The sequence below is a fragment of the Microcebus murinus genome, chromosome 16, assembly GCF_040939455.1.
Source record: "Microcebus murinus isolate Inina chromosome 16, M.murinus_Inina_mat1.0, whole genome shotgun sequence".
Taxonomy (NCBI): domain Eukaryota; kingdom Metazoa; phylum Chordata; class Mammalia; order Primates; family Cheirogaleidae; genus Microcebus; species Microcebus murinus.
Window position 1 is genome coordinate 5308163 of NC_134119.1, and position 70177 is coordinate 5378339.

Consider the following 70177-nt stretch of genomic DNA (forward strand, 5'->3'; position numbering starts at 1 on the left):
AGAAGGACAGTGCTTTAGTTGTAGACTAAGGAACCGGCGCGCCGGTTGACACACCAGTGCCTTCTGAGTCTGTTGACTCCGGCTGCAGTCCTGACAGAGCCAAGTTTCTGGACCTCTGAGGCCGCAGACCAGGCCTGGAGCTCGAGCAACAGCTCCAAGGTAACCCCCAGGCCCTCTGTGACACTGGTTTCCCTGTGACATCGACCCATGACAAGAAGCAACAATTAACAAAGCAAAATGTCACGCAAACCGTTGCAGAAAAGCATGCGAAAGCCGCCTTGCAAATATTACCGTGTACACGTCTGACACTTTTGCAGATAGCAACTTTACAGATTAAAACCCCTATGAAAAACGCGCCGGTGACATCTTTAGGCATTATTATCTAGAATAGGCATCAATACCTATTACATCTTCAGCATCTGCACTGACAATTCAGACTCACAAGTGTTCCATCAAATGAAGATGAACATTTTGATATTGCTGAGAATGCAGACGTCCTTGACGCTCGCTCCTTCCATCAGTTCTGCTAGCTTAACTTCCACGGCTGGCCCCCTTTGAACCCCATTCTGGAGCAGACAGACCCTGCCCGGCACTATCTCCCCATTAGCAGAAGCAGCAGAAAGCTAATTGATTTTTAAGCTGCCGTCTCCCCGCATCCATCAGCGAGGCGTGCGAACAGCGCCCGCCGTCGCCAGAGCTCGTTTGGGCCCAGGCGAACACTCGGCAGTCTTTTGTCTCAGTTTATTTGACAACCGCTGGTAATTAGAAAATTACCTCTAAATCCATCTTTCAGAAACAACTCAAGTCCGGTCTAATTGCTGAAGGGAAGCTTAGTCTATAACTTTCCGACAGATTGCTGGAAAGAGGCCAGAGAACATTCTCAGGAAGGAAGCAGGCCTGGAGCGATAAGGCCGGCTGCGGGGCAGCGGGGGCGCCGGCACACGTTAACTGCGGGGCAGTGGGGGCGCTGGCACACGTTAACTACGGAGCGCGGAGCCGCCACGGCTGTGCCCGGGGGTTCTGGAACGCTCCACGCCAAATGCGGGCCCTTCTGGAGAACTGAGGGCCCACGGAGGGCGACGGGCCGAGGAGGCGGAGCGTGGGGCTGTGTGTGCGGTCTGTGGCTGTCAAGGTCAGCAGCGCCCTGGCTCCCGTGGGAACTCGAGACTTAAACGTGCATTTGCCTTTCGGTCCCCGCAGCAGGTGAGAGCCACGCAGGGTGCACGGCTCTGCGGGACAGGGGAGGGCGAGACCAGGCGATGCTCAGCCGGGCTTCTGCACAGCAAACAGCAAACACGTCAACAAGAGAGCCGATAAAGGAGATCGTGAAACATGGGATCGTGACAGAAATCGTGTGGCGGGAAGGGAAGGAGGCACAAAACCAAAGGACACGCTGGCAGGAGTGGGGACCAAGGGACATTGTAAGCTGGGGTCAAACGAAGCCATCCGAAAAGAAGGAGCCAGCATCTCGGCCTCCTTCTAGATCAAATTTTCAAAGTCGGCAAACCAAAGACTAATTCCCTCATGCTTCAGCCCGCGCTGTTTAAGACAACAGCGACAAAACAGGTCCAGGTGAGCATCTGCATCGACGACAACCCGCCAAGAAAAATGTTTCGACTGTAATAACATCCGTGTCCCTCAGGCCAAGAGGGGAGCGTCAGCTTGGTCATGTTGGCCACCTTCGTAGCTGTAAGAAAATACCTGCAGCCTCCAGACGCGGAGGCGGCCCACCTGCCCGCCTCTGCGCCGTGTTCCTGCTCGGCGAGTGGCGGGCACGCCCGGCAGCGCCCCCAGCACAGGCGCCTCGAGCACCCAGCTCTGCTTCAGCGGAAAGGGAGGCACGACAGACACTCAGCAAAGCCCACATGCCAATGACGAAGGCAAAGGCACTAAATTCCATCAGAGAGTTGCAGTAACTTCCCGATTCCAACACAATAGGTCCAACGTAGCCAGCTTTCCCTCCCCTGTTGGAAAAGGCACCATTTCTCTGGTTAGCACCACTGAGGTAACTGTCACGCCACTGGGGGCTCGGGTAGGGGATTTGGGGTGCCCCCTAACTGACCCTGATTTTGTGCACACATGCGGTGACAGTCCTGTGTGTGCTCAGACTCCCCGGCATGGACGGGGAGCTCAGAGCATCCTTCTCTGCCTGTGGCCCTTCCCCAAAGTGGAGGGCCCCTTTAATCCATGTGCAAGCACAGTCAGGAATCGGGGGACACCCCCAGAGAAGCCCTCATTTTCGAACATGGGAGCTGGTGGGTGAACACTCCTCACCCACAGACCTCCGGGCGGACATCTGGGGGCATTCCAGGAGCTCTTCTGGGTCCCCCAGGATTGGTGCTTCCACAGACTGCAGCAGCAGCCTCAGTAACTCACCCTTACACTGCCTTTTCCTGCTTCCTGTGTCGTTCTTCTGCTCCTTCACTTCTTTCTGGAATCCTCTCCAAATAAACCACCTGCACCCAAGCCCTGGACTCTCAGCCCAGCCTCCAGGGGAACCCAAATTAAGACAGCGCTATGAGTTATGGGCAGTGCTTGAGCCCCTCGATTGACTCACCCCCAGGAGAACATGGGACTGAAACCGACAGAGGGTGACCTGCTGGTTCCAGCCACGACTGCAGGCTCCCGGCGGGTGTGGGCACGGTCAGAGGGGTGGATGGAGTCCTCCAGGCTGAGACAACATAGGGGAGTCAAGAGTGCCTGGCACAGAAACCGGGACTGCTCTGTGTGCTCTGTCTTCCCAGTCTGGGGAAGGAGGGCCAAAGGAAGGGAGGGCTGGGCAACGAAGGGTTTTGCACACAGACACGAGGCCAGAATGGAGCACGGAATCTGAAGTCAGTTTGGGGTCCACATTCCACCCACACCACCACCTCCCAGCCCTGAGACCTCTGACAAGTGATTCACGCGGCCCCCCCATAACCAGGAGGTAAATGGAGGAAGTACATGCCAATATCGCTTTGGTACGTCTTATAGCACTATACAAATGCTAGTTAGAATCATTTCTAGAGCTCTCATTTGAAAAAAGTAATGACTTAATGAGTTAATAAAGGGCTTACAAGCAATGTTAGAATGACTTCCTCCTTCTGTGTTTTCTTATTCTGAGAGAGAGAGGGGGGGGGAGGGAGAGAGAGAGAGATAGAGAGAGAGAGTGAGAGAGAGAGAGAAAGAGAGAGAGAGAGTGAGAGAGAGAGAGAAAGAGAGAGAGAGAGTGAGAGAGAGAGAGAGAGAGTGAGAGAGAGAGAGGGAGGGAGGGAGGGAGAGAGAGAGAGAGAACCAGTGAAGAAGTATCCAGAACATAGGTCATCAGCTGGCTTGGGCCAAATCTGGTTCATGCATATATTGTTCAGTTGACAAGAGGATTTGAAATTTCTTCTACTTAGTTGCCACTGTGTGAAAATCAGGAGAACTTACGCACTCAGACCCGGCTTCTCTGGAAAACTAAGGTGAGCACAAACACGCAGCCCGTGCAGTGGCCGTTGGCTGGACCTGGGAGCAGCTACTGCCGGGCAGGACACCCAACCTTCTCCAGGTGCCAAACTCATTGACTTGCCTGGTCCCCACAGGCATGTCACTTTGCAGCCTTTGTCCTAGATTTAAAAATATATCATTTATTTATAACATAGGCACCTTCCAACACCAGATTTAAACGATCACTGCATGGTGCACTGAGTCGGATTCGGAGCTGCAGAAAAGGAGAAATCTGATGAAACGGGGCCCTGGTGCTCACCCCCTCCTGACACCTTGCTCCCCTCTCTGTACAGACACCGCTCGTGCTCCAGGACCCAACCTCGGAACAGCTCTTGCACCCTGTCCCGCCCCCTCGGCACAGGGGTCTACAGGTGCAGAAAGAGGCTGGGCCCTGCTGACTTTCGGTGTGAACTATTGGGATTAGAATCAAGGTGGTTTTTAGCAGCATCAGCATAGTTCCAGGTTATGGTACAGGAATCCAGAAGGCCCTTAGTACCTTGGTAAGACAGGCACGGGCCTCTCTCATGAGTCTGGCCGGAGCCCCAGTGTTCTTACCAAGACTTCTGCCAGCTCCCAAGCAGTTTAAATTCTTAGGGTCCTGCCGATGGAGGGTGGATGTGGCCATAAAGGGGCAGCTGGAGGGACCCTCGTGGTGACGGATCGTTCCGCATCCTGATTGTGGTGGTTTCGCGAGTTTACGTGTGATAAAACCACACACGCTCGCACACACCCGCGCGCGCGCACACACACACGCGCATACACCCACACGCACACACACACGAGCACACATCTGTGCACACAGAACTGATGGAAAACTACAGAAACACGGTGGGTTGCGCCAATGCGCGTTTCCTGGTTTTGATATTGTACTATGGACACATAAGATGTACTCGCCAGGGAAAACTGGGCAAAGGGTACAGGGAAACTCCCTAAATACCTTTTTTTTTTTGGCAATATCCTGTGAACCTATAATTATTTTGAAAACAACTAGTGTAAAAATAAACATAAAGAAAATCCCTTTGGTAGATACTGTGTCCAGGTTCCTCCTTCCGGTTAATTCCGAGTGCTGGTCATCGCCTCCCCACGTGCTCCCCGAAAGCACTCGCTCCGGCTCGGGGCCCAGCCTCATAGCACGCACCATGCCACGCGCACACACCCAGGAAACCACTCCCCGAGGCCTGGGTGCCATACAGCACGCTGGCTTGTCATTCAAAAGATACTCCCAAAATAGCACTCCAGCCATTTTGCAGCACCGGTGGCTCACCCTCTCTCCCACTCCCTCTCTGCCCTGTCCTTCCTCAACCCGCTTTGCAGCCGAATACGCAAACCACAAAAGGCAAAAGCAAAAAGGATGCATTTTCCCTTTCTACGCTTTCTTGCTCTGAGGTTTCCCTTCCACCCTCAGTAACTTGTCTAGGTGATTAGGGACAGTTCTGCTGTCCGGAGCAACGTCCAGCCGGCGGCACCAAACAACGTCCTCTCCCCAGAGGGGTGCAGCCTGAGCAGGGAGACCCGGTTTTCCTGCCCTCTCCAGCCTCCCTCCTTCCCATTCCGGCTCCCTGCTCAAGGCCGCCTGCTCTTTCCTCCCTCCCTCCCTTGCAGGGATACTCGCCAGCCCCCGTGCCAGCCCTGAGCACCCAGAGTCGAAGAGAAGACTGTCACTCACAACAAGAGCCTCTGAGCCCACAGACAGCAAAGGGATCTCTTCTCATGAGTCCTCTTGTAAACCCAAACCCCTCATTCCAAATGGAAACGGTCTCTTGCCCTGTCCAGAATCAGATTCTGAACTGTAATTCTGTAGAAAATACGGTTCAGAATATGTGTCAGTAAGAAGCCAAGTACTCCCAGCAGTAAAGGTGAACTGTGAACATACTTTCAGCATCGTTTGGGGATTCTATTTTATATTGTTTTATTATGGCATATAGCCTTTATAATTCCTACATATAAGGAAGTTAAAGAAGTGCTAAGATGCATATTATGGGAAACTAACACAGAAAACTAAGCTTAGAGACAACCCAAACCCACTACATATTTATTCTGAACACTCCGCTCACAGAACTATGGAAAATTGTTGCACAACTTATCGTTCCAGTTCATATATCAACCGAGATTATTTGTTAATTGCCTCGCGTGAGCCAGGCATCGATCTGCACCGGCAGAGAACAGGCGCAGCAGGAGCCCTGGCCCTGGGGGGCACAGTACTCACTCCCTTAGCAGATTGTTAGCATCCAATTTGGGGAGGAGAGGCCAGTGACTTTTAAATGCTGAAGAAACTTAAGCAGACAAAGGAAATTGGGGTTGCAAAGTGAAACAGGGAATCTGGGAAGGCCTCAGCGAGGGGACCAGTGAACAAAGGTTTGCAGAAAGTGAAAGAACCAGCGTTGACGCCTGAGTGGTGGCATGACGGGGCCTGGGTCGCTGTGGGGGCAGGGGCGGTAAGGAGAGGTGGCCAGTTCTGGAGGTGGATCCTTTCGCTGATAGAGCAAGATCCATGTGCTGGTAGATTCTGAGGCGGATCCATTTGCTGAGGATGGACGTGGCTGCAGAGAAAGCGGAGCCTCTAAGGTGCTTGGCTGGGGCATCTAAAAGGAGCCCCGCCAACCTCGATGGGAAGAGGTAAAGCAGGATTCAGGTGGAAGGAACCAAGAATCCCGCTTCAGACAAGTCACATTTGCCCACTAGACACTGTGACAGGGACAGGAGGGGCGGGTGGGTCCCAGAGCCTGGAGCCAGGGGAGCAGTCCCCACTGGGGAGGTACACGTGGGAGCCACTGCACACACGGTGCACCAAAAGCATGGAAATGGGTGAGACTCCCAAGGGAGGGGGTGCAGAGAGGAAAGCTCCAAGGACTGTGCCTGGGAACCCCCTCTTGTTGAGGAGGGTTCAAGGACTTAGGAGGAGAAGGCAGGAGCAGCGCTGGAGACCAGGTGCAGCCACGAGGAAGGAGGAGAACCAGCGGGGTGGGGTGTCCCGGGGGCCAGTGAGCTTCCTCCGGCTGCTGTATGGGACGGCCACCAACTGAGGGGCTTAAAGCCACACCCATTTATTCTCCCGCAGCTCTGGAGGTCAGAAGTCTAAAATGGGTCGGCAGAGCTGTGTCCCTCCAGGAGGCTCTGGGGGGACCCCTTTCTCTGCCTTTCCCAGCTTCTAGACGTCACCTGCACCCCTCAGCTGTGGGCCCCTCCTCCATCTTCAAAGCCAGGGACACGGGGCCCTCTAACCTCTGTCTCTCTGATTCCCTTCGCATCTCCTGACTCTGACCCTCCTGCCTGCCTCTTACGAGGCCCCTTGGGATGATATCAGGCCCACCTGAATAACTCCCGATAATCTTCCCATCTCGGGGTCCTTGCCGTTTGTGTGTGTGCTATTAATGTGTAGCATTCAAAGAAATTGTGCAAAGGAGAAAACTAGTCCTTCACGTTGGCCAGTCAGTACCCACCAGCCAAGTTAACTACCATCCACAGGTGGGAGGACGCCCTTCCAGATTTTCTCCCCCATAACGCTTGTTTTCAGACTCCATTTAATTAGACTAAATGCACTAAAGCTTTTATTTATCTCTCTACCAAATGCTTCCTCATAGAGAAGCAGGACACGGCAGAGGTTCCAAAGATAAGGTTCTGGGAGTGCTGAAACGCCTGGTACACTTTTACATAATCACCAAATTCCCGCTCTTGCACTCTGCCTCTTCCCCCTCTTAAACACAGCAAACAGTTTTAAGAATTCGCTCTTCCACCTCATTCACCCCCAAACTCGTCACCTCTGCGTCCAAGCCCATGAGCAACGCTGAACTACTTGTTAAATGGGAGCACATTCTCTCTGCGCTCATAGCAAAGGTCAAGGTGTAACGATCTGTATACAAACAATATTTGCCCAACCGGTTAACTGACATGTTCCGAAATGACACTCCTTTGCAACCCATTGGTTGAAATCAGGCAAAAGAGATCTGAACTGTTTATGTACTTTTATGGTACAAATTATCGGTATAATGCTCTGAGCCAAACTTACCACGTCAGAGTGGATAAATAATAGTTCACATGCCAGTTGCTGGTCAGGCCTAACAGTGATGATAAATAAACACAGAAACAGCCAACCATGCAGAATAGAAACCTTGGAGTCTACTCTCCAGTTCTGACATTCCATAATGTAGAAATACACTTTCCAGCTCTTTTTCCTTAGACTTGAGCTGACTATATTAATATTAACAGTAACACACGCAGTCGAGGCCGTACTAATAAATTTTAGTGCCAAGAGGTCCCTCCTGGCCTGTCAGGTGTTAAATTCTCTTTACTTTCAAGCAGGTCCTTAGTACAACTTGGGGAATGGCATGTGCAGTGTCAAAGCTGGGCGTTCTGGGTGCCAGATATCATTTCAAACAAGCCTTCTGAGCACCCCACTTCCAGAGATGTAGATACCAGAGTTAATTACAAATACCTACGGCACAAACGGACAACTGTTGAATGGAGAAGTTCTTGAAAGGTTTCTGAAAATGACGAGGTTAGCGACATCATTAAGTTGTTCAGGTAAATACCACTGCAGGACAACAAGAGAAAACTCACCAGGACATTTATTTGTGAAAGACTGTAGGGTCTGCAACTCAGATTCCCACTTCATGCACACCAGAGAGGCCATAAAAAAGAGTGGTCAGAAGCTGCCAGACTCCAGCGTTCAGCCATTCCTCAAGCAGCTGCCGCCGGCCCCGTCCCAGGCACTGCCCAGGCACCATCCAGGCACTGTGGACACGAAAGTCAGCAAACCCCACCAAGGTCTGCCTGTGCGGAGCTTTCTTATCATGCATAGTACACGGTACACATGTAGAGAACATATATATGAAAGCATTTAATATATGAGCACATATATTTGGCATATATTAAAATACATAAACATATATAATTTCCCACATGGCAATCCACAAGGACTATAATAAACAGCAAATTATATAGTATTTAAGACAAAAAAGCTCTGGATCACAGTTCTCACCACGTGAGCAAGCTTCTTAACCTTTCTATTTCCTTCTCTGTGGAAAGGGGACTGTATACCGTCCCCCCACAGGGCTTTCTGGAAGACGGAGAGATAACTCGGATCACGTGCTTAACACGCTCAGTCCATGTGCCCTTCCTGCGCAGATTTTAAGGCCGCTCCAGCCCTCACTCGGCATTTCATTACCGAGCTCTTTCTTCACTCGGGCACCTCAGATCCTCAGGCGCTCACCGAGTGCCTCGTAAAGTTTTACACTCTAGCTGGGGCCACCAACGGGCGATTATGCCATAAACCTCATGACACTTACTTTGGAAACAGTGAGCAGACCCAGAGTGGTTTTTAAAGATGACTACAGCACTTCCTGGTCTCCCTCTTCCCCTGCTGCCCATTTTTTCCCCAAAATATTGTTCTTATTCATAATGTTTTTATCGCTATGTGACTCTATTGCCTGGTTGTGTATAGCAAATCTCCCCCGTGCCCACTTGGTCAGGGGCCCCACGGAGGGTAATGTTCTCAGCACAAGCGGTTATGCAGAATGTGCTGGAACACTGCCTTCAGCAGCCAAGCCCCCGCGTGCTGAGAACCTGCATTAGTCAGCTTAGAGCTGCCACAACTAACTACTGCAGACTGAGTGGCCTTAGGAACAGACACTATTTCTCACAGTTCTGGAGGCTGGAAGTTCAAGGTGAAGGTGCTGGCAGGTTTGGTTCTCCTGCAGCCCCTGCCTAGGTCCGGGCCACCTTCTTATCGTGTCCCTACATGGCTACTCCTCAGTGTGTGCACTTCCCTGGTGTCTCCCTGCTTATAAGGACACCAGTCAGGTAGGATTAGGGTCCCATCCTCTGGGCATCATTTTAACTTAATCACCTTTTGGAGGCCCATATATAGCCACGTGGCTCAGGGCCCTCCTCTAACCTTCATCACCTCTTTAAAGGTCCTATCTCCATATACAGCGACATTCAGAGGAACTGGGGGTTGAAACTTCAACATATGAATTTGGGGGGGACACAAGAATATGAGTGCAGCCTGACGGTGCCATACACTTCACAGGGCCTTTCTTTCCTTTCAGCCCCTTGGCTGATGACAAGCCGACAACGTGCACCTGCCGCGGAACGCCGCCACCCGCCATGCGGCGCTAAACACCGTGCTATGGCCGGGACTGTGAGGAACCCATCAGGCGGGAAGCTGGGAAGGTAAAGACCACCTGTCCACTGAGTGGAAGGCCCCCGAGATTGTCGTACAAAGGGTGTAAGAGACATCACTGTTGCCAGGGATGCGAGCTCTATGGGAGGTGCTGGAAGAGCCCATGGCTGGCCCCTCCCCACACCCCGTGCCCGTAAGAGACAGAACAGCGTTCCCCAAGAACGGGGCCTGGGTCTGCACCACGCGATGCTATCAGCCCTCCCACCTCTGGGACTCAGCAGCGACATCTACAATGTCCAAAACAAAGCCCTGTGTGAAGCTCTGGATACAAGAAACGAGAGGCACCGTGTCCCCTTACATCCAGCACAGCCAATGGGGACCATGAGGAGACAGGGGGACAGGGCATGGCAGGAAGAAAGGCTGGAGAGGTGCGTGGGGCAGATAAAGGACACAGCTGCGGCAGTGTGAGGAGCTGGCACCAGGCCAGGAGGGCGTGGGCCCAGTTCCTTGTTCGTTTCATCCGAGACTATCTGCAAGCAGCCTGCCTCATCGTCCATCTTGATCCCCTAAGAAAAAGGAAAGTTTACCTGGTAGAAACTGCTCCACGCACTCGGGATACCAAAAGGATGGAATCTCTTATTTTTCTAAAGTCTCCTGAGCCGCACAGGCCTCTGAGCCAGCAGGTCTTGCCTGAGGTGCCACCTCCCAAATATTGTCCTAAAACACAGGGAGACTTGGGGAGGGAGCAAAGTTTAGAAAACTGCAGGCCTGTCTTCCAGCTTCTCCTCTCTACTCTTCAAAGGCCCCCTCCCCATCCACCTGTCTCTCATTCTCATTTGAAACCCCTACTTTCCCCCTCCAACTCTAACTTAGTTTCCCTGTCCCACGTCCCACTGGCCTTATACCTCCTTGAAAAATGCGTTTTTAATTGGTATTTGAAATTTCTAAACATGAATCCATAATAGAAACACTGAAAAAACTTTCTAGCTGCATGAGTGTTACAGCAATAATGCAAAATTGCCCGAGAAGGCACCAAATAGGTGCTGATTGTTCAAGCAGAAAAACTCATTTAAATGATTTAAAAGAAGTTATTATAACACACCATTTCCCCGGTGACCTTCAAATATTTATCTTCTCTGTATAGTACATATGCTATAATAGAAACCCCAGACACAATGTTAAAACTAGCAATCCAAGAATCTACCAACCCATTACTGCTGGTACATGAGTTTCTTTTAAAACTGAATTTAGTTCAATCCTTTGTCCTATTGAAAACGAAAAAGAAACATTAGAGTATGTACCATGTGCAAATAAGATACAAAGAAGGGCTGTGGAGAATAGGCAAACATATAGAAAGCACTTTTACAAATACAGAAAGTTCTCTGGCTGTGGATGGGAAGAAAATTCATCCCTGGTTGTTGGAAGATATGATTAAGTAAAGGAATGCCAAATGAAAGCCATTTCTTCATCAAGGTCACTTGTCATCTCTCCAACCATTTTGTAGGCCTATCTCAGCCTCTTTCCCAAGACTCTGCTGTCTCCTTTGATGTTCCCCCCCCCCCTCAGCACATTCACACAGCAAACAAACAAAGAAAAAATTGCACTAAAAATTTGAAAAAAAGGCCAGGCATGGTGGCTCACACCTATAATCCCAGCACTTTGAAAGGAGGACCAGGAGTTTGGGACCAGCATGGACAACATAGTTAAGACCCATATCTCTACAAAAATTTAAAAATCAGCCAATCATGATGGCACACGCCTGTAGTCCCAGCTTCTCAGGAGGCTGAGACCGGAGGATCACTGGAGCCCCGGAGTTGGAGGTTGCCGTGAGCTAGGAACACTCCGCTGCACTCCAGCCTGGGCAACAAAGGAAGACCTCATCTCCAAAAATATAAAAGCCAAAATAAAACAGAACGGTTTCCTGGAATGCTGTAAACCGTACCCTTAAAAAAAATCACTGAATTGCAAATTATTTTACTGATCTATTGGTTCCAAACTTGCATTTATTTTGTACCTCAAAGGTATGAACCCAGCTTCTTCTGTATACCATCAAAACGATTGATTTCCGTTAAAAAATAATTTGACGTGAAATACACAAAACATGAAATAAACCACTTTAAAGTGGACAGGCACGTGGCCAACACTGCGGCCCCTCCGTGTCCCCAGGTCCTCCCCACGCAGTCCTCGCGCCTGCCCCTCCCGCCCCTCCTGCCCCGGTGAGAGGCCGGGAGAGAACTGACAAAAGGGCGGGAGAGGCGTCCAGGCTGCACGTGGCGCCCGCCCGGCCCTCCCGGCTCAGTCGCCGTCCGCACCCCTTCCCTTCCAGCCTCGCCTTCCTCACCCCTTCCTTCCAGCCTCGCCTTCCTCACCCCTTCCTTCCAGCCTCGCCTTTCGCCCTCCTGGAGCTGCGCCTTCCCGCCACCCGCTCCTCCGTCCCGCGCCGCAGCTTCCCTGCCGCTCTCCGCCCCCACCGCGCCTATTTATGAATGGTCTCAGCGCCCGTGCGCCCACGCGCACCCCATCTCTGTGACCCCCTGAGGGCAGCACGCCCTCCGCACCCCTGCCTCGTCCTTGGCCCACCCCAAGCCTGAAGGGTCCCCCCTTTCTCCTCTCCCACTTCTCCTGCTCATTCATCTCCCCTCCTCTGCGTCCCCTTCGGGGATCCCCCTTCCCCCCCAGGTCCCTCAGCGCCCCCTTCAGGGTCCTCCCCTCCCCCCCAGGTCCCCCAGCGCCCCCTTCAGGGTCCTCCCCTCCCCCCCAGGTCCCCCAGCGCCCCCTTCAGGGTCCTCCCCTCCTCCCCTCCCCCAGCGCCCCCTTCAGGGTCCTCCCCTCCTCCCCTCCCCCAGCGCCCCCTTCAGGGTCCTCCCCTCTTCCCCTCCCCCAGCGCCCCCTTCAGGGTCCTCCCCTCTTCCCCTCCCCCAGCGCCCCCTTCAGGGTCCTCCCCTCTTCCCCTCCCCCAGCGCCCCCTTCAGGGTCCTCCCCTCCTCTCCTCTTCCCCTCCCTCAGCGCCCCCTTCAGGGTCCTCCCCTCCCCCCCAGGTCCCCCAGCGCCCCCTTCAGGGTCCTCCCCTCTCCCCCTCCCTCAGCGCCCCCTTCAGGGTCCTCCCCTCCTCCCCTCCTCCCCTCCCCCCAGGTCCTGCAGTGCCCCCTTCAGGGCTCCCCCTCCCCTCCCCCAGACCTCTCCCCTCCCCCCAGGTCCCCCAGCGCCCCCTGCAGGGTCCTCCTCCCCCCTCCCCTCCCCTCCCCTCCCCCCAGGTCCCCCAGCGCCCCCTGCAGGGTCCTCCTCCCTTCCCCCCCAGATCCCCCAGCGCCCGCTTCAGGGCTCCCCCTCCCCTCCCCCAGACCTCTCCCCTCCCCCCAGGTCCCCCAGCGCCCCCTGCAGGGTCCTCCTCCCCCCTCCCCTCCCCTCCCCTCCCCCCCCAGATCCCCCAGCGCCCGCTTCAGGGCTCCCCCTCCCCTCCCCCAGACCTCTCCCCTCCCCCCAGGTCCCGCAGCGCCCCCTGCAGGATCCTCCTCCCCTCTCCCCTCCCCTCCCCCCAGGTCCCCCAGCGCCCCCTGCAGGGCCCTCTTCCCCTCCTCTCTTCCTGTCCATCCCCTCACCCTCACCCTCAGCGCCCCTCCGCTCCCCCGTCACCCCCGCACACGTCTCCCCCACCCCCTGGCCCCGCCCCTTCACGCTGCCCCGGCCTTCTGCGCCGCCGGCACCTGCTTTTCGCGCCTGCGCACCGCCGCCCCGAACCCTCGCGCCCGGAGCCGGCTGGGCTGCAGCACGCGGCGCACGAGGTGGAGCCGCACGCGGTGGAGCCCACGCAGGACGGGGCGGGCGGGGTGCCCAGGCCTCGCCTCCCGCGGTGAGGGGCCCGCCGGGCAGACGTGCAGCCTCCCCACGAGCGCAGGCGCCCCACTAGCACGGCCGTTCCCAGCGTGGGCTGCAGGCAGGCAGGACAGGGGCGGGGGCCCGGGGCGGGCGCTCCCCAGGGGGGTCCGGGCGGGAGGGGACGCCGTCTAGTCTGGGACGGAGTGTGCTGGACCGGCCTGAGATCTACCTGGCCATGTCTGGGTGGGCCAAACGCCACTAGACTCAAAGCCTGCCTGGCTACAACGGTGCTAGATCTAGAATTTGCAATGGCGGGAAGCATGCTCAGCCCCAGCCTTGTGCGGGTAGAGTGTGCCCTGGCCCCAAACCTGCTCAGGCTCATCCTTATGAGGGTAGAGTGTGCCCTGGCCCCAAACCTGCTCAGCCCCAGCCTTGTGAGGACAGAGTGTGCCCTGGCCCCAAACCTGCTCAGGCTCATCCTTATGAGGGTAGAGTGTGCCCTGGCCCCAAACCTGCTCAGGCCCAGCCTTGTGCGGGTAGAGTGTGCCCTGGCCCCAAACCCGCTCAGCCCCAGCCTTGTGAGGACAGAGTGTGCCCTGGCCCCAAACCTGCTCAGGCTCATCCTTATGAGGGTAGAGTGTGCCCTGGCCCCAAACCTGCTCAGCCCCAGCCTTGTGCGGGTAGAGTGTGCCCTGGCCCCAAACCTGCTCAGGCTCATCCTTGTGCGGGTAGAGTGTGCCCTGGCCCCAAACCTGCTCAGGCTCATCCTTATGAGGACAGAGTGTGCCCTGGCCCCAAGCCTGCTCAGGCTCATCCTTATGAGGGTAGAGTGTGCCCTGGCCCCAAGCCTGCTCAGCCCCAGCCTTGTGCGAGTAGAGTGTGCACTGGCCCCAAACCTGCTCAGGCTCATCCTTGTGTGGGTAGAGTGTGCCCTGGCCCCAAACCCGCTCAGCCCTAGCCTTGTGCGGGTAGAGTGTGCCCTGGCCCCAAACCTGCTCAGCCCCAGCCTTGTGAGGACAGAGTGTGCCCTGGCCCCAAACCTGCTCAGGCTCATCCTTGTGAGGGTAGAGTGTGCCCTGGCCCCAAACCTGCTCAGGCCCAGCCTTGTGCGGGTAGAGTGTGCCCTGGCCCCAAACCTGCTCAGCCCTAGCCTTGTGCGGGTAGAGTGTGCCCTGGCCCCAAACCTGCTCAGCCCCAGCCTTGTGAGGACAGAGTGTGCCCTGGCCCCAAACCGACTCAGGCCCAAACTTTGCTGGGATAGAGTACATTGGCCCCAAATCTGTTAGTTCTAGAATCTTGGACAGAATCCCACTTTAGCCTAAATTCTGCTTAGGCTCAACTCCACCTAAAGCCCAGGCCAACATGGTCTTGACCCTACTGGACCCAAAGCCTTTAGAGGCCAGACCCTGTTAGAGCTTCATCAACCCCAAAGCCTGCTGGGCCCCAACCCCACTGTGCAGACGGAGACCGCTTGCTTCTTTCTCGAAACAGGCCGAGACATCATGGCGGCGGCCCAGCCCTCTGCCCCTTCTGAGCAGTTCACCAAAATCAAAGAGCTGGAGTCGGCGCTAGAGAAAGGCCTGGAGGAGGAGGAGGAAGATGGAGTGTGCAAAGTGAAGGATCCTCGGAGCCCTGGGGAGCTGGAGGCCAAGTGTACGTATGGGGCCCCCCAGGCCGGGGTCCCAGAAGAAGAACTGGAGCTGGTGCCGGCCCCCTCGGGGGAGGAGAGCGAGAAGCGCATCCTGACCCTGGAGACGGTGCGCTTCACTTCCGACGACCCGGAGGTGCAGGACACCGGCTGGCTGCGGGCGCAGCCCCCGGAAGGGGTGCAGGTGATGCTGCAGCAGGCCAGTCCTGGGCTGCCGTCGCTGCTGTGGCTCAGCGAGGGGCCCCCGCCCCGCGTGCAGCCGTGCGTGGCCGTCAGCGTGCAAGAGGAGCTGTACGCCCTGCGAGAGCTGGAGGTGATGCAGTTTCACGTTCTGGAGGAGAATGTGGCCGTGGCCAGTGATGACAGTGAGCTGGTGGTGAGCCTGGCTGAAAGCACTGGATTGATTAAGGTACAGCTGGTTTTAACAAACTGACCTCGTATATGAATTAAAAAAAAAATAACTGTTTTTTTAAGTTGGCCTTTGTGCAGTATTAAGTTTCAAATTAAACACAGTAAAAGTACTTCCCAGGAAAATTTTTAGAGATCTTATAATTTTTTTATTCAAGAATTGTAGGCCGGGCGTGGTGGCTCACGCCTGTAATCCTAGCACTCTGGGAGGCCGAGGCGGGTGGATTGCTCGAGGTCAGGAGTTCAAAACCAGCCTAAGTGAGACCACGTCTCTACTAAAAATAGAAAGAAATTAATTGACCAATTAAAAATATATATACAAAAAATCAGCCGGGCATGGTGGCGCATGCCTGTAGTCCCAGCTACTCGGGAGGCTGAGGCAGGAGGATCACTTGAGCCCAGGAGATTGAGGTTGCTGTGAGCTAGGCTGATGCCACGGCACTCACTCTAGCCTGGGAAACAAAATGAGACTCTGTCTCAAAAAAAAAAAAGAATTGTAAAAGTTACAATACTTGGAATGTTGTAAGATGCATGTGTTTTTTTTAAAAAGGGGGAATATGTCACCGCCACAGTCCTGATGCTAAATAATTACAGCTTAAAGCATTTCGGTTGCGATGCATAATCTTTAATTTTTGCTTTTCTTTATGTAAGGTATGGTTCATCAAGGAAAAAGCTTAATCAGATTGTAATAAATAGTATATTTGTTGGAATATTTGTCTCTGTTAGCTTGAGAAGAGTCCAGAGGAGAACCAGCGTTTGGCCGAAGAAGGACCCGCTGAGAGAGCAGAAGAGCAGCTCTTTCTCGTGGAAGCGAGGCCCGGAGATGAGGGAAGAGACGAAATTGTTCTGACAATCTCGAATTTAAACATGGAAGTGCAGGAAGATAAGTCTGCGTCTGCTCCAGCGGATGCAGAAAGCGCCAGCTCTACAAAGGACGAGAGCAAGGCAAAGGGTAGGCCAGTCCATCCTGGAGAAGAGACCGTGTACAGCTGGGCTGCGGCGTTTCTTTGTGGGCAGGCGACGGTCATTGAAGTTTTAAGGGGTTCACTTCTCGTCGCTTTCCAAATGTCAGGGTACAGGAGACGTTTGAAACTGACGTTCTATATGGCGAATCAACTCCAAAAGGGTTTTGCGTTTTGCACATAAACGTTTTAAACGCAGAATAAAAATGTTCCCAACGAAGCATTGTGCACGTAAATAGAAGCTGACCCCTGGGCAACGCTCGTGGGGTGTGGGGGGCGGGGGCCGGCAGGTAACTGCAGGACAGGGTGGCGAGGCCCGGCGGCGGAGGAGAGAGCAGGTGCTGCAGGGCCAGGGGAAGGAGTGATCCGCCTTCAGGAGGCGGTGGGTGCTGCCTGCTAAGGGAGGTGACATTTAGGTGAGGCCCGGAAGGACCAGGAAGCCCTTAAGAATGAGGGTCCTGACCAGTTTTCGTTCCCACCAGTGTGTGAAGGCTCCAGTGTCTCCACATCGTCACCAGCACTTAGTTTCCATTGTGTCATTTTGTAGCCGCAGCCATCCTAGTGGGTATGAAGAGGTAATATCATTGTGGTTTTCATTGACATTGAATGACTGATCGTGTTGAGTATCTTTTCATGTGATTATTGGCCATTTGTGTGTCGTCTTTGAAAAATGCCTACTCAGATCTTTTGCCCATTTTTAGTTGGCAGCTGTGTTAGTTTCCTAGGGCTGCCATAACAAAGCCCTGCAAGCTAGGTGGCCTAAAACAACAGAAGCATGTTCTTTCACAACTCTGTGAGCTACTGAAAGTGAGGTGTTGGCAAACCATGCTTTCTTGGAAGGCCCTAGAGGAGAACATATTCCATACCTTTCTTTTAGCTTCAGGTGTCGCCAAGTCATTGCATTCATTGGCTTGTGGGTGCATCGCTCTGCTCTCTGCCTCTGCCATCACACGGAATTCTACGCCTCTGTCTGTGTCTCTTTTCCTTATAAGGACGCCAGTCCTACTGGATTATGGCCCGCCGTCATCCAGTATGACCTCATCTTAACCTTATTACATCTGCAAAGACCCCTTTTTCAAATAAAGTCACGTTCACAATTACCTGGCATTAGGACTTCAACATATTTTGGCAGGGGTTACAACTCAGCTCATAAACCTTCTATTCCAAGTTTGTTGTTTCTGATTTATCAAGGAAAGGGTGTTGGATTTTGTGCTTTTTCTGCATCTGTTGAGATGATAATGTGTTGTTTTCTTTCCTTCATTCTGTTAATATGGTATGTTACATTGATTGATTCTTGTGTGTTAAACCACTCTTCTATTCCTGCCATAAAACCCATTTGGTCATGGTGCATAATCCTCTCAATATGCCGCTGGGTTTGGTTTGCCTGTATCTTGTTGAAGATTTCTGTGTTCGTAAGGAATATTGGTCTGTAGTTTTCTTTTGATATCTTTGGCTTTAGTATCAAAATACTGACCTTATGTAATGAATTGGGAAATTTTTATTACTGTTTGGGTTTCTTTTTTTTTTTTTTTTTTTTGTAAGAGTTGGAGAAGGATTGGTGTTAGTATTTAAGAATTTGGTTGAATTAATTAGTGAAGTGATCAGGTCCTGGAGTTTTCTTTGTTGGAAGTTTATTGATCAATGACTCACTCCCTACTGTTACAGGTCAGTTCTATTCAGATTTTCTATTTCTTCTTAAGTCAGTTTTGGTAGCTTTTGTGTTTCTAGGAATTTTGCATTTCATCTAGATTATCTAATTTATTGGCCTATAATTGTTCATAGTAGCATCACATAATCCTTTTTATTTCAGTAAGGTTAATAGAAATGTTCCCACTTTTCCTTCTTGATTTTAGTAATCTGACTATTCTCTTTTTTCACCTTTGGTCATAAGTCTAGATTAAGGTTTGTCAATGGTGATCTTTTCAAAGAACCAACTTTTGGTATTGTTGAGTTTCTCTGTTGTTTTTCTATTTGTTTTCTCTCCACTCTTATTATTTTCTTCTTTCTACTAGTTTTGAGTTTATATTTAATCTTCTTTTTCTAGTTCATCAAGGTGTAAAGTTAGGTTATTGATATGAAATATTTCTTTTTTTAATGCATGTGTTTCTTTTTTTTAAATGCAGATGTTTAAAGCTTAAAATTTCTCTCTGAGCACTGCATTACTGCATTAGCTGCATTCTATAAGTTTTGCTTCACTTTCATTCATCTCAGAGTACTTTATAATTTTCCTGAGATTTCTTCTCTGACCCATCAGGTCATGTAGGAGTGCATTATTTAACTTTAACATATTTGTGAATTTTCCAACTTTCCTTCAGTATTAATTTCTAATTTGATTCCATTATGGTCAAAGAACATACTTTATATGATTTCTGTCTTTTTAAATGTATTGAGACATGTTTGTTCCAAATGTGTGTGGCCATGCAGCTGGTCTGCCCTGGTGTGTCTTCCGCAAGTACCTGAGAAGAATCTACATTCTGCTGTTACAGGGTGGAGTGTTCTGCAGATGTCTGTTTTGTCTGCTTGGTTTATAGGGTTGTTTAAGTCTTTTGTTTCCTCACTGATCTCCTTTCTCCTTGTTCTGTCCATTGTTTAAAGTGGAGTGTTGAAGTCTCTATTATTGAACTGTCTGTTTCTACCTTCAGTTGTGTCAGTTTTTGTTCCAGGTGTTTTGGGGCTCTGTTACCAGGTGCATGTATGTTTATAACTGTTACATCTTTATGATGGATTGACCCTTTTATCATTATATAGTGTCATTTTTGTCTCTTATAACAAGTTTTGTCTTAAAGTCTATATTTTCTGATACTTGTGTAGCTTCCTCAGCTCTCTTTTGGTTAGTGTTTGTGTGGAATATTCTCTCCCTCCTTTTACTTTCAGCCTATTTGTGTCTTTGAGTCTAAAGTGAACCTCTTGTAGAAGGGAATGGTTGCATCATGTTTGTTATTCTTTATGCCAGTCTGTTTTTTAATTGGAAAGTTTGATCTCCTTACTGATAAAGAAAGGACTTCTGCATTTTTCTATTTGCTTTTTTAAGTGTCATATCTTTTTATTCCTTGGTTCTTGCATTGCCGCTTGCTTTTGTGTTTGAAGAGCTGTTGTCTAGTGTATAATTTCAATTCTTTTGTCACATATTTCACTGTCTATTTTTGAGTTATTTTCTTCGGTTGCCCTTGGGGATCACATTTAACATCTCAATTTATAACAGTCTAGTTCAGATTAATGCCAGCTTAATTTCAATAGCATATTAAAAAAAAAAAAAAAAAAAAAAACTTCGCTCCTGAATAGTTCCATTCCCCACCCCACTTTTTCTTGTTATTGTCACAGAGTGTATCTTTATACATTATGTGCCCATCAACATAGATTTATAATTATTGCTTTATGCTGTTGTCTTTTGAGTTAGATACAAAAAAATGAGTTATGAGTATAAAATAAAATACACAAACATTATCTATTATATTAATCATGTTGTCACTTTTATCAGTATTCTTTATTTCTTCATATGGAGCAGAGTCACTTTCATTTCAGCCTGCAGGAGCCTCTAGTGTTTTTGAAGGACAGGTCCTCCCAGTGACAGACTCACTCGGGTTTTATTTTTCTGGGGATGTCATAATTTCATCTTCGCTTTTGAAGGATGGTTTTGCTAGGTACAGAGTGCTTGTTTGACAGGGTTGCTTCTGTCTTTCAGTGCTTTGAGCGTGTCATTCCACTGCCTTCCAGCCTCTGCGGCCCCTCTTGATGACTGAGCTGTTAATCTCGCTGACACCCCTGTGCACAGGACAAGTGGCTTCTGTCTTGCTGCCGTCAACATTTCTTTCTTTGTCTTTCAACAGTGTGATTATGATGAGTCTTGACGTGGCTCCCCTTGAGATTATCCTACTTTAAGTTCATCAACTTTTTTTGGATGTACAGATTGTTTTCCATCAAACTTGGGAAAATTCTGGCAATTATTTCTTCAAATAGCCTTTCTTCTCCCTACCCCCCTTTCTGCCTCTCAGGTCTCTTAGCTGCTGCTCATTTTTCTTTAGCCTTTTTTTTTTTTCCTTCTTCAAACTGAGTAATCTCAGTTGACCTCTCTTCAAGGTTCCTGATGATTCTTTCTGTTGAGCCCCTCCTGTGAATTATTTTAGTTATTATACTTTTAATTCCAAAATTTCCGGTTTTTTAAAATAAATTATATCTGTTGATACTCTGAATTTGACGAGACTTAATTTTCATGGTTTCTTTTAGTCCTTCAGGCTCAGTTTTTCTCTCCAGGCCTTTGAGCATATTGTAAATAGTTGGTTTAAAGTAGTTCCAATGACTGGACTCTCTCAGGGACAGTTCCTGTTAATTGTTTTTTCCTCTGGATGGGCTACCACATTTTCTTGTTTCTTTGCATGCCCTGTGATTATTTCACTGAAGACTGGACATTTTGGCCATTATAACGTGGAGACTCTGCAACTCAGACTCTTCCCCTCGCCAGGGTTGCTTGCTGTCGTGTTGTGGGTCACTGTTCCCAGCTAACTTTGCAGCGTCTGAATGCTTCCTGTGCCCACGGGAGTCTCTGCTGATGATCGGACACAGGGTTTCTTAGACACCTGAACCAGAAAAGGTCTCCCTGTCTTTGCCAGAGCACTCTGTGAGGGGGAGTGCCTGTCATCTTTAGTTCACCCTCTGGGGCTGCCTCCCTTCGGCTCCCCGTCTTCTCGGGCTCCAACCTTGGGGCAGGCACTAAGGCCCCTCTCGTCCCCGTCAGTCTGCAAGGAGGCGCTCTGACTTTGTGACGGTGGCAACGTGTCACTCGTCCGCCGGGGACGTCCGCCGGAGTCCTGGGTTGTTCCGGTCATCTTGCGAACATCCAAGCCGCGTGCCGTTGTTGCGGTGCACGTCAGGCGAAAAGGGGGTTGCGCCAGTGAGTTAGTTAATCTGTTGGAGGGGAATGCAACCCTCCCGAGGGAGGTCTTGGCAGACCCACGAGCCCCGCGTCCTCTCCCCGCAGGGCCGAAGCAGGCCTTCCGCTGCGAGGCCTGTGTGTTCTCCTCCTCCAGAGTGTCCAGCTTCAAGCGGCACCTGAAAACGCACACGAGCGAGAGGCCTCACCTGTGCCACCTGTGCCTGAAGACCTTCCGCACCGTCACGCTGCTGCGGAACCACCTCAACACGCACACAGGTAGGGCGGCCGCGGCCTCCCGCCGCCCGGCCCGCGCCAGGGCCGGCCGTGCTCTGCGCTTCCCTCGGCCCCCCGCCCTTGCATTTCCATTCCACGTCCCAGATGCCGCACAGACGTCCCCTCTCACACGCACCTGTGGCGTTCGCGGCTCCGAGAGCCTTCTCTTAGATTTTTCAAAGCGTCTCGAGACCCAGTGTGATTTAAGAGTTGTCGATTCCTGGGAAATGCTGTGGCTAAATCTCATTTTAAAACCGTGCACTGTGTGATCTTGCAGGAACCAGGCCCTATAAGTGCGGCGACTGTGACATGGCCTTTGTCACCAGCGGGGAACTGGTCCGACACAGGCGCTACAGACACACTCACGAGAAGCCCTTTAAATGCTCCATGTGCAAGTATGCCAGCGTGGAAGTAAGTCCGGCCTTGTGTTTTAAGCTTCGTGGGGTCTAAGTAAGACGTTGCCGCAAACGCCATGCTGAGTGAGGCTGCAGTAGAGTCTGTTGCGAATGGGTCTCCCTAAAGATAGGAGTCCTATCAGATTGCCACAGGAAACAAGAGGCTCTCTGTTTTCTAAAGCTAAAATGGCAAATTGGATTTCCTCTGTTCTTTGATTACTGGCTAGTGAAAATGATATATAAAGGTGTATGAAACTGTAAATAAAATTACTTGTGGTCAAGAAGTAATTTTTAAAATTTGCTAAAAAGCTCTGTCTCTCTTATTGTAAGTGACACTTGGTGCCACAAAACCAAAATGTATTCGCTGCGACACAGAGCGCAGATCCAGTCCGAATTTTTGCTGAAATTTTTAAGGCCACCTGAATGCCACTTGGTCAGATAACAAAGCAGCTTGCTTGAAGGTTTCAGCACAGCCATCTCTGCTGCTAAGTACAGAGAGAAACCACCCTTTCCGAACTTCCTGTGTCTTGGTCGTTCCAACTAGGTTGTTCATTTGTACCTCGTCACAGGTTTAGCAATACCCTCAATGAAACGCAGGCAGACACCACGGTAACTTTTCAAAGCCAGTTTACTACCAGTTAATTTTTGAGGGTTCTCCTGTGCATGGGGAAGCATGCTGGGCCGCTGTGCGGAGCCCAGTGGGGCAGGACAAACAACACACCCGAGTGGAACTAAGTTAAAGGGGACAGCTAAAGGTTAACGGTCATAATGATGCAACCGGGTTTCATAAATTAGCAAATTTCACAAACAGGGTCAGAATTTGATTCCAAGAATTTTTTTCCGCTATTACTATTTTTAAAAACTATTTCTCATCTGAGCTAAAGGTTGTGATTGTAAATTGTGAGAATTTAAAGTGAAGGTGCCAGAGAAAAGCCCCCTGAGCATTCTAACCCTGGAATGGATGTTTCATCCATGTCCTTCCAGTCCTCCGTGCGAGCTTCAGGGTCCCCAAAACCCGTCCCCGGCACGGGCCGCCGCACGCAGCCCGGGGCCTGGGTGGGAGGGCGGCCTTGGCACAGGGGCCTGCCCCGGCCCCCACTCTCCGCAGTTTCCGCGTCTTGCCGGCAGGAATGTGTGGGGGCTGTGGTGCCCACACGCCAGTTTCTGAGAGCTTTTGAAATGCTCTTGTCCTCCAGTCCGGCCTTCAAAAGCCATCCCGCGTTGGTTTTATTCATGGCCGCCTTTTGTCATTCTCACCACTTACCCTACTCAAAGCTCTCATGCTATAATTTTAAAAATTCTATACTCTGGTTTCTCTTCGGATCATATAAATCTTTCGCCTTTTTAAAAATTCTTTTTGTTTTGCTTCCCGGTATACTTGAAGACATTTGAGCTGAATTTTTCAGTTTGGATCTTGTTTTCCACCCTAAGCCGCCTTTTGTTCTTGAATGTTCTTAAGGCTTTTGTGCGCCCGTCACTTACCGGGGAGGCAGATCTGTGGGGTCGCAAGCAGAACTAACGTGGGCTTTGTGACTTGCATGGTCCCCATGTGGCTGACGCCTCTGTTTCCTGCTGCACGTAGATAAGGACCTGCCATGAGCGAGTTCAGCATAAGAATAGTCTAGAAGACAGTAGAACAGTCAGGCAAAGAAAGATCTGATGGGAGGTATTGTGTTGTTTGCTATTTAACTAATTGCCTGGGATACACAATGAATCAAATTGGAATTTATTTTCTTCTGCTTAAAACTTCTTATAAAGTCACTGCGTTATGACACGCGGTACCTGCACCTGCTGGCGGGCGGGGGCCTCCCCACCCACGTGCCATCACGCTGGGGCCGGGCAGGGTCGGTCCCCGGGGCTAGTGACTGAGAAGTGTGTGGACATCCCTCCTTAAAGAGCCGAGGTTCCACGTTTTCACTTGCTACCAAAAAGAAGTTTTTCTGGCCTTTGGGCTTCGACGGTGCGGTCTAAATTTTGCCACAACTGAGCGCAGGTTGCCTTAGACGTAAAAATGAAACCGTGGGTGGCATCGAGCGGCTCATTTCAGCCCTCCCTTTGTAGAGTTAAGTGGCAAGTGAAAGTCTCTCGGAACTGCCGCCCATCGTCCCTAAAGGAGCTCACACACCACGTCAAATGAAAAAAAAAATATATCGCCCACAACAGAGTGTAAAACGTAATGAGCTTTTCACGTTTTTGCGTGAGTGAAACGTGCGCCGGTGCGCGGATGTCCAAATCTGATTGACTTAGATCTCGTTCATGACGCTGATTGACGGGGCTCGGCGCCTTCCGAGTCCCTCCCGCAGCGGTGACCTCTCGCTCGCTCGTGTTGCAGGCGAGCAAACTGAAGCGCCACGTCCGCTCGCACACCGGGGAGCGCCCCTTCCAGTGCGCCCTGTGCAGCTACGCCAGCAAGGACACCTACAAGCTCAAGCGCCACATGCGCACGCACTCAGGTAAAGGCGTCTCCCGCGCGGCCTCCTAAGCCGAGCAGACCTGTGTTTTCCAGAGTGTCCGGGCTTTTAAAAATTAGTCTTCAGGGGGCGAAATCCAAGTTCCAACGGAAAAGCCAGTTTTTGCGTTCCTTTCCAACTGGGAGATTTTGATCTGTGCCTTTGCATTTACCTGGCATTAGGGGAGACCCCATAAACGCTGCGCCAGGCGGAGCACCCTAAGGCATTTGCTCCCAAGAGTTTTCCAGGGATTTAAAAGTCAACTCCTTAATTCACCCTTCAACTTTGAAGCAAAACATAAAACAAGGTGTGCTGGCTTCATTTAGGAGTCGTGGGCTAGCCGGGGTTAAGCCTGTGAGAGAGGGGTGGGGGAGGGAGCCCTGGGAGCAGAAGAAACGATTTCAGCGCCCCGTGTCCTCTGGCAAGGGTCAGGGCTTGGGGGGAAGCCGCAGCGCGGGGTTCACTCTGTCACCTGCATCACAGGTGAGAAGCCCTACGAGTGCCGCGTCTGCCACGCCCGGTTCACCCAGAGCGGGACCATGAAAATACACGTTCTGCAGAAGCACAGCGAGAACGTCCCCAAGTACGAGTGTCCCCACTGTGCCACCATCATTGCAAGGAAGAGCGACCTGCGTGAGTGTCTGGTTTCTTTGCTGCAGAGTCTGCCGGTTCTTTGGAGCTCAGCCCAGGATGCGTTTTCTTCCACAGGTCCTGTGGCGCCATCTGGTGGCAGGACCGCGGAAGTGCATCCCCACGGCATGTTCTTAGAGTCTGGGCGGGGACCCGTTGTTGGTACACATGTGATAAGATCTTTTGCAGATACCGTTTTATTCCGTACTGGGCCTGTCTTTACAGATGGGGCCCGGGACTCAGGGACAGAGTGAACGGCCCAAGAGCCCCATGACCAGGGGTGCTAGGAGGCCGCCTGGTTACAGATTCTGACCCTATTACCGTTCTCTCCAGTGATACCCACTAGCTTTTCCTAAACGCTTGCTTGAAGTTCTGGGAGCCAAAGCCACAAAAGGAAGAAGCCAGACATAGCTCTCCCTGTAAGGAACTCACTTCAGTGAAGTAAGATGGTAGCAGACCCCTGGGGGCCGAGGGCCAGACTTGGGTGCCGGGATTTAGCTGCCCACAGGGAGCCCGCCAGGGTTTGCCAGTGGGGTCGGTAAGAGTGAGTGGACCAGCCTCCCTTCTTTGGTTCAGGACCCGGGGCCTGCCTTTTTCCCCGGTCTTACTTCTCTTTCCCAAATATATGACACTGTGATACTCAGAATCCATTAGCAAAAGTAAACATTTACCAGTTTGCCCAGAGAAATTCTGGAGAGGAGCTGTTTTGGAGACATTGCCGAAAGGCATTTAACGAAGCCTTAACTTTTATTTTGCGTCCGGAATGTTCTGTCAGTGTTGCCGTGGATGCCAGCACACCGCAAAACCCAGCCCGGTGGGACTTGGGTGGGCACGGGGACCATAAGCCAGGAGCCAAGAAAGGATGCGAGGCACTTTGGACGCCCTGGCAAAGCCATAGAGTCCGTATCTGTCCCGTGCCAGCAGGTGACAAGCTCCGGACACCCCTGGGAGATGCTGTCACCACACTGACCCTGAGACACCGTGCTCTTTAAACGTCCCAGTCAGCGGATGCAGGCCCCTCCCCCCCATCACGCGGCTGCCGGGTTTGGTTCTTACACTAAGTATCACAAAACCAGCAGAGACCCTGACAAACAAAAACTACCCCAGAGCATTCCCGGTCAGACCTTACCTCACGCCCCAGGTCAGCTTCCACTTACGTAAATCAGGACACTGACTTGTAGCAGAACTTGGGGAATTTTTTTTTTTAAGGTGAAATATAGAGGTTATATCTTTTTATGTAAGGTCACCTTACCATTATCCTAAAATCTTCCTACCCTGTGGTAAGATTCTCGCAGCGCTTTGTTAAACAAACATACTGGGTCCAACACGACCCACCTTACGTGACATTTAATTCCATGGTGAAAGGGCGCTGAGACAATGGTTCGGTGTTCTGTTCCCTCAGAGCAGTGGTGGCTTTGCCCCCAGGGGGCGGCTTTGCCCCCAGGAGACACGGGGCGCTCTCTGGAGGTGGTTTGGTTTTCACGGCTGGAGAGGAAGGTGCTGCAGGCACCCGGTAGGCAGAGAGCAGGGAACTGCTACGCATCCTCCGTGCACGGGCCAGGCCGCCCCCGCCGCCCAGGAAGGAAGAGCGGGTGGGTGGGGGGCCACAGATGTTAGCAGGGCCAAGGCTGCGAAGCCCCTCTTCGGACGACGGGAGAGCAGGCCTGACGGGAACCAGTGCTCTCGAGCCACGCGCCGCTCTGCAACTGTTCCAGGTGTCCACCTGCGCAACCTGCACACTTACAAAGCCGCGGAGATGAAGTGCCGCTACTGCTCCTCCGTCTTCCACGAGCGCTACGCCCTCATCCAGCACCAGAAGACGCACAAGAACGAGAAGAGGTTCAAGTGCGAGCACTGTGATTACGCCTGCAAGCAGGTGCGTGCGTGGGTCGGCTTGGGGGCAGTGGGGCGTGGAAGAAGGGAGGGCTCGAGTGGGGTTCTCTCTTCGAAAATATTGGGAAAAGTCACGCTTGGTTATAATAGCCTGTTCAGGATAAGTTGAAAGTGACAGTTCTTAACGTGTATCCACAGCCCCGCAGAGCTTCTGGTAACCAATTGGGGGCCCACAAGATCAAACCGTTGTCTTAGATGCCAAGATAAGTCATCTGCCCTTTTCCTCCATTGGCATCTGCCCGCACGGTGCCACAGCAGTGGCGACACCCGCAGGACGGGTCGTGGCCGTGTTCTTCTCCTTCTCGCACTGGCGGCAGAAAGAAAAGGGCAGTTTCACTTAAGAATGTCCTTGATGAAGCAGTAAAAGTTGTTAATCTATTAAATCTCGACCCTGAATGCTTTCTTTTTGACGTTCCATGCGATTGAGGTGGGAAGTTGTCGTAAGCGCGTCCGTGGTCCTCCGGGGCTGGGCGGTGTCCGGAGGAGAAGCGGCTCCGGGGCTGCTTGAGTTGCCAGCCCAACTAGCCGCCCCCTCGCACAGAATGCCTGGCAGATGAACTCTGCTTATTCGGTTACTGGGCGGTTGGTGGACATTTCCTTGGAAACGATGGCAGCCTGTCCCTTCCAAGGAAACATGTGGGACTAGGAATGCAATTTCACTGTTCAAGAGAAAAATCAGAATTAGAATTTTGGAAAATTTATATTCACCACTGTGAGTTTTAGAGCTTTCTAATATTTAAGACTTTTCTAAGACTGGAGTTATTTTAAGAAAGCGAATTTTTATATTGTATAATGAAATACGTCAATATTTAAATGTCTCCATAACTCAGTAAACTGACATTTTCCAGATGCCCGATCCATGATGTTGCAGAATAGTGCGTGGGTAACAGATTCATTCAAAGTAGAGCACAGACCAGTGGATTTTAGCTGAACAGGGGACACCAAGTTCACTGGTAGCATTTCCCATCCCACATTGCAACCAACCTTTAAGAAATTACCACTCACTGAGTTTTGGAGTAATAGCAAAGAAGGTTGTACACAATTATTTTAAAAAGCTATTAAAATTCTTTTCCCTTTTTCAACTACATGTCTATGAGGCCAATTTTCTTTCTTATACCCCAGAGGACTGAAGGGAGAGCAGAGATGGGACTCCACTGGAATTCTTTTAATAAGGTTGTCGGACTTAGCAAATAAAAACACAGGACACCCAGTGAAATTTGAATTCCAGATAAACAATGAATAGTTTTGTATATAAATATGTCCCAGACATTGCAGTCTGTGTTTTAACTGGCAACCTTATTTATTAAGCGAGATACTAGGTTTTGGGGAGGGGGTGAGTGTTGGAAAATAGAGAACATATTTTTGCAGAAATACATTGACATGTAGTTAATTGTTTTTTTAAACTAATAAATATTTTTTAAAATAATTTTTAAATGTCTCAGTTTTGATTTTAATACAGTAAATACTAACACATATCACCCTCGTAAACAAAAGCTCTTTGGAAACTACAGTGATTTTTTAAGAGTATAGCAGGTCCTGAGACCATAGGGTTGAAGACCAGGCCGCTGCTTACACCAAGGTCTGCTATGATACTATTGGGAAGTAGAAGGAAAAACATTTAGGTATTTAACTTACTTCCCACCCCACGTGTCTGGTGAATTTGAACTCTTAACATTAGATTTTTTTAAGTGTGCAGGTTCTGTTTACCTTTCATAAACTCAGGTAATTGCAAGTAATTAAATAGAAATAGGACTTCAAATACGTGACCCTTTCAGAGAGGGAAAATGATCCCGGTTTCACTCCGCAAGGATGTGCTGCCACGTTCCCCTTAGGGCCGGAGAACCAGCAAGGAGTTAATTGATCGCAGGGACGTGGCGACTTGCCGGGACCGCACGCACATTTATTTCACAGGTGGCCATGCACTGAGGGACTGAGTGGTGCTTTGTTGAGATCGTGTTTGCGGCAATTTTCCTTAATAGTGGAACTATTCCCGGTCAGACCTTACCTCACGCCCCAGGTCAGCTTCCACTTACGTAAATCAGGACACTGACTTGTAGCAGAACTTGCGGAATTTTTTTTTTTAAGGTGGAATATAGAGGTTATATCTTTTTATGTAAGGTCACCTTACCATTATCCTAAAATCTTCCTACCCTATGGTAAGATTCTCTCAGCGCTTTGTTAAACAAACATACTGGGTCCAACACGACCCACCTTACGTGACATTTAATTCCATGGTGAAAGGGCACTGAGACGATGGTTTGGACTCAACTTTGGAGAGGAGAAGCGTTGTGCAATAAATAGTGTCTGGTGCTAAAAAAAAAACACAAAAAAAGCGTTTAGCTAGACGAGCTGTTTTCTCCCGCCCTCTCAGGAGCGGCACATGACCGTGCACGTGCGGACCCACACTGGGGAGAAGCCGTTCACCTGCCTTTCCTGCAACAAGTGTTTCCGGCAGAAGCAGCTTCTCAACGTCCACTTCAAGAAATACCACGACCCGAGCTTCGTCCCGGCTGTGTACGAGTGCCCCAAGTGCGGCAAAGGCTTCTCCCGCTGGGTAAGCTTGGTCGGGGCGCCACGAAGCCTCCGCGGGAGGATCCCTCTGTCGCGGAAGGTGGTGTCACACCGCGGGAGTGCAAACCTGGGCGTAGAAACTTGCCGGGGCGTAGGCGAGCTCCTGTCATGCCTTGGGGAAGCGGTTGCTACTTCTTTGGAGGCACAGAGTTCTTGAAGAATCTCATGAACGTGTGGTCTCCCCTCCCCCTAAGAAGGGACAGTCCTACACACAAAACCTTGCAAGTAGTGTTAGGGTGTTCTCAGGCTCCCTGGAGAGCCCTGGCTTTCCGTGCAATATGTTAAAATTGTTCCTGTGAACTAGAGCTAGGCTACGTCACAGAGAGAACGCAGTTTTCAAGCATTTCTTAGACGTTCTTAGACTAGTGCTCTTGGTACAGTGTCAAGCAACAGACGTACTCTTTGGTTTTATTCTTTTTTAAGGTGTTGTATGAGTTTTCTATTTCTGCCTAGCAAATCACCTCAAAACTTAGTAGTGGCTTAAAACAACAAGTGTTTATCGTCTCGCCCTTTCTGTGGGTCAGGAATTGGGAAGAGGCGTGGATGTGTGGTTCTGGCTTGAGGTTGCGGTCACAGTGTCCCCTGGGGCTGGATCTTCCAAAGGCTGGACTGGGGCAGGGGGATCCGCTTCCAAGATCGGTGCCCCACATGGCTGTCGGCAGGGCGACGCTTCTGTTCATGGGCCCCCCCATAGGGCTGCCTGAGCGTTCTCCTGACCCAGAGGACGAGAGGGAAAACAAGGAGGAGGCCACAGTGCCCTCTGCAGTCTGGCCTTAAAAGTGGCATCACTTTATTTCTCTTCATTGGAAGTGAATCCCTAAGTCCGGTCTACACACAAAGGGCGAGAAATGAAGTCCCTTTTGAAAGGAAAAGTAGCAAAAAATTTGTGGATATTTTAAAACCTCCTCAGGCGTCTGGCTAAGACCCCACAGTGCCTGCTGCAGCCCGCCTTTATATCTGAATTTTCTGAAGTTCACTATTTTTGTGGGGCGAAGTTGTATCTTTTCTCTTAAAAGAAAATGGTAGGGTGGTTGTGTTTTTATGAGTAGCATAGTGTGATAGTTCTGGAATGTTAATCTCGTTAGTTCAAGATTTCAAATAAAAGTGGCAGCAACGCTTCCGAAACAGCGTCACTCACATTGTGTTACGATTGAAAAGAGCTAAAATTAAAGAGTGGAGTTCTAAAGCGTAGAAACTGCCCTTCGGTGTGAGAAATCAAAACGCAGAGAAAAGAGGGAGTCGGCCTCACGCAGCCCCGCAGAACATGAAATCAGAAGTTCTGAAGCTTTCCTTCTGTTCAAGAGAAGCAAGCACACTTGGACTTGTGTCTAGAATATAAAGAACTCCTACAACTCAATAATAGACAGTGCCCAGTTAAAGACAGACAACGTACCTAGATAGACGTTTCTCCAAAGAAGACGTACAAACCGCCACTGAGCCCACGGCGGACCCAGGTCCGGTGATCCCCAGGGAAGCGCACATCGCAGGGCCCATCTGTTGGGACGGCCACAGTCGAAATGACAATAACAAGTGTGGGCGAAGACGTGGAGAAACTGGGGTTCTCGTACATTGCTGGTGGGATTGTAAAATGGTGATGTCACCTTGGAAAACAGTCTGGAAGTTTCTCAAAAAGTTCAACACAGAGTTATCATGTAACCCGGCAATTATACTCTTAGGTACGTGTCCAAAAGAAATGAAAACAGAGAGGCCGGGTGCGGCGGCTCACGCCTGTAATCCTAGCACTCTGGGAGGCCGAGGCGGGAGGATCACTTTAGCTCAGGAGTTTGAGACCAGCCTGAGCAACACTGAGACTGTGTCTCTGTTAAAAACAGAAAAAAAATAGCTGGATGTGGTGGCTTGCACCTGTGGTCCCAGCTACTCGGGAGGCTGAGGCAGGAGGGTCACTTGAGCCCAGGAGTTTGAGGTTGCCGTGAGCCAGGCTGACGCCATGGCACTCTAGCACAGGCATCAGAGTCTCAAAAAACGGAAAAACAAACGAACAAATAAAGAAACGAAAACATAGGCGTTCACAAAAGCACACAGATGTTCGTAGCAGCAGCATTCATAATAGCCAAAAAAAAATAGAAACTACCCAAATGTCCATAACTGATGAAGGCACAAGCAAAAAACATGGTCTGTCCACACCGTAGAATGCTGTTCAGCCATAAAAAGGAAAGAAGTCCTGATCGAGCAGCCAGACACGGAAGGCCACACGGTGCATGACTGTGTGTGTGTGTGAAATGCTCAGAACAGGCAGATGGGTAAAGATAGAAAGTAGATCAGCGGTGGCCAGGCTGGCAGAGGGCAGGGAGAGCAGAGAATGGCTGCTAATAGGGACACAGTTTCTCTTTGGGGTGGTAACATTCTAAAAGTGACAGTGGCAATGATTGCATAACTGAATAAACTAAAAAACACTAAATTTATACACTTTATTTATTTAACAAACATGCCAAAATGTTTCACTTTAATTGTAGACACAGCTCCTATATTGAGTTTTACAAAAAAGCACGTCTTTCAACATGCATCCAAACTATGTTCAGTATCATGTGGCGTAATGGCAACATTCAAAGTAGTTCAGCTGCTTTAACCTGAATACGCTTACTGCGTAAGTACACCCTACGATATACAACTAACCTGAGAAAAGCTGGGACTTGTTTAACAGTTATACTTTACTCAACTTTGCTGTTACATCCCAGATGAGTGCTCAAAAATACCCAACCTTAAATCTTTAAAACAATCCTGATTTCCACTTATAGAGTAAGCATAAATCACAAGCTTGTATTGCAAAAAACTGTTAAATTGGTTTTGTTTTTCTTAAAAAAAAGTTGACCAAGAGTCAGCGATCAGGATCAATTACATCATACACTTTAAGTGGACACATTATCAGGTTGGTACAAAAGTAATTGCAGCTTCGGACTTAATTTTAAATCATTAAAACTAGGCTGAGACACATCTTTATTAATCAAAATAGGAACCATTACAATGAACACATTTTTACCAACGAGAAATACGTTTGTTTTTTCCTGTAGCGTAAAAATCTGTGCTTCGGGATTCCACGAACTCTTGGGAAGCATTTTCTGCATCCTGCTGGTTGTGGAAGTGCTCTCCCTGCCCAAAGTTGCCGAGACGCTTGAAGAGGAGGAGGCGGGTGGCGGGAGGCCGGGGGAGTGTGGCGCATGAGGCCAAACTCCGCGGCCCGATGCGTTCGACTTCTGAAGCGTGGGCCCAGCGGCGTGCAGCCGGGGGTGGCCGTGGCGGAGGCTCGGGCCTCCCCGTTGACCAGCGCCGCTGCCGGCCCGCAGTTTGCGGAGCGCCCATGGGTCCCCGGAGCGCCCGGCCCGGATGTGACGGTTCCGCCGCGACCCGGAAAGCTGTGGCGGATCAGACCGGCAAGCAGGGACCGAGACCTTTTTATGGTGCAGGTTTGGGTTTGGGGCGTGCTGTGGAGCTTCTGCTCAGTCCGGCCACCGAGCTGGTCACCTCCGGTTGTCTATACAATCCCCTTTTCATCGCACGTCACAGCCCGATCCAGAAATGGTTCATTGTTGCATACAAGAAGAGGAGACGACACTTCAAAATGATGATTTTTGTGGTTTGCGGTCAGCTCATGAGGCACCCACTAACAGAGCTTTTCCCCCTTTCCAACTTGCTTCAAATGCCGAGCGACTGTAGGACGGTCGATGTTGAGTTCTTTGGCAACTTCTTTGGCAGTTACAGTAGTTGTGAGAGGATCAGCTTCGATGACTGCTCTCAGTTGGTCGTTGTCAGCTCCCAAGGGCCGGCCACTGCCCATCTTCAAGGCCCTCGTCTCCTTTGCAAAACTTCCTGAACCGCCGCTGCACCGTCTGTTCGTCAACAGTTCCTGGGCCACACGCGTTGTGGGTGTTGCCAGTTGTCTCTGCTTACACCCCATTTTGAACTCTAATAAAGAAAATTGCTGGAATTTGCTTTTTGTCTAACATCATCTCCACAGCCTAAGATAAATAGAAAGTAAACAGCAAGTAATGTCAATAGCAAAAAAAAAAAAAAAGTAAAGCAAGAAATGTACATTAAAATGATATATAACATAAATTCATTTATTTAAGAATGTATCCCAGTATCAGATTGCAAATTTCAACAGTGCTAAAACCGTAGTCACTTTTGCACCAAGCTACTGTATGGCATGTGAATTGTATCTCGATAAAGCCGTTAAAAATAAAGCACAGCGAGGGGTGCTTGAATCCAGTTTAATTTTTAACAAGTCAGTCATTCACAGCTTTCTTAGCACACAGAACCACGGCGTCGCTCTGTGGCAGAGTGCCACCCGCCATCCGGACCGGACCTGCCTCTCCGGGGAGGGCCCCTTGCTCTGGGTCTGGAATTCGGGCTCCTGCTCTCTCGAGAAACAGCTTTCTGACACAGACGTTTGTCCCGTTAGTTTACCCTCTGAGTCCAGAGTAGCCTAAGCGCCACACTGGTTTACTGGAATCTTCATCCAGTGAAGGCTGGGCACGTTGTTGTTTTATTAATGCTTGCTAATACAAACCTGACCTCGGCAGTTCTTAGCCCTGGGCTTCCCGGCTGTCGGCAGACAGTGTGTCTGCTGGGGAGGAGCCGTGGTGTTCGTCGTATTCTGGAAGGAACCCTGGAGCCCCCAGAGGCGTGGCGATGCACAGGCATTCCGTGCGCCAGGGCCTGGCAGGCCGTTCCTGCAAAGAGCCCAGCAGTGAATGATTTCGGCTCCGCAGGCCGCAGTGTCTGCCGTAGCGGCTTCCCCCGCTCCGCGCCCCGAGAGCGGCCCGGGCCGGGCCCTTCGTGAGTGAGCAGACGGTCGGACTGCAGCCCCGCCGTGGCTTGCCGCCCTTGTGCACGGGCATAAAATGGAAGAAGTGTAGTAACCGTACGTGTAAATTCTTCCTTCTCCGGCCCACAGACCAGGGCGGGCCTGTTACGCGGAGTACAGACGCCCCGCGGGAAGGAGGTGGGGAGTTTCACGTCGTCGGCAAACGCAGGGCCCCCTACCCGGCCGTGACTCTTGCGCGTGAACTTTTCAAGTGGTGAACACTCTCTAACTTAGGTTATCCTGAATGTGCATCGTGTGAGACTGTCGCTGATAGGCTTGGCGAGGGAACCTTTGGCTTGTGATCCCGAGTGTCGTGTACAGTTTAATAACTGCCACCCGTCACCTCTGCCCAGCCGCTTTGGGAAAGAAGCTGGTGGCACAGCAAAGCCTTTGGGACGTGTTGTCCACTGTCGTGAAGTGGACTGATGGGCTGAGCTTCTGGCTCAACTGCAGTCTTCACTTTAGAGAGCGGAAGCATCCTAAACAATAAATTCTGTCTTCTCCTTCCTTTCTATTATAAAAAATATTTAAAAGAAGCTCACTTAATAGCCGGGCGCAGTGGCTCACGCCTCTGATCCTAGCACTCTGGGAGGCTGAGACGGGCGGACAGCTCAAGGTCAGGAGTTCGAAACCAGCCTGAGCAATATCGAGACCCCCGTCTCTACTAAAAATATTAAGAAATTAATTGGCCAGCTAAAAATATATAGAAAAAATTAGCCAGGCATGGTGGCGCATGCCTGTAGTCCCAGCTACTCAGGAGGCTGAGGCAGGAGGATCGCTTGAGCCCAGGAGTTTGAGGCTGCTGTGAGCTAGGCTGATACCACAGCACTCTAGCCCGGGCAACAGAGCGAGACTCTGTCTCAAAAAAAAAGGAAAGAAAAACAAAAGCTCACTTTGGGCTAGACCTAATCACAGCGGACAGGGCCACCTTTAGAAAGGCGTCGTCCTTGCACAAGGTGACAGAAGGTGCACGTTACCCGCGGTTCTTGCAGTGGGCTGATGCTTGTGTGTTCTGTGTCATTTTTTCAACAGAATAACATGAACAGACATTCAGAGAAGTGTGACCCAGCGCAAAAGAAGTCGGCCACCTCAGGGAAAGGGAAAAAAATGAAGAAGAAAAAGCAGATGGTCCCGAAGGAAGCCGCGAAGGAAGCCGGTACCTTGTGTTAAACGAATTCATTTTTAACCTGACGGTGATTTTCTAGTTAGTGACTGTCCGGGGTGCTGGAAGCTACTGCATAGGGGCCGCGTCCGGAAACCCCATTTCTCCACCAGCCAATGCCCCGGGACAGGTGCCGCCCTAGCGCGGCTCTGGGGCCGGTTCCTGCCCTGGTGCAGGTTCTGGTGACCGGCGAGGTGGGCGTGGCTCCTTAGTCCCCTCTGGGAACCGCGGCGGGGATGGTGGGAGAGGTCAGTGTGAGCGTCCTCACCCTGCCCCGTGGTTCCTCATGAGGCGTGTATGCGTGGCCGAGTGACAGACGTGTGCACCCCACTCTCCTTGCCCTGGGAGGTGTCCGGTGTCGTGCTGGACTGCTGCCTGCGCCTGCAGGGACTGTCCTGGGCCGCAGCGGCGAATGACCACAAACTGGGTGGCTTGGGCAGCAAAAGGGAACCCTCTCGTGGCTCTAGAGACCGAAGTCCCCAGTCGAGGTGTGGGCAGGGCCACGCTCCCTCGGGGGCTCAGGGGGAGGCTCCTTCCTGGCCGCTTTCAGCTCTGATGGCTCCAGTGTTCTGTGGCTCATGGCCGCGTCACTCCAGTCTGCGTCCCCACCTTCACGTAGCCCTCTCCTCTCTCCCACGTCTGCGTCTGCTCCTCTGTGCTTATGACATGCTTGTCACGGTTAGGACTTAGGGCTTTCTTGGAAAATCCTGCATGACCTCATTTGGAGACCCTTCATCATATCAGATAAGACCCTCTCTTTTCAAAGAAGGTCACATTTGCAGGCTTAGGGACTTAGTGTAGGGACATGCCCTTTCTGGGGCCGCCGACCCGAAAGCCATCGTGGTCTTCATCCTCTGGCCGCCGGGGGCCGACTTGAGCTCCCAGGTTGGCGCGTACGGTCCACCCCGTGTGCGCCGGGGGTGACTCTGAGCCGGGCGGGCGGGCGTTGCCTTCTCTGTTCGTCCATGAGAACCTCAGACCGCGGTGGTGTCTGGAAGCCGGAGGGCCGTACGGCAAAAGCACAGGCTCATCACTCCGTCTGTGCCCGTGTCAGGCCACCCTCGATCCTCGACGTGGAAGTGTTCCCGCAGGCCTGGGTCCCCAAACCCTGGATGGTCCCAGCTTCACCTGCATTCACAGCCGCCCCCGTCGCCGGCGTTACTGCCTGAGCATCCTCCTGCCATGTCAGCGGTGGCTCCCACTCTCGCAGGAGAAGACCCGCTGTACCTGTGCATGGCCAGGGGTCTGGGTTGCGGCTCCTTGTGGGAATCTGGCGCCTGGGGGTCTGAGCGGGAGCTGGGGCGGTGACGCTAGCGCTGGGGGGCGGCTGCAGACACAGGTTGTCATTCGCGGGGAGGTCTGGCTGCACAATGAATGCCATGCGCTCGAATCATCCCGGAACCATCCCCCACATCCCAGTCCATGGAAAAACTGTCTTCCACGAAACTGGTCCCTGGCGCCAGAAAGGTTGGGGACCTTTGCCACAGATGACTGTCATCCTTTCGACTGCCTTCCTTCAAGAGCTGCCAAATCACACAGAGGATGCCCAGTTAAGTCTAAGTTTCAGAGAAAGAACGAATAGTTGTTTAGTGTAAGTATATCCCACACGCTATTTGGGACATACTTATACTAAACACTCAAAACCATCATTTGTGTGAAGCTCAGATGGAAGCAGTGTCCTGCAGTCCTTGCCTTCCCTCCCCGCTGTGCAGAGCTGGCTCTGTCTCCCACTGTCATGTGCCACACACCCTTGCTGCCTCTGTCTCTTGCCCATGTAGATGACAGCCCTCTCCTTGCCTGGGCGGTGCAGCCAGGACCCTGCAGGGTCCCCTGTCCCTGCGCCACCTCCCGGCTCGGGTAGGGCTGCCCACACTTGCCTCGCCCTTCTCCTCTGCCCCGGGAGGCAGCACCCTCAGCCGGAGCTCACACTGCAGCCCTGCGGGGCGGGGGCGCTGCCATCCTGGGTCGGAGGGAGGGAGCTGAGCTGCCAGTGCTTTCTGCTGGCTTCTAGAACCACACTCCCAGCCCGCCCCCTCCCTCCAGCCTGAGGCTCAGCACTCCTCGCCCCCCAGGACGCAGCTGGTTCCCAGGGCTGCGGCCCTCACTGGGTCAGAGCAGAGGGAAAATGAATGTTCCAGTAATGGGGAGTCCAGCCTGGGCTAGATTTGCTTTTATACCAGTGATGTAAAATAACATTTTTTCATTTTTTCTTTTCTTTTTTTTTTTTTTTTGAGACAGAGTCTCCCTTTGTTGTCCAGGCTAGAGTGAGTGCCGTGGCGTCAGCCTAGCTCACAGCAACCTCAAACTCCTGGGCTCAAGTGATCCTTCTGCCTCAGCCTCCCAAGTAGCTGGGACTACAGGCATGCGCCACCATGCCCGGCTAATTTTTTCTATATATATTAGTTGGCCAATTAATTTCTTAATATTTTTAGTAGAGACGGGGTCTCGATATTGCTCAGGCTGGTTTTGAACTCCTGACCTCGAGCAATCCGCCCACCTCGGCCTCCCAGAGTGCTGAGATTACAGGCATGAGCCACCACGCCCAGCCTTTTCATATTTTCATGGAGGAGGGGCCCACAGAAGTCATGGAAGAGCCGCCCCTCCCATCTGACCCGGGACCCTTCATCCTCCCCTCCCCTCCCCCAGCTTCTCCCTCCCAGCCTCGTCCTTCCACCAGCCTCAAAGGTGGTCACGGTCTTCAGAAAAGATACAACCTCCCACACCTCCTGGTTCCCTGCGGACCTCTTGTGCACTTGGCTCACCCCACCCACTCCTCAGCACTGTCCCTTCTGTCCCCATCAGCCACTTGAGGTCCCCAGAGGCTCCTTGTCACCACCATCCGCTGACCTTTCCCTGCACTCTGCTGCCGGCCACATTACCGACCATTCACCTTCCCGGCCCCTCTGCACCCTCCCCATGTGGGCCTGGCGCCCCCCAGCTCCCCCCTCCTCTGCCTCCGGCCTCTGCAGTAGATGTGGTTTCCCTAGGCAACCAGTCTGTGCCCGTCTTCACCCACACCTGAGCCCAGAGCCACACCAGCACCTGCAGCCACCATCAGGCCCACACTGTGCCCCAGAGTGCCTTCCTGCACCCCTGCGCCCCACACCTGTGCCTGTGCCTACACCTGCCCCCAGGCCACGCCTGGGCCCACACGCACGCCCTCTCCTGTGGCTTAAGCTGCTGCGCGGATCGGTGTGCGGCGATCTGTCTTAAACTCTCAAAGTTGTGCTCACAGCTCCTAAGCTGCTGGAGGGTGCATAGGTTACAGCCTGGCCACGCCCTGGGCATGCTCACAGCGTGTGCCTAGCACTAAGCTTGCCCCAGAAGCAGCACCCAGGACACACTGATTGGCTGCAGGGACGCGCCCTGCGAGCAGCTGGCGTTTTTTTTCACTTTGGTGGCGTCTGTCACTCCACGGTGCACGGTCCAGGTCTGTGAGATCCGCATTCAGCTCCCAGCAGTCCCAGGTCCCCAGCTGGGCACGATTTGGGCCGCCACCCTCCCCCAGGGGACACGTGGCAGTATCTGGAGCCAGTTTTGGTGGTTGAAGCTGAAGAGGAGGGTGCTACTGGCGGGTGGCGGGTGGAGGCCAGGTTGCTGCTAACATCCGGCAGTGCCGGGGAAAGCCCCGCTGTCAGAGCACCTGGCCCCAGGTGTCTGCAGCGCCGAGAAACCCTGACTTAAGGCAGACAGTTGGGGTCAGAACACTGGTTCTGCCCTGCCAGTCAGAAGACTGTCTCCCAACAGGCTTGCTGCTGCGTTAAAATTAAAGTGATTATTTCCGAGATATATTTGCACAGCTTATCAGTTGCAACTTCTTGGCTTTCTGTTGAATGTGCTCACTCCATGCCTTTTTCCCCAAGAAACTGCCGTTGAGGAGGCTTCCGCCGAGCGGGGAAAGCAGCCCCCAGGTGAGATGGCGCTTGCCGGCTGCGGAGAAACCACGGCGGGCAACAAGGACCCGGACGGAGACTTGACCTGTGAAATGATCCTCAACATGATGGATAAGTGATGGAGGCGAAGGGTTACAGCCTCTAATTCTCACAGCAAGATAGAAATTGTGAGCGTCCTCTTTGACACAGTTAAGTTCATGACAATAGGTGGTCACAGACATTTTTTTCAAAGTTTGAAGTAATGCCTAGAATTGTTTGCCTGTTTTTTAACTGAATATTTCAAAACACATTGCAGGTATTTTATAAAAGACGTAAACCTTGAATCAGAGGGTAGCACCTCAAATCTATGAATTCATTCGCCTGGCACTGGCAAGGTGGCCCGCAGGAAAGAGTAATGATTTTTGGATAATAGTTATTTCTGTAGTCTTTTAGACCAGACGGTACTTCAGCCAGCAAAGCTGGAAAATTTTATGTTGAGTATACACACCTGTGATATTTTTAATACTATGCTATTTCAAATGAAAGACTGATTTTATATTCTTTTTTTATACAAATGAATTTTCCATAAGATTTTAAAGCTACCATAATGCTTTTAATTAGTTCCAAATTCAACCCAAAAGATATTAATATTATTTAAAAACGGAATGGGAAATTAAAAACTAGATTAGACTAGAAAGTGATGAGTAATCTATTTTACTTTGGTATAGGAGCAAGGAAGGGTCCCTTTAGACTTTTATATTCTCTTTTTTATTTCTTTTTTAAAAATTTATTTCAAAATATTCTTTTTAAAAATTCATTTCAAAATAGTAAGGGGCTACAAATGTTTTTGTTACATGGGCAGCTTTTATAATGCTTTAGTCAGGGCCACAAGTGCCCATTTACTGTACCTGGATTTTGTGTTCTCTCCTAATTGTGTTCCTTGGTCAGTATGAAATTTCCCTGGTGACATTCCATTATTACTTAACTTCACAGCCCTTTTGTTCTGCTAAAGCTACTTTGTTTATATTTCTAAATAATTGGCAGAGTGAGAAGAAACAACAATTTGATAATGAAAATGTGTGCTTGTAAAGAGTTTGCACTTGGTTATAACACCCAATGACGAGTGAGTGTTTCTCTCTTGCCAGTTGAGGAGGTTTTCCCACCCTGCAGCAGCGTGGGAAACACCCCCTTAGCGCCCCACCAGTACCTGTGTTTACACGGGACCGGATTCTTTGCTTAGCCCAGCAGCTGCTTTTTGCTGTGAACCTCCCTACACCCTCAGATTTCAGAACCACCGCTAGGTCCTAAGTTGAAATTCTTAAAACGTTGATCTGTTATTAAAAATATCCCGAGTTCAGAAGCCCTGTACAACACGAACATGTGGGAAGGATTTCCCAGCCGGGAGGGCATCGTAATTCTTCTCCCTGCACCAACAAATTAATTCAATTCACGTGATCCAATGAGATTGAAACTCCGTTTTGTGGTCTGTTGTATGCTATCATTGCAGACTGAAATTTTTGTGATAGTTGCTTATTTTTCGACCGATGTCTAAAGATGTTTTATATAACTCAATAAAATGAAATGAAATGACTTCAGATCGCTGTCTCTGTTGTCTGTCAGTGATGGTCCTTAAAAACACCTCCTTGTGTGGAGAGGAGGGGAGAAGCTGGGAGCCCCGTGCCCTGCCGCTGGGAATGGCAGGGGCAGCCGCTGCGGAAAACTATGGCAGCTCCTCAAGGAATGTAAAATGGAATTGCTATGTGATTCGTCAACCCGCGATTCCTGGATGTACTGTATACCCAAAGAGAACTGAAAGCAGAGTCTCCAAGAGACCTTTCCACACCCGTGTTCATGGCAGCATTACTCACAATAGCTAACAAGTGGCAACAACCCAAATCGCCCGGATGGGTGAACAGATAAACAAATGTGGGATACAGATAACATGGAATGTTACTCGGCCTTGCAGCGGAAGCAGGTCCTGGCACATGCTGCAGCCTGGGTGAAATCAGCCAGTCACAAAAGGGACAGATACTGTTTGATTCCATTCATATGCGGTACTTGGGTCCATGGAGGCAGAAAGTAGAATGGTGGTGGCAGGGGCTGGGGGAGAAGGGGTGGGGAATTAGTGTTGAATGGGCGTAGCGTTTCAGTTTAGCCAGATGAAAAGAGTAGAGATGGATGGTGGGGATGGCTGCACAACAGTATGAATACACCTAATACCACTGAACTTAAAAATATTTCAAATGGTATGTTTTGTTATGTCTGTTTTACTACAGTTGAAAAGTTTTTTAAAAATTTAAAGAACAGATAATATAAGAAATGTTTGAAAATGCAAGCCCGGTTTGTATCTAAACACAGTTAAAAACTCCTTGTAAATAGGCTTTTATAAGTAATTGCAGTGTTTTGCACATGTAACACCTGGGTGAGCTATTATGTGGAACAGACTTCAGGTGGAAGGTCGATGCTGATTCAGTTATGTGCCCACACGCTCACCAAACACCTGGATCAAAGGTGAGACTCCACCTGTGCAGTTAATGCATTTGATTCTGTAGAAGCAATGGCCATTGTGCCCACAAGAGGGCAGTCGTTTCCCTGTTTTTTTGTACATTGAGATGGGTTTGCTGATCAAGCCTGTAATAAGAACACAAAGTTACAGCTGTTGGCAATCTTATTAGTTTCGTACCATACCGGAAAAGGGAGAAAGTAGTTGTCTTTAATAGGATTCCTTGCACCTGAGGTCGCTAAGTAAGAGAAGGAGCCTTAGCCAGGCTCAGTGGCGTGAGCCTGTAGTTCCAGCTACTCGGGAGGCTGAAGCAGAAGGATCGTTTGCGCCCAGGAGTTGGAGGCTGCAGTGAGCTGTGATCACGCCACTGCATACAGCCTGGGTGGCAGAGGGAGAAAAAGGGAAGGGGCCTTTGCCAAACCTGGGAGTGAGGACGCTTTGGCTGGCTCTGAGTTTGAGAGTACTTGATAAGTGACACCTTCGGAATTCTTCAGCTTAAAATAGTTTTGAGACCCAGGAGGAAAGAATTCTGGAGCGTACACCTCTTGCACAATGTGACGTCTCTGTTGCAGGGAGGGGGTGTTTAAATTACAGCGTTGTTTGACAATACTCGTACTATATAAAGGATGGCGTTTAAACAGTCCTGAGGCCTGGCTGGTGCAGGTTACCAACCCCCGGTTGAGATCTGTCCCTGAGGAGGCTACTACAGGGTTAGCCCCGATGAAGCGAAGTCATTTTATGCTGTAAAGTTTGACAACCTGCCTTTTGAACATGGCAAGATATTTTCCAGGTTATTTCCAGCATAAATGTTTAAATTTTTCTGATAACCATCGATAATCCTCCGAACCGTCCCCATAAGTGCATTCTTTGTGACCGTTAGTGGTTAATGGACATTGTTGTTTGTATTTAACAATGCTCAGTTAAAGCCCGAGGATGTCTGGTGTACCCAGTTGCCTGTTTCTACGTTTCCCCCGTCCTGTCATTGCCGTTTATTTTTAATTGACTATATCAGATAAACACAGATTTTAAGTGGCGGCCTACTTTATGATGCTATTTTTAGGAACTTTTGTAGCATTTCCAAGGCATGGTTGTGATTATGAACCTGGTTCCTATAAATCATTGTCTTTTTTTAAAGTATGAGCAGCTTAGCATTTCAAGATGCATGTGCCTCTTCTGTGCAATGTGGAGTGTTAATACTCTGCAGCGTGCTCACTGTGCTTGTCCGGACAAAATTGCCATGAAAAACTCTGAATCGGGTCTCAGTGGCTAGACGCCGTACAGAGCACACGGAAAGGCTGCCCGGAGCTCTCGCCGTGAGACGTTCCTGTTCGGAGCAGCCAGCGCCTAAAAGGGCGTGCTGCTGTCCTTTTTTCGAAACGCGTGTGCCAGTTTGCACCAGTCCAAAGGTCACTGATTAGAAGATCCGTCCTGATGATTACTATGATCCTACCTGAAGGCCTCAACTATCCAAAGCAGTCAAATAACAGAAAATCACATGCCAGACAGTGCATTACTTTAAACCGGTCGGCAGCGGTCACTGTCTTCCACAGCAAAGAGCTGTGTTTCCTCCTGCTTTTCCAGGGCAGCCGCTTCCCCGCGCGGCTGTCATAAAACCTGAAACACGTGTGCTTGGTGGGAAGCCGCTCACCTCCGATTTCACAGCGTGAGAACCGCCTTCTCCCTGCAAATGCAGGCCCTGTGCTCGCGGCGCCGGCGTTACCTGCGAATTCCGACAAGACAGTTTCCAAAGGGGTTCAGGGATTTTTCTATGAGATAAAAACAGCCATTCCTTTCCATTAAATAAATGCGGGGGGGGGGGAGTCTTGTTATGCAGGAGCGCCCAGGTTTGCTGCTCACATAGAAGGTTTTAAATCCAGCAGCTCCTGGAGTTCAAAACCCGATTTGAAAGGGAAGACGGGGACAGGTGAGCCTGTCCCGCCTCCGCTGCTGAGCACCATTAACGCGTCTGCGGCCTCAGGACGCGAGTCATTCATCTACTGCAACGCTCCGGTTGAGCGGGAGTCCGGGCAAGTCCCAGGACAGACGCTGGAGGCCGAGGGTTCAGAGCGGGGCGGCGGCGCCCCCTGGCGACGGCCACAGCCTCCGACTTCCGAAGGGCCTGCACTGTTAGGACGTGTTGCCAAGGATGTCGAGGTACATACGGTGAGTAGACAGCTGTGACCCCGGCTCTGTTTGATTGCTGGAGGTCAGATTCCCTCAGACACGCTGGAACCAAAGGCAGGTGATCTGCAAAGAAACTGTCAGAAGCGCAGCCGGGTTCCGGAGCTGCCAGGGTGAGGCCCGAGGCCCGGAGCTCCCGCGGGGAGGAGGGAGGGCGTGGGGTGAGGGGTCCTTGGGGCTGGAGGGCAGTTGCTGGAGCTGCAGTCAAGGGCGAGCCCGGCGTCCGGCAGGAGCGCTTGGGCAGCGCACGTGGTTTCCGTGCGTCCCTGGGCGGCCCCCAGCCCCTTGGGGTGCTTCCTGCTGGGGGCCGCCTTGGCAGAGCCCTGGATCCTCTCACTTGGGTGCACTTTTTGCTGCACGGCCACCAGCCACTGGTCACTTCATCCACCTCGGCCGACGTGGTCCCTCCTCCGGAGGCGTGGCTCTGCTAACGTCCTGCCGGGTGACACCCTGGCCTTCCTCTGCCCCCATCGTCCAGGAGCCCAGCTCCCTGGCCTGGCATTCGAGGCCCTCCGAGTGCTGGCTCAGAAATCTCCTCAGGCCTGGGTTATTACCCAGGGAGCGTGGAAAAGATGCAGACTCCTGGGAGCTCTGCCCCCCAGGTCACGGAATCAGAATGGGAGGGGTGCCCCCCCCCAGAGCCAGCCCCAGGCCACCTGCTCTCCAGTCTGAGTTTCTCTCCTGCTCTCGCAGGTATGGGGAAAGTGGAAGATTCTTCCAGTAGCCAGGCCCTTAGCATTTTATTCTGGGTGATTCGGCCCGAAAGAGCCACTCAGCATCCCTCTCCTGGCCTGTCAGCTGGGTCTTTTGTTCCAGGCGGAATGGAAGAAGGTGGAGCCTCTGGAAGCGACACGGGACCGTGCTGTGGAATTCGCCCGGCCTCCTCTGTGGCTTGACCAGCGCAGTCCTGCTCGGGCCACGTGGAGCACAGAGAGCCTGAGCCTGCGATTTCGCAGCGGCAGAGCAGGGCCGGGGCAGGGGAGGGGACAGCGAGAAGATTCGGGATCTGACTGCACAGGGCGTCCCGTACCAGGCTGGACAGCAGGTGGGGTCACGGGAAGCACCGGCAGGAGTACCCGACGTGTGCAAGTCCCTGGCTCTGACTCTGCAAACTTGTTCTGTCCTGTATCGGGGGACACTCCACTTTGAGTCGTATAGACCCATTTCCAACCGAGGATGACTGGTGCTCTTTAAAAACTACTCTTACCACTAATTGCAACAGGGGGGATGGCTTCAAATGCCTGGCTGGGCGGATGTGGACAGATAGATACTTGATGATATGAAGAAATATTCGTTCTAAAAAAACTTCCATAGAGCATCAGGAACTGGCCGGGCACAGTAGCTCGCCTGTGATCCCAGCACTCTGGGAGGCTGAGGCGGGGGGATCGCTTGATCTCAGGAGTTCGAGACCAGCCTGAGCAAGAGCGAGACCGCGTCTCTACTAAAATAGAAAAATTAGCCGGGCATGGTGGCGCATGCCTGTAGTTCCAGCTACTCGGGAGGCTGAGGCAGGAGGATCACTTGAGCCCAAGAGTTTGAGGTTGCTGTGAGCTAGGCTGATGCCCTGCACTCTATCAGGGGTGACAGAGTGAGACTCTGCCTCCAAAACAAAAACAGAATCAGAAATTAGTCGTGAGAAGGTGGTGAGGCCTTCAGATGTTGGCCAAATGGAAATCAGTTTACTAACACAGCTTTTTTATCTAAGTGGAATGGATAACACAATTATTCTTGGTGCTATTTTCCAACAATGCATTTTTTTCTGATATAATTTTAAATATTTAAACTAAAAAAAAAATGTTTGAGATAGAACTTACATAAAGTAAAATTCCCCCTTATAAATGTCTGAGTTATGACGAATGAGTAGTCGTGTAATCATTGCTACGATCAAGCCACAGAGTACCCCGCCCCCAACACCCCACTGAGCTCCTTGATAGCCCACCACTGCCCCGGGCCTGTCCCCAGCCTCCCCTGGCTTGTTCATTGTCCCTGTAGTTTTCGTCTTTTCCAGAATGTCGTATGGTCAGAATCATACGCCGCCGTGTATTTGCCAGTGGCTTCCTTCATTCCGCCTGTCTTCGAGAGTCGTCCCTGCGATCTGGCGCATAGCTCGTTGGTTTCATTGCTGCGCGGTGTGCCTCGCGTGGATGTTCCCAGATTTGTTTATCCATTCACCAGTTCAAGGACACTTGCGTGGTTTCCGGTTTGGGAGCTTTATAAATTAAGGCATTATAAACATTTGCATATAGTTTTTATGTAAACATTTATTTTTCTTGGACAAACACCTAGGGGTGAGATTTCTGGGTCGTGCGGTGGATGTGTGTCTAGCTCCCTAAGAAACTATCAGACCGGCTCCCAGAGTGAATGTGGCATTCCGTGTTCCCGCCAGAGAGGCGTGAGCATGCCGGGCACCCCGCCGGGAACATCATCACGCGGTTCTGTCAGGTTTTGGTTTTCTTATTTCATCCATCCTCGTACGTGTGTAGGACATCTCATTGCAGTTTCAATTTGCGTTTCACAAATAACAAATGATTTGGAAGCCTTTTCACGTGCCCACTCGCCATCTGCATCTCTTTTTTTGGCAAAATGTCTACTGCACATCTTTGACCACTTTTTGCACTTGCACTGGGTGGTTTGAGAATTATTTGTATATTCTGGACCCAGGTTCTTTCTCAGACATGTATTTGTGAATATTTTCTCCTAGCGTGTTTTGTTTCATCCACTTAACAGTCAGTGTTTTTCAAAGAGCAGATTTTATTCCATTTCAATGAACTCTAATATATCCGTATTTTCTTCAATGAATCATTCTCGTGATGTCATATCTAAGAAATCTTTACGTAACCCAAGGTCACAAAGGCCTATTCCCAGGTTTACTTCTAGAAGTTTTATAATTTCTATAATTTTCTATAATTTCTAGAAGTTTTATAATTTGTGTTTAAGTCTGCGATCCATTTTGAGCCGAGTTTTGTTTATGGTGCAAAGCGTGGACAGAGGTTCGTTTTCCTGCATATGGATGAGCAGCACCAAGGTCTGTGCTCTTGGTGGTCCACAGGAGGCCTACAGTAATCCATGAAAAGTTTTAGCCGAAATCATCTCAACCCGAGTACACGGTGGGAAGCAGCCCTGGCTTCCTCCCGTGCTGTGTCGCAGGTAAGCCAGGGTTCACGTCCCCTGTCTCCGTGGAGGCGCCCACCTTTCCCTAATTCCAGGTGAGTTGGTTACCCCACAACCTCAGCTCTCTGGTGCGTTTGCAAAAAGTTGTGATTTTGTATATCATCTGACTTTTTCTTATTGTCAGGGTGGGAGCAATACCTTCTCCAGCTTTCTCTATCTTAAGCCGAAGCCTGCATCATTTTTAGTTTTTTGTTTTGTGGTATAATTTTTAAAAGAAAGGCTTCCATTACGTTCGACAGGAATTCCAGAAAGTGACCGAGTATGGTCGTTGGCGGTTTCGCAGCTTTGTATCTGCCACGCGTCTGTTTCGCACCCGGCACCTTACACGCATCATTGCATCGAGCCCCCCCACACATCATAAGGGGGACTCTTATGATGCCCGTTTGGCTGAAAAGGAAACGGAAGGGCAGAGAGCCCGGGTCTCTCACTAGTAAACAGTGGCACGAGGACTTGGCCCGGAGTTCGGTCCCTGGTGCTGTGCAGCTTTGTGGCTGGCGGACCCTTGCTGTTTCCCTGGGCAGCACAGGGAAGGCACAACGATCGGGACTACCGGAAGCTTCCAAGTGGAAGGAGGGTGTGGATTCTGGACGCGGACAGACCTGGCGCACAGTGGGCGTGTGTCCTGGCCTCTCAGAGCCTCAGGTTGGCTGCTGTCCCCCCATGGGCGGTCCCCGACTGTCCCCTCTGGCTGTGGTGAGAGCACGCGTACAGCACGAGGCGCGACACGGCAGTCCACGGATGCCAGCCGCTGCTGAGTGACGGCTCCAGGTGACCCGCTTGGAGTCGACTTCAGCTGCGCTGGGCTCTCTCTGCGGCAGCGACTCGGCGCCACGGTGGACGCCGGAACCCAGAGCAGGCTCCCGTGGGCTCGCCGGGCGGCAGGCCTCTCGTTAGAACCCAGGACGCTCTGTTTTTGAAATGCTTTATTTAATCATAAGTTGGTGTACTTTAATTTTAGTATTGGCCCTGTTTCACAGTTGATGTGCAAAATCCCCGATAATTTAGCCGTCGGTGGGCTTGGTGGCGGGAGCCACCGCCGTCTTTGCTTGCGGAGACCCAGGCCTGTCTCAGACTGGCTCAGCCCACGTGCGAGTGCATGAACTCGTGCCCTAGAAGGTTCCTCGGTGGATCCCCCGACAGCCCACGGCGGGGCTCGGGCAGTGCCGGGGACTCTGTGTCCTTCCCCCCGCCTCTGGCTGGGCTGCCCTGTGCCACTGCGGTCTCGGTGGGGCCTTCCTCTCCTGGTGTCCAGCAGCTCCCGGCCACACCCACCCCCTCAGGGGCCCCAGCAGAAGGTCTCTGGCAACCAGGGCATGCAGTGCTCTGATTGGCCAGCCCTGGCCACGCCCCTTCCCGGACTTGGAAGTGGAGACGGGGTCAGTGGACCAGAGCAGGAGCAAGTGTCCCAGGACCCTCTGGTGGCGCTGGGGAAGAGGGGGTGTGGATGTCCAGCAGGACCACCGGGGCCCACCCACAGCCTCAGAAGCACTCAGTCACCTGTGACACCATCCCACGTAAACATTCCGACTGAGCCTTTTCAGTCTGGGGATGTTTTTAACTTTTTGGTGCTTCGAGTCATCCCATTTTTCAGAGGCCTTGCACCCTTGTTTTAGCAAGGGACACGGTAAATAGAAAGCTTTGCATAGGGCAGGGTGAACCATCCCCCGGCGCCTTCCTCCACCTGCCCTCACCTCCCCAGGGTGACAGCCTGCCGGGCCCTCCCCACGCCCAGCTAGGGGGGACCGGAGCCTTCTCATTCGTTGCTCCTGCCAGGGCGTGGAAGTGCAGAGCCCTCTGGAGATTGCTAAGTTTGGTCAGAGTGTGCAGGGCCGTGGGGGCCCGGGTCTCGGACGGAGGCCGTGCACTCAAGGCAGGGGCCGTGGGGACGGCGGCCGGGGGCCCAGGCTCAGCCCCCTCGGCCTCCACCCCTCGCGACACCCGCCCTGCCGGGCCACGTGGATGGAAGGGCCTCGCTCGCCCCTAGGTGGCAGGCACACAGATTAGGGAAGCTGCCCCGATTGGGTCGCCCACGGTCCTGTGCGCAGTGGTTTAATCCCACCTAGGGATTTGGGTCACATCTGGGTGTCGTCTGCATTGACACTTACTTGTTTTCAGCTCACTTTAAAAAGTCAAGTTTAAAGTAAAATTTCACAGCACTACAGTAAATGGAGAACCGACATCCCTTCTCATAAATAGTAATGACGGCTTGATATTGAACGCACCATGCATAATGCTAGTAAATGTTATTGTTGTTAACGTTTTTGCACGTTCGCTCTGGACCAGGCACTGTTCTCACGCCCGCTCTTCAGTGTCAGTCGTCTAATCGTTTGCCCCCTTCCTGCCAGTAGCCCCACTCTCCAGCGAGGAGGCAGCTCAGGGCGACAGCACGCTGTGTCCTGGCGCGGGCAGGGAAGCTCACCCCGCTGGACGCGGAATCTGGACTTGCTCTCTGCACGTGCTCCGTCCGTTCATTCCCTCGCTCCCTCGTTCGCTTTGTCAGCAAGTGCGTGCTGAGTCCCTGCCCTGCGCCGCCCGGGGGAGGGGGAGTGAGGCGTCCTGCCCGGCATTGCTCCGCAGCGCAGAAGGGTGAGTCACCAGACGGGCACAGAACAGCGCCTGGGCGTGGGGGGTGACGCTGGGCCACGTTTCTAAACTTCTAAGGATGAAAATAGGTGAAATAAGGGAAGAGGGACAGGGCAATTCAGGTACATTAAAGAGATGAGTAAAGTGAGTTTCACGACCTCATTCAGTACCCCTACTGTTAACATCCTGGAAGAAGAATTCAGCCTCAGTTTCCTCATCTGTGAAGTGGGAACAATGGTACCGGCTTCACAGGATCACATCAGTTTGTTAAGCGTTAACGGTGGTGCCTGTCACAGTGTCAGTGCTAAAAATATGATGATTATCATGATGATTATGTTTGTTGTTGGCAAGTGATAGTGTTTTCCATTTACTGTTGTCAAGTCTATTTTTTTTAACGCACTTGATTTTTTAAAGTGAGTTAAAAAGTGGCACGCTCTGGGCGGGCTTGTCATCAGCGTGATCAGCTTCACACTCGTGTGCTCACGTCTGGAATTTTACAAGCGCACAAAAAATTAACCTGCAGTTTCCACATGTCCCTTTTGCCTTCCCGAGGCATTAGTTAGAAAGAAGCGGGACTCCAACACCATTCTTTTAAACTAATAGCAATTCATTTACTTTGATGGGGGATTTAAATTCCTTACCAAATGGCAAAAGCAACCTAAGAACGAGCAGTATTTCTAAGTAGCACAGCTCACAGCGTGGGGCTGTCCAAATCTGATTTAGACGGGCGGAACATTTGTCTTTCACCACTGAAGTTTCTCTTAGCAGAGCAAGGTGGCTTTGCAAGAACATCTATCCGGAGTAACCAGCCTCAAAACTTTACTTCTGGCCGGGCGCTGTGGCTCACGCCTGTAATCCTAGCTCTTGGGAGGCCGAGGCGGGTGGATTGCTCAAGGTCAGGAGTTCAAAACCAGCCTGAGCAAGAGCGAGACCCCGTCTCTACTATAAATAGAAAGAAATTAATTGGCCAACTGATATATATATAAAAAAAATTAGCCGGGCATGGTGGCACATGCCTGTAGTCCCAGCTACTCGGGAGGCTGAGGCAGAAGGATCACTCAAGCCCAGGAGTTTGAGGTTGCTGTGAGCTAGGCTGACGCCACGGCACTCACTCTAGCCTGGACAACAAAGTGAGACTCTGTCGCAAAAAAAAAAAAAAAAAAAAAAAACTTTACTTCTTCCTCCTCTCTCTCCACCTCCGAATGCGCTCAGCACTCGTGGAAATTACAGTGTCAATGAAGAGGCAGGTGATTGGGAAAAATTAAAAATCTAGAATTATTGCTTAATGGGGTGGCAGAAGAAAGAGCTAGGGCCGGGCGCGGCGGCTCACGCCTGTCATCCTAGCACTCTGGGAGGCCGAGGCGGGCGGATTGCTCGAGGTCAAGAGTTTGAAACCAGCCTGAGCAAGAGCGAGACCCCGTCTCTACTATAAATAGAAAGAAATTAATTGGCCAACTAATATATATATAGGAAAAAATTAGCCGGGCATGGTGGCGCATGCCTGTAGTCCCAGCTACTCAGGAGGCTGAGGCAGGAGGATCACTTGAGCCCAGGAGTTTGAGGTTGCTGTGAGCTAGGCTGATGCCATGGCACTCACTCCAGCCTGGGCAACAAAGCGAGACTCTGTCTCAAAAAAAAAAAAAAAAGAAAGAAAGAGCTTGGGCTCTGAGTAAGACTCCAGCGACCACCTCCCGAGCGCAAGGAGCACCAGGCTGGTCACTGCCTCCCAGATCCCTTCCTCACTTGAGAGATGGGTGACTTCACCGCTCCGTGCCTCAGTTTCTCTCTCTGCACAAGAGGCTGCCTCTTGGCCTGTTGAGATCTGGAAATGGGATAGTGCAGGGAAATCCGCATAGATCCTTGTGCTCAGCAAATGCTTTCTATCTTTGTCATCGTCAATAATAATAATAACGTTATTATCACCGTCTATAGAAGGGGGACAAGCCCACCACAGATGCAGAGTGACCGGGGATCACATGGAATAACATCGGTGACGCGTCCCCTTTAGAAGCAGCTCTAGAGATGTTGGCAGAGCCGGGGCAGGCGTCCGCGGTGCGAGGGGGGCTGGTGAAACGCCGGCTCAGCCCCGGAAGGCAGTACAAGGAAGACAGTGGGACGGAGGGAGAGGGAAGTGCTAACCAGGGAGGAGCCAGCGTGCCCCACCCGCACACACACCCAGCGGGGCCCACCCAGCCTGAGCCTGGAGCCGGAGCCCCGGCAGGCGTTTCGCTGCCGCGCAACAATCACGGTGGTAACTGCAGACCCAGAGCCCATGCGGAACGCTCCAGGCCCTGCGATGGTCTCACGTGGTCCCCACCACCCGCCTGCTGGCCCGCCTCCCCAAGGTGGCCCTGTCTGCATGGCCCCCAGGGCTCACCCAGCCTCTGCGCACTGCCCACCCCTGTCCAGGAGCCCCTCCCGGGGGCCAGGGGCCAGACACGAGACCAGACCACCGCGGCCTGTTACGATGGGGAGGAAGGACGTCGGGGATTCCCAGGGGGCCTGGCCACACGGGGCTGGACGGCTGTGGGGCAGGAATGAGCTTGACGAGCGCCCCCCCCTCGGCGGAGAGCTGCAGTCCCCCGTCATCCCCGTATGGGGGCAGATGTCGAAACCAGGGTCGTCCCGGAAACCCAGGCTCCCTGGTGCTCCCGACGTGCAGATTCACCGGGACCAGCTCAGAGGACAGACGGCCTCGGTTCGAATCCCACCACTGTCTGTTATTTAACTGAGCACCCGGGTTCGTTTCCTGCCGCCGCTGTGGCAAAGGGCCACAACTTCCTCGGTTCACACAGCACAAACCTGCGTCTTATGGTTCTGGAGGTCAGAAGTCTGTGGCGCGGTGTGCGCGGGGCCGTGCTCGGGGCCGCGTGCCCCACGGCGGGGCCGGGGAAGAATCGTCCTCCTGCCTTCGCCCGTCTCTGGGCGCCGCCTGCGTTCCGGTCCCGGTAGCGTCTTCCCCACCTTCGAGGCTGGGAAAAGTGGGTCTTGTCTGTCTCTGGATGCCGCCTGCGTGCCAGTTCCTACCGTGTTTCCCCGAAAATAGCATCTACCCATAAAACAAGCCCTAGCAGGATTCCCAAGCATTTGCACAATAGAAGCCCTACCCTGAAAATGAGACCTAGTGACGGGCGTGGCCACTCGGCGCATCTGCACAACCCGTGCATGTCGTCGCGGAGCGGGAAAGAAGACGAGCAGCCCTTCTCATCCGCCCCACGAGAGCTCTATGGCTCCACATGAGAGATCAGGGCCAATGGTGCAAAAGGATATAGAGTCGCAAGAAATTCAGGATGGAATTTAGGGTTTGGAGAGGTATGATGATGTTCCAAAAGAAGACGACTTCACTCTATTTGAATCAGTGTAGACCATTGTACCGTACTTAACGCATCCCCTGAAAATAAGCCCTGGGGTGTCTTCCTGAGGATAAATTAATGTAAGACCCTGTCTTATTTTCGGGAAAACACGGTTCCCCACCTTCAAGGCCAGGAGAGGCGGGGCTTGTCTGTCTCTGACGCTGACTCTCCGGCCTCCTCTGTCCACGCTGGAAGGGCCCTGGCGGTTCCCCGGGGCGCGGCATCCGGACGCCATCCCCTCTCTCAGAGCCGGCCCAGCAGCCTCCACTCCCCTGGCGCGGGGTAACGGGAAACTCACCAGCGCAGGGACCAGGCCGCGGGCATCTCCGGAGGGAGCCCTGCTCCGCGTGCCGCCACCCCTCGGCTAACCCGGCCTGGCCGAGTCCGTGTCCTCGCCTCTAGGGAGCGAAGAGTGACGCCAGCCCCCACGCGTGTGGCAGCAAAGGAAAACACGGCCGGCCTGAAGCGAAGGCCTCAAACCCGGCCACCCGCAGGCTACATCCAGCCCTGGGCACGGTCGGTCTCCCCGCACGTCTTAACCTGAATTAGCTGCTAACAGTTTTTAACTGGCAGATTTCACATTAAAATTCAAATCTCCCATTTCTCTTGACCCATTGGAAGGTCTCTCCCACTGGGCCTGCTTCCTGGGGTGCTGACACATGGCTCCCCGGTTTGCCACAGTCCCCACCACTCCCTGATGCCTCTCGCTCATCTGCTGCTTCTGAGTACACACCCTGCCCGGCCCCGGGCTGCGAGGTTCGTGACTTTTGCTCAGAAGCACCCGGCGCGTGGAGGATGCCTCACAGGGAGAGTTGATACCATCGCTGTTCGCCAGGACCCAGCAGCGGCCATGCTCCGGTTCGCCTGTGCGTTAGAAGCCCCTGGGGACTCTTCGAACTCCTGGTGTCCAGGCTGCACCCAGACCGGTTGCACCAGAGCCTGGGGGAGGGGGCAGCTCTACTGCACCAGCTCCCCGGGCGTCCCCGCCAGGCACCTGCAGACGCTCATGGGTGTCCGAGCTCAGGCCCCCTGGAACTTTCCTCGGTGCCTGAGACGAGACAGGGCCGTGGGCCGACCTCCCCTTCCCAGCGACCCCCACAGACGGGGGGAAGAGAGGGCAACGTGGAGATCGTGGAACGAAAGGTGGGCGCTGGGGCCACGCACCACGCGCTGTCCGCACATCCACGTCCTGCGGTGGGCAGCTGGGGGGCAGCCTGGACGCTTCTGGAAGCTTCCAGCACTCACTCAGGCAGTCCTTCCCAGAGACTGCTGGGAGCAACTTGGACGTGGGGGTGGCTTCCGGAGCTGCCTGTCCTTCTACCCGCAGAGGTAGGAGCCCAGAGCCGTGGAGTCCCAGTACTCACTCGCCGGGGTCCCCTGGCTGCGCTTGGAGGGGCTGCCCTTCCCTCCGTCTGCTCTTTAGTCCACAGACAGGACACCTGGAAGTCCCGGCAACTCGGATGCAAGATCGGAGTGTGCTTTCATTTTTAGTGACGAACAAGAAGCTAGACCATTGATAAAATGTGCCGATCAATTCAGCAGATATGTACGGAACACCTCCTGTGTGCCCGGCCCTCTTCTGAGTGCGGGGCAGGAAAGAGCCCCCGCCCCGGCGGAGCTCACAGTCTAGGCACAGAACCGGACCAGAGAGAGGCCAGCGAGGCGCTCGGCGGGCCGAGGGTGTCCCTACCGCGGAGGATACGTGGCCAGGCGGCTGGGGAGCTCTGGCGAGGGAAGGCGGGATTGGACACATTTAAAGGGTAGTCAGAGAATTTGATGACTGAGCAAAAGGAGGGAGTCACGTGAGCGAGGGGTGTCCCGCAGGGGACAGCCACGGCCCCTGGGAGTGGGATGGGTCTCAGTACCAAGGCCCGCTCACCCAGGCGGGCCCAGCGGGACTCTAGCCTGGGGCCACCAGCCCCCAGGCCCAGGTTCTGGCCCTCCTGTCCCGTGGGCGGTCCCGTCAGAGCCTCCCTGGGACTCACAGCACCACAGACACTTGCTGGGACACACAGGTGGCCCGGCTGGCCTTGCTCTTGTCTCCCCATCCGGCATTCTCCCGGGCTTTTCCATCCATAGCGTCCTTTGGAGAGCACGGCCTGGGCTGGCAGACCGTCCTTGGTTATTCATCGGAAGGGAGGGGACAGGTGAGGGTCAGAAGGCCTTCACCTCCCAGTCAAGAGGCTTGCCTGCCTCCTCCTGGCCAAGCCTCCCAGAGAGGAGAATCCTCCACGCCAGGAGGTCTTTGGGGCGCCGGGGGCACCCAGCCCAGGGCCCCCAGCCCACTCTGAAGGCAGAGACCACTCTAGAGGCAGAGGGCAGGCCTGGGGGTGTGCAGCCACCTCTGACTCACCTGTTAAAGGAAATGGAGACTGAGGTTAGCCCAGAAATGTAAGTCCTTGTCACCTACTGCCACGCCCTACGGTTTAGAGTCTGGGGTCAGAAGAGCTAAATGACCCCCACTCCAAACGCCCACTGCCCTGGAGATGGGGGTGGTAACGAGGGGAAGAGAGGAGGAGAGGGAAGTGGGGGGAGAGAGAGAGAGAAGAGCATAGAAAGAGAGAAAGTGAGAAAGAAGGGAAGGAAGGAAGAGGGAGCCACCTTTCTCTGCTGCCCTGGATGGCAGGTTCCCAACCCAGCCCCTTGGAGGACCCTGGTGGCCACAGCCTCCCCTTCCTGCGCAAGTGGCAGGAACAGCGCTGTCACCAAGGGCTGGGGAGGCTGAGCAGCTGCTTTGCATATGCAAAGAGGCGTGCAGACAAGGCCGGGCCAGGGCCAGGCCGATGCTGGGGGTCAGGGATCCTCAGCGCCCCCCACGCAGAGACCACAGCCCCCAGTGAGCTGTTTGTCCTCGGACTCAGCCCGGCCCTGACCAAGGGTGGCCTGCAAAACACATTCATGCCACTCCCAGGAGCGGCCTAAGGGGGGTGGGAGGAGCAGGAGGAGGAGGAGGAAGACAGGCTGTGGGTGTGCAGCTGCAGAGCTCTTCTGGGCAACAAAATGCATCAAGATGACCCGTTGCTCTAGAGGGGCTGAGCTAAGGATGCAGCCTAGAGGATGGGCTCATCAACCCAGCCCCGCGCTCAGCCCTTCCCGGGCACCGCGTCATGAATCCACACGCCCACCTGTGAGTGGGTCCCTAGCCCCGCTTTGCAGAGGGGAAACGGGCTCTCAGGCAGGAGGAGGAAGCCCCTGAGCCCGGTGCGGATGCTGCCGTCTCCACGCTCCCTGGGAAACCCTCGTGCACATCGCAGGCAGTGACAGCAGCCAGCCGCGCTTTACGTTGACATCGATTTTCCTTCCTGGCGCTTTAAGGCCACTCGACAGGTGGGAGGCGTGTGGCTCTCAGGTGGAACAGAAAGGAAATACACAAACTTGAACTCGGTTGGGCTATAGTAGTGAGATTATAGCACCCCCTTGGTTTTGTTAAGAATGTCCTTAAATTAGCTTTTGGTGAAGAGAGACTTTGAGAGACTGAGCTAACTTGAAAGGAGAGTCATTTACCCCCAGGGAGAGCCCAGATGGGGTGCAGGAGCCAGCATCGGGGACTGCATCTGCACGGGACGCCCCCATCGCTGTCACTCAAAGTGCTAATACACGATGTTTAGAATCGGTCCTGGCTGCAGAGCACCCCATCTGCAGCTGGATTTGCTGAGGACCTCCCCCTGCCCTGGATTAGCTGTTCTGGTTCCCTTCTTGGTCCTCCTTGGAACAGCCTGTCTCCCTGTGGCTTTCCGTGACCCAAAATAGCCAGAAGTCGGCTATTTTTACAGGACTCCGATAGCAAAGGTCTGGGGGCGGCAGCCAGGCCAGGTCGGGGACCAGAGGCATCCGAGAAGCCCCAGGAATGTTCCCACTGGCGACTGTCTGGGGAGTCCAGGCAACCCTCAGCCAGCTATAAATAGGACACCCGGCAGGTGGGAGCCAGCAGCCAGGCAGCCTGTGGGGAGGACACCCATCCCCCCTTCTCCCAGAGCCTAAGGGGGGCCCATTTCCTCAACATTTGCCTGGCAGTTGCTGGGGCCATAGTCAAAACCATGCAAATGCAGTTCTGTGTCCCAGGTTAACCCTTGGAGGGCACCATCCTGCTAGCCCAGAACAGAGCCGCCCGGGGGAGAGGAGGGCCTGGTGGTCTTTCAGCCCCCAGGTACATGCTTTGCTCACACTGTGTGCAGGCAGTGTGCTGGGGCCCCGGGGGGCTGCCCTTGAATGGGGGAGATGGCAACATGAAGCAATCAGATGTCCCACACAATAGCTGCCGGTGCTGGTCACTGCTGGCATGAAATTTACAGCAGGGTCAGGCAAGACTGTTCTTAGCAGCTTATTTATAACAGCCGCAAACTAGGAGCAATCAAATACTCATACCCACAGGGTTTGGAGAGACAAACGGTGGCATATCAGATGATGGAATGTGCTAGATCCATGAGAACAGAAGAGACACCCAGCCGGAGGGCGGGTCTCTACACACTGTGAGCACTGGAAGCCAGACCCAGAGGACACGCCTGCTCCGCACAGGGACCGGTATCCCGGCTGCCTTTGGGTGGGGGAGTGTGGAGGGGGGTGTGGGGGGGGACTTCTGGCTCCCGTTCCCTTTCCTGATCTGGGTGCTGGGTACCCAGGGTGCTCACTTTGTGAAAATGTACTCATCCACTTACTCAAGGGCTGTGCACTTTTCTGTTCGTATGTTTTACACTTCAATAAACTTTATTTCAATACACTTTATTTCAATAAATAAATTTTATTTATTTATAAATAAAATAATAAACCAGAGGAAAGGAGCCGGGGGAGGGTGGTCCAGGAAGTAGGGCTGCAGATAAAACACAGACGCCCAGTGAAATTTGAATTTTAGGTAAACAATGAATAATTTTTTAGTATAAGTATGTCTTGGAGGTTTCTGGGCTGGCCAGGTGTGCTACCGGGAGCAGAGCCCCAGGAATGGGGGCCCCTGCCCAGGACCCGGGCCCTCCTCCCTCCTGCCTTGTGCTCCCTCCCGGGTGGAGGTTTGCAAACAGCACTTCCGATGCTGATCCCGGCAGAGCCGCGCGGGCCAGGCCGGGGTGCAGCCAGTTCGAACCCAAGGGCTCTGGGAGCCCCCAGGGCCACCTGGCTCTGCACCAAGACCGGAAGTTGGTACTGGGGAGCGGAAAAGCACGAGCCAGCTGTCCCCAGGGACATCCCTGTGCTCAAATTAAAACACAAAACGGAGCAACACACAAGAGCTGGAACGATGTCATTGGAGCCTAACGGATAATGGCCACACGTGCTTCCTGAGTGCTCAGCAAGTACCATGTACCTCTGTTACCATCAGCATTTATTGAATGCCTACTGTGTGCCTGCACTTGCCTACGTGATCCTAGCGCTTAACACAGCAGGTGCTTCAAACAAAATCAGTGGACTGCATGACCTGTTCGATTCTTTTGGTGACCCTCCAAAGGGGGCTGTCACGGCCCCACCACTGACCACTTGGGTGGCATCTTTGGAACCTTCCCTTCTTTAAGCCTCGGTTTCCTTCTCTGCAAAGCAGGGATAATAAAGGTGACCAGCTCACTGGGCAGTTTCAGGGTTTCTCAGCCTCGGCACACTGACACCTGGGCTGGGTGATTCTTTGCTGGGGGGCTGTCCCATGCACTGGGGGACTTAGCTGCACCCCTGGCCTCTACCCACCAGACGCCAGTGACACCCGCCACCCAGGTCTGACGACCAAAACTGTCTCCAGACGCGGCCAAGTGTCCCGTGGGGAGCGGCGTGGGTCTGAACCACGCTGTGCTGCCCTGGAGGCGCCTGTGCCGGGGCGGGAGATGCAGAGGACATGCCGGGCCGGTGTTCATGTCACTCTTTCTCCTTTTCTGCACGTGTGAACGTTGTAATAAAAATCAGGGGGTGTAGGTTCGGGGAAAAGAGCAGGGACCTGAAACGTTCTATTTGGAAATTCAAGTCTTCGAACGGCAGCCTGCCGGCTGGCCACCCACCTCTGTAAACAACGTTCTGCCTGGGCCAGGGCTGGCTGTCCCAGGGTGAGCGAGACAGGGTCGTGCCAGGGCAGCGTGGCCGCCTGTCTTAATGTTGACGTTTTGGTGTTTTGTGCATCATGGATTTTTTGCATCAATTTTGCATCAAGATAGTATTTCTCTTGGTGACTGAGTTTGCGGCTGCGGGAAGTGCCTTACTCACCTCACCTACCCCTGGCCCTGCTCTAAGGGCTCTAGAAAGGCCACGTGGCCAAACAGAACCGACCCAAGCCCCAAATGACACTGCTTGGCTTCAAAACCCACTGCCACGCCCTGCTGGCTCGTGGCATTGAGCAGCAGCCTGAGTTGTGAAGCCCTCGGTTTCCCCCTGTGAAATGCGAACAGTGGCACTCACACCACCGGCTGGCAGGGGCGTTGTGGGAATTAAATGAGATAATATATGCAACAGCTTCTTGGAGGGCTTAAAAATACTTTCGTCACGTGGGAAGAAAAGGCAAGTTCAAACCAATGCCAGGGAGCCCGAGAAGATGCAGGGGACACCTGCCAGGGGCTGGGCCGGGGTGTTGGGGGCGAATCCTGAGATGGGTTTGAGGAGGGAGAGGAGGATGGGCTGGGACGCCCAGGAAGACATTCGGGGGTGGGGGCCCTTCAGAGCAAAAGGCTCAGGGGCAGGAACGGCGGAGGCAGCCGGACGCAGGTGACCACGGTGGTCGTGTTTGCCCATCAGCAGCTGAAGTCCCTTCTCGCTGGGGCCAGCAGGGCGGGGCGTCCTGGCCTGGCGAGTGGGTACCAGTCACCCACCCACGCCAGCAGCACCTTCCCCCGCGCCGCACCTGAGCAAGCGAAGACGGACCTTCCGGACACAGTCCCCATGGCGGCTGGCACCGTGCGCCCCTTTGGAGCTGAGGACGTGAGCGTCAGAGGGTCCCGCCTCGAGGGAGGGGGACACGGACCAGGGTGGCCTGGATGCAGGAAACCAAGTCGAGAATATGAAGCAGCAGACCTGGTGACGGGCACAGGGCACACAAGGAGCCAGTGGGGGCCGACCGCGGAATCTGTTTTCAGAATCTGAAGGACCCACACAGGTTTTGGCAGTCGGCGGGATGGGCCCGGCCGTGCCCGGCTGTGTCAGGTGGTTCTCTGGGTTGGGCTGCAGACCCTCCAGGAGAGGTGGTGCCCCAGCCTCCCCCGATGGCGGTCCCAGGTGGCGGCCCCTATAGTGCAGCCAGTCACCCAGGGCCGGCTGGGGCTCGCCCCTCTGAGGACGCCTTCCCTGCGCCCAGAGCGGTGGGTCGCACAGCTCGGGGGCAGGGGGGCAGGTGCCAGCGCAGGGTGGCCACAGATGTCAGCTTTATCTCACTTGCTGCCCCAGCGACCCCGCCTGTCGGTGCCATCAGCGTCCCCTCTTGCAGCTGAGTGGAGTTGGCTTGGAGCGCTGGTGTGGCGTGCTCCAGGGGAACGGCAGGCGCTCAGTGGAGGGGACGGCCCCCAGCTCTGCTGCCCGCAGGATGAGGCCCTCGCTGGCCTCCTCCCCGCCGGCCTCGTCCCACCCCCCGGCCTTTCCCATGAGGACCCACTTTTAGCCAAATCCCCCTGAAAAGATGCTACACTTTCTCTTGTACCCTCCAGTCTCTCCTGCCAATGCAAACGGGAGGCTTTCCCTAGCCAAGTCCCCAGGATGCTTGGTTGCCAGGACAGCCCCTGAGTCCTGCCTCCCCCCCACCAACCTGCCGTGGTTCTGAAGGGCCGGTGGGGAAGGTATGGCCTCCGGGAAGCTGGGCGGCCACTCGGTGTCTGTGGGGAGGCCCGATTTCAGCAAGGAAGTTGGTCAAGTCGGATTGCAGGATGTCAGAAACGTTTCCTCAAAAATCGTGTAGCAAGGGAGGGAGTGGGGGCTTCCCTTGGGGACGTGGCCCTAAGCAGGCCTCAGGCAGAGCAGGCGGCTGGTGATGCAGGAAGGCGTGGTCACTGTGCTGCCCACAGTCAAGAATTCGCACACAACCCAAGCGCGCCACACTGGGCTGGGCTGGGCACGTGCATCGTGGCTGAAGGACAAACAGCTGGAATAATAGTCACGGAAGCAACTTAGGATGCCGGGGGTTCAACCCCCGCGTCTGCCGTAACAAATTCCCACCAACTAGGTTGCTCGGAACCGGTTCTCTCCCGGTTCCAGGGGCCAGGAGTCCAGAACCAAGGTGTGTGCAGGCCCACGCTCCCCCGAGGGTGGCGGGGAGGGTCCTGTGGCTCCGGGCACCCTGGGCTTGCGGCTGCGCCACCCCAGTCTCCGCCTCCATCTCCACGGGGCCCCTCGTGGGCCTCCTCCCCTTCTCTGTCCTAAGGACACTTGTCCCTGGGCTTGGGGCCCACCTTAATCCAGGACGGCTTCATCTTGAGACCCTTCATTACCTTTGCAAAGACAACTTTTCCAAGTAAGTTCACGCGCTCGCAGGTTTCAGGTGAGCACCCATGACCAGTCCCTGTCACCCTCCCCCGGAGTGAACCTCGGGGTCCCTGTGGCTCTGCGACTGAGTACTGTGTACACAAGGGCTGGGATACGTACACACGTGTCCCATAAGAAACATGGAGTGTAGTCGATGTTTCTAGAATTGCCTAAAAGCAAAAACAATGCCATGTGGGCATCGTGTGCCCCTACTAATAGGATGTCACAAAAGGGCGCCTCCCCTTTGTGGTCTTCTTCCCCAAAACCCATAATCCTGGTCTGACCGTGAGGACAACATCAGACAGACCCAGTCGGCAGACGTTTCACAAGACCATCAGCAGCAAGGAATGACGGACACACTGTCGCAGGCCGGCAGAGCCCCAGGGGACGAGATGACCCCCTGGGGCGTGGCGTCCTGGACGGGACCCTGGAACAGGAAAGGGACATGAATGGAAAGGAACTGAGCTTATAATAAGGTGCCAGCGTTGGATTCTGAGTTTGGACGACGTGCCCTGGCTGTGCAGGACGACAACACGCAGGACAGTCACACCAAGCGAGGGGTGCGTGGGCGCCGTCTGCACTACCTTGCAGCTCTTCCCAGAGCTCAAGGGCGCCCCTGAAGCGCTCAGGGCCGGGGAGAGCTTTCATTTACAGAAGTATATAAAGCAAAACACTGAAATGTCCCTTCCAGCCCTTCTACCCCAAATCCCGCCCCCAGTAACTGCAGCGTGACGTGCGTTTCCTCGCCTTTGGAGCTGAGGCTTCTCGCCACGCTGGAACACCGTCCCTGGGGAGCAGTCCCGGATCCAGGGGTCTCTGGAAAGACCCGAGCGTGGTGTCATTCCAAACAACGCCAAATCCACAGGGGCTGGGCTGCCCCGGGCACCAGGCATCAGGCCCTCTGCCTCCCCACGACGCCCCACTGGGAAGGAAATGTCATCAGCCCGTTTCCAAGAGGAGGAAACTGAGGCCCCAGCTCACAGCCAGCAGTGACAGAATGAGGATTTGGGCCAGGACCACCCCTTCCCCGAGGGCGCAATCCCTTTCGTCTCTCTCTCTCTCTCCCGGTCATCACAAAAGTAGCGCACAGTCCTCACTGGACGTCACCAACGGGTTCGCAGAAACTTCAGCGTTAGGTGAAATGACTGACCGCAGGCCGTTCGGGCTCACGCTCCAGCCAGGTGCTCAACCCGCGTCTCCCTCCTCCTGGCCAGGAAAGGGCTGTTAAACGCCTCCTAGAACCGGGCCCTGGACCCCGGCGCAGTCAGCCTCTCCGGTCCCCTGGAGGCCAGTGGGGGTCAGGGGTCGGGGGGGGGGCGTGTGCCCAGGCCGGCGGCTCTCGCACTGAGGGGTTCCTGTGGGTAGCCACCCCCACCCCAGACACTTCGGGGACTCAACCGTCTCGGGCACAGAGCCAGGGTCATGAAGGGGTAAAAGGACACGGATGCAGCCCACGTCTTCTCTCCCTGTGTCCCCCCAGGGGAAACCTCTGCCCTCGTGGGCCGGAGCTTCGGGAAGGCCCCGGGCTCCGCGGCCGGGGCGAGGACTGCCTCGTCCGCTCGCAGCCCGCGGGGCCTTGGCATGTGGCCGCGCCCGTCGCCAGCCTCGACTTTCCCACCTGTCAGGTGGAGCGCACGGTCACTTCTGGCTCGGGGGGTGTCGCGAGGACTCAGTGAGACAGCAGGGGAGAGAGGTCGGCCTCGCCGGCTCAGGTGGACGGTGTCAGCTGGAGAGAGGCCCACGCGGAAGGCAAAGCCCCGAGACAGGTTTGAGGGCGGCTCCGGCGGGGGGACGGGGGAGGTTCTGAACCAGAACGAATGGACCGCCCTCTCGGGAGGGAACAGGCATTCCCGGTCATTCCCGGCGTGTCTGGGAAGCAAAGTGCTTTTCCCGTGGTGGGGGCAGAGCAGGTCTGGGACCAGGCACAGAAGTCGGAAAACCCAGTGCAAAATGAAACGCAAAGCCCCTGCTCAAAAGTATTAATAATTTCGAGACAGTGACAGCAGGGTGTTACACCAAGCAGGGGCTCTGTGTGACTAACAGGTCACATGCCTGTGACGCCAGCCTAGCCCTGGGGCCTCTCTGCCTTCAGAGAGGGCAGTCCGGACGCGCTGCCTTTGCCCGGCAGCCTGGTTCCCCCATCCTCCCCCGGGGACCCCTTTTGTCAGAGTGCGAATGGATCTAGAGGTCGGAGCGGCCCACACCGGTGTCTGGAGGGGTAGCAGGAAGGGCCCTGGGAGAAGTCCGACTGTCAGCAGGCAGCCACAGGAGATAAGACAATCGGTGGCCAGAAGCCAGCGAGCTGCCAATACTCCGCCCAAGGCCACAAACGGCACTTCTCTGTCCCCTGCGGTCCTGGGAGAAAATGAGCCCACAGGCAGGGGACGTCCACGCCACTCTGGGCAGCGGGTGGGCACCGTGTGCACTCGACTCTCCCAGCGACGCTGCGAGGGGCCAGCGCGGCAGGGCACTGCGGCTCGGGGGGTGTTCCCGGGACAGCCTGGGGACCCCTCTGCCCCTGCAGCTGGGATGCACGCTGGGGGGCCCCTGCCTGAGCCCTCTGCCCCTGCAGCCGGCATGCACGCTGGGGGGCCTCTGCCTGAGCCCTCTGCCCTTGCAGCCGGCATGCACGCTGGGGGGGCCCCTGCCTGACCCCTTGCCCCTGCAGCCAGCATGCATGCTGAGGGGGGGCCATGCCTGACCTCTCTGCCCCTGCAGCCAGCATGCACGCTGGGGGGGCCCTGCCTGACCCCTTGCCCCTGCAGCCGGCATGCATGCTGAGGGAGGGCCCTGCCTGACCCCTCTGTCCCTGCAGCCGGGATGCATGCTGGGGGGGGGCCCTGACTGACCCCTTGCCCCTGCAGCTGGCATGCATGCTGGGGGGGCCCTGCCTGACCCCTTGCCCCTGCAGCCGGCATGCATGCTGAGGGAGGGCCCTGCCTGACCCCTCTGTCCCTGCAGCCGAGATGCATGCTGGGGGCAGCCCTGCCTGACCCCTCTGCCCCTGCAGCCGGCATGCACGCTGGGGGGCTCCTGCCTGAGCCGCGCCTGGGTGTCCGTGGACGCCTTCAGCCGGCACGGGGGGGGGGGGACAGGCCCTTGGAACAAGGCACAGGGACCCCAGTGCAGTGACACCGCGGAGCTGCAAGGAAACGAGTCCCGGAGGCTTGGAAGTGGGTTGTCCCCGCCGAGCCACCAGATGAGAACACAGCCCAGCCGAGCCCTGCCGGCAGCCCCGCCAGACCTGAGCAGAGGCCCTCGGAAGCCGCAAGGTGACAAGCGGGGGTTGTTTAGGCCTCCGAGTTTTTGCCGATTTGTCATGGACCGTAGAAGCTGGCGTATCACCGTCCGCCGGAGGCTGGGAGGGCTGGCCGCCCGCATAGCCGGGTCCACCGCCCTTCTCCTCCAGTGACAGCGCGCTGGCACTGAGCTCGCGGGCCGCCTGGGCGCCCATGCCGGTGCGACTGCTTGCCAGCCTCGGTTTCCTCGTTCACAGACGGAGTTGGGAGCGCAGCCATCTCGCGGCGGTCTGGCCGGTCCCTGCCGAGCACCTGGAGCAGCGCCCGGCACGGGGCGAGCGCCCGGCACGGGGCTTTGCTGTTTCCGTCGTTGCTGTTGTGGCTGTCATCGTGCTGGCGCGGTGCCCTGGCGCTTGCGTGCACCCTCCTCCGCCGGGTTGGAGGTCCGGGCCCCCACTCGCCCGCCGCGGCTGGGGCGTCCCCTCTCCCCGTGAGCCTCGGTTTCCTGCTCTGTGAAGTGGGACGACAAGGGGCTGGGGCGTCTGCGGGCGGAGACCGGAGCGCTGCGGCGCCCGCCGAGCCGCTTCTGGTGGGTCACAGGCGGCCACGGGAGGCCCACGGAGCCGCCCCTGTCCCCGGGAGCGTGGCCGGCTGCCACACGCGACACCCGGGAGGCCTCGGTCTGTGCAGAATCAGGGCGGAGAGCAACGGCTGGCCCGGAGAGACTCCGACTGAAACCCGCGGCGCCTCCGGGACGCGCGGGCGCAGAGCCCCCCCTCCGGGAGCGCGACGACGTTCCCTTCTGGATGAAGGGCGAGCGCTGGGGAGCCGACAGAGCCCCGCCACCGACTGGACTCAGCGGGATGGCGCCCTCCAGCCTGGCCAACGCGCCGCATTGGAAGCCCGCTCCGCGAGACGGCCCGCACTGGGTCGCGCCCACGAGCAGCGGCAGAGCTGGGATTTGAGCCTGCGGCTCCGACTCCACGGCCTCGCTCCTGTGTCCTAGAGCGGTGTCCCTACACTCCAGCGAGGAAAGCCGACCACAACGGCAGAGGAGGCGTCGGCGAGGGGGACGCAGGCTGCGGGGAGAAAGGCAGGTGTGCGGGGCAATGGCAACTAGGATGGGGGAGGTGGCCGGCGAGCGTCTCACTGAGAAGACGACATTAGAGCAAAGACCAAGTTGGTGAGGCTTCGAGCCTTGCAGCCACCGGGGAAGGGCATTCCGGGCAGTGCAAAGGGCCTGGGGTGGGGCCGTGCCTGGCGTGCTTGGGGAGCGGCAAGGGTGCCGGCTGGTGTGGCCGCGCCGGCCTCCCTCTGCCCCCGGAACCTCCTCCTGTCTGCCTCGTGCTCTTGGGGGTTCAGAATTCGAGCTCCTGGGGGAGTCTGACCGGCTCAGTCTACCCTTGGCACCAGTGGTCAGGGGCCAGGCTCGGTCAGTAGCTGCACCCAGAGACAGGATTAAGTCACACCGAACGTGGCCGTCCCTCCACCCGTGGATGCCAGCGCCCTGTCATAGGTGCGGGGCCCGTGGCAGACAAGACAGGCAAGGTCCATGTATCCTGGGACAAGAGACACACTATTGACAAACTATGGAAGTAATTATCTGAACGGCTTTTGATTATGTGCAATGATGAAGAAGCATTGGAACTACGAGAACTTATAACAGGGGGACAAGCCCAAGTCTGGGGGTGGGAGGGAAGAACAATCTTGGAAGGCTTCCTGGAGGTGGTGACAAGTTGATAACTGAATGATGACTCCAAATCAGCCAGGGAAGAATGAGGGGAGGAAACAGGACCAGCACTCCAGAGGGCGAGCACGGCCCTGTAGGACCCTGCCCCGAAAAGGAGGCTCATCAGCGTCAAAGGCGGGTGCCCAGTCTTCCTAACGCAAGGCAGAGCTCGGTGACGCGCCCTCTCGTCCCCATCTCACTCCAAGTCAAATCCAGAGTCCTCACAGGATGCAGGGCCCAGCCTCACCCGGCCAGCCCTCCCCCACGACAGCCATCTCCAGCCTCACCCCCACCCTGCCCTGGTTCACGACAGCCACTCAGACTACCCTGCTGCCGTCCATGCCCCAGGGCCTTTGCACTGGCTTCACCAAGGCAGAGTCCTGTGCCCTGACCACCCGCTGCGGTGGTCCCGTGGGGGCTTGGGCGCCATGTGCTTGTGGGTTCGTCACCAGCCCCCTCTGGGCCTGGAACCGCAGGAGGGCCGTGGCCGTGTGCTCTGGCTGTGCCCCGGCCCGGCCCTGGCGAAGGAGGACGCAGCCGATGCTGGGGGAGTGGGTGGGGGAGCGGGTGGGGGAGCGGTGGGAAGGGGGTGGGGGAGCGGGTGGGGGAGCGGTGGGAAGGGGGTGGGGGAGCGGTGGGAAGGGGGTGGGGGAGGGGGAGGGGTGGGGAAGGGGAGGGGAACGGTGGGGAGCAGTGGGGGAGGGGAGTGGGTGGGGAGGCCAAGGCAGCAAGCCAGTGACCAAGGGTCGCCCACCCCAACTGCTCGCAGCGCTGCGCGCAGCCTTGCAGGAGCAGACAAGGACGTGCTTCCTGAAGTTCCAGCTCCTGCGCAGGGGAAGTGCCCGTGACCTCTGCTGCAGGGCCGCGGCGTCCCCCCTCGCAGCCCCGGCAACAGCGAGGCTCAGCCGACCCACCTCAGTGAGGTGCAGGACTGGGCCCCGTGGGGGTCACCACGTCCCAGCGCCGACAGCGCCCCCACGGCTTGTCACCCGGCCTCTGCGTGCCTTGCTGTTCCTGTCTGCAAGATGGGCACAGCACACGTTGACCTGGCTCGCAAGGCTGCCGTGATGCTGGATGACCTCAGGCGCGTCCAGGCTGAGAACAGGCCCGCCAGTGCCGGCTCATGTGACCGCTGTGCGCGGTGACAAGGCCTTCCACCAACACCCCACCTCTGTCTCGGTGCAGGGCGGGCATAGGTTGTCCCCATCTGGCCCGGCCACCAGCGTGATGCCGCCCCAGGACTGCGCTGAGGGAGACCCCGACCCCTCCACGGCTGGCACAGCCCTGGCGAGGGCAGAGGCCGAGAGGCGAGGGCGCCGACAGCCCCACGAACGTGCCCCCACAGTGACCGGAGCCCGGGAGAGCCCGGGCCGCAGCAGCCAGGGACTCGTGGGCAGGGACTGCGCGCCGCGGCCCCACGTTCCCTCTCCCGGCCCCCACAGCCGGTCACGGCCCCAGAGAGGTGCCGGCCCTCTCGCTGGACAGGGCCACCACGCTCCAGCCAGCTGTTGGCTCGTCACAGCAGACGCACCCCAAGTCCACGAGGGGGCTGCCCGGCGCAGCGGCCTGTCTGCACAGGGCACGGGAGAGCCGGCCAGTGCGCCCTGCAGACACGCGGCAGGGCAAGGTGTGAGTGTCGCCAGCAGCTGCTGGGCCTGGCAGGGCCCCGGGCGGCCCCGCCCCGTCACGGGATCCCCGCTCGGGGTCTCGGCGGAGGGAGGCTGGCGCTGCACCTCTGGGTCACGGGGTGCCAGCACCGCCCTGCGGATTCCGGGACAGCCGGTCCGGAGCACGGCCCGGCGCCGGGATGTCTTCAAGCCCTCGGGATGAGCCCAAGGGCAGCCAAAGTTGAGCACAGACTCCGGTTCCAAGCCCGCTGGGGGCGGGAGCAGGACTTCAGCCCACGGGCCTGAAGGCTGGGCCCCGCCCAGCTGCGAGGATCACAGTGACTGAGGTGTTGGCGGCGCCCGGAGTTGTGCCGCTTGCGACCTGTGCAAGTGTACACGCTTGCAGGGGGCAGGGGAGAAACTGAGCGTCCAACCCCGTTTGTTGATAAATAACAACACGGAGGAGGTACAGGTTCGACCCCCACCCCTGCTGTCTGCTCAGGAGACTTATTCATGCCCGGTGCCTCCTGTGCGTCAGGCCCCGTGTCCCCCGTCCCCCGGCCCAGCCGTGGAGGTGATGGGCATGAGAGGCAGCAGACAGAAAACAGTCATCTCATCAAGGATTATGTAGCGGCAAATTCGGTAAGTTCATGTGACGGGAAACAACACAACGATGGGTGGGGTGGGCAGAATAGCGGCCCCCGAGGATGCCGCCCCCAACCCCAGAAGCCGCGAGGACGTCAGGCTACCTGGCCGGGCAGGATCAGGCCTGCCAATCGGCCGCCCTTGGACGGGGAGACTGCCCGGGACGGTGCGAGCGCCAGCGTCGTCACGGGAACCCTGCAAAGCGGGAGCGAGCACTGCAGAGCGAGCACGCGGCCCTCGGAGACGGCAACGCCCGGGTGAGCGGGAAGGGGCACGTTCACCGGCACCGGCTCGGGCTCCGGGAGACCCGGGGCGAGTGGGCTGAGGCCGCGCGGACTCCCTCGCAGACGGGTGTTGGTTCGGGCCACTGCGTTCGGGGCCGCGTGTCATGAGCAAACAGAAAACATGCGATGCGTGTGCACAAGGAGAGCACGGTCTAGCTCGGGGGCAGAGGGGCTCCCGGAAGAAACGCATTTGAGGTGAGACCCACGGATGGACGGGCAGGAATCTGGCAAAGGCGGACGGACGCAGGAGGAGCAGAAGGTGCCAGGGCCCTGAGGCAGGACGGGCCCCGGCGCAGGCAGGGAGGAAGGAAGCTGAGTGCCGGACGCCCTGCACCGAGTCTCACGTGTCACCGTCCCTCCCCCGTGCAGCGGGCCGACGGCCTCTGTCCCTCGTCAAAGCAGCTGGGCGGGGAGCTCTGCAGTCAGGCCAGAGCAAGGTTCAGACGCGGGGGCTCCTGCTTACTTGTGGGGGTGACCTTGGGCAGGCTGTCACCCCCACAAGTCCCCTGTCTGAGCCTCAGTTTCCTCATCTGCCAACCTGCTGTGGGTCTCAGGTACGATAGTGCCTGCAGCTCCGTCCGCAAGTGCTCACTGTTGTCATTGTCGTCAAGAGCCTGAGGCCCAGAGACGGCAAGGAACACGCTGGGGTCACACAGAGACCTGGGGGCCGAGCAGGTGAAAACGGGGCTCCTGTCCCCTGGCTCCTCCTCGGTGCAGCTTGGCGGTGAGGGTGGGCGTGCCAGAGCGGGGCGTGCGGGCGAGGGCCTGCGTGAAATTGCAAACGGGGCACGCGGGAAAAGCGTGCGTGTGAGCCCATCTGTGGGCGTGCGTGGGTGAGTGTGCACGGTTGTGGGCGTGGGTGAGTGAGTGTGCACGGTTGTGGGCGTGTGTGAACAGGTCACAGCGGGGAGGTCACCACGAGAGGTTGCTGCTCACATGAGCCAGCGCTGCTGACAGCGGCTGGCCAGGCCTAGCAGAGCGGGCAGGTTTACTGGCCGATGCCGGACAGTTCGCACCAAATTAAATGTCAAGGCAACACCCAGCTTTCCGACGTGCGCGCTTAGAGCTGCACTCGGCGTCCCGGAAGATTTCATCGATCCTCAGTGGCCACG

The 70177-nt window shown here is 54.4% G+C and overlaps 1 protein-coding gene across 1 annotated transcript; it reads left to right on the top strand.

Annotated features, from left to right (window-relative positions):
* The first annotated feature begins 14907 nt into the window (after positions 1 to 14907).
* On the top strand, positions 14908 to 39982 carry CTCFL (CCCTC-binding factor like). The gene is made up of 13 exons (XM_075993393.1): positions 14908 to 15462; positions 16194 to 16413; positions 21399 to 21569; positions 21844 to 21977; positions 24294 to 24414; positions 24895 to 25044; positions 26757 to 26917; positions 29306 to 29488; positions 35360 to 35483; positions 35666 to 35737; positions 36544 to 36793; positions 37562 to 37626; positions 39353 to 39982. The coding sequence occupies exons 1-13, from the start codon at positions 14908 to 14910 to the stop codon at positions 39499 to 39501; spliced, it is 2355 nt and encodes a 784-aa protein (XP_075849508.1). The 3' UTR covers positions 39502 to 39982.
* Positions 39983 to 70177: the final 30195 nt, after the last annotated feature.

Excerpts from the sequence above, each read along its gene's own strand:
- CTCFL (XM_075993393.1), top strand. The coding sequence starts at position 14,908 with ATGGCGGCGGCCCAGCCCTCTGCCCCTTCTGAGCAGTTCACCAAAATC. Across the intron at positions 15,463-16,193 it reads AAAGCACTGGATTGATTAAG|AAGAGTCCAGAGGAGAACCA; the intron begins GTACAGCTGGTT and ends TGTTAGCTTGAG. Across the intron at positions 16,414-21,398 it reads GGACGAGAGCAAGGCAAAGG|GGCCGAAGCAGGCCTTCCGC; the intron begins GTAGGCCAGTCC and ends CTCTCCCCGCAG.